The sequence below is a fragment of the Pan troglodytes genome, chromosome 2, assembly GCF_028858775.2.
Source record: "Pan troglodytes isolate AG18354 chromosome 2, NHGRI_mPanTro3-v2.0_pri, whole genome shotgun sequence".
NCBI lineage: Eukaryota > Metazoa > Chordata > Mammalia > Primates > Hominidae > Pan > Pan troglodytes.
The window spans coordinates 35,214,691-35,286,779 of NC_086015.1; the positions used below are offsets into that span (position 1 = coordinate 35,214,691).

The following is a 72,089-nucleotide window of genomic DNA, read 5'->3' on the forward strand; positions in this document are numbered from 1 at the left end:
CTTCTCCATTCTCTCACAGATAACGATGTGGGAGCGTTGGCCGGTATAGACAACCAGCGTAAATTAAGAGCTTAACTGGAAGCCTATTAAAGGCCATCTCCACTCGCTCTTGCCTATTCCTATTCTTGCACAGTACACAACACAACTTGAGGGAAGGCCAAAAAAAAAAAAAAACCTCTAGAAAACTAAATTGCTATAACCAATTGTTCAGTGAAATGTCCTTTATTAAGCCTCTTTAAATTAAAGAGACTCCTCCTTCTCCCACTTAAAACTGACCTGCATCAAATACTGTCTTTGCTTATCATGGTGCTACAAAGTGTTTACAGGCCAAAAGGGGTATTAAAATTCTGAGACAAAACATTTTAAACATGATCTTAGGGACAATACTTTCACCCCATTACTGTCCATGGTATAATTAACTTCATGGGAAATTTAAACCACAAAACCCATAATACAAGGTCAAATGTTCTGAAGGATTTACTCAATGAATTTAGAACTCGAGAAAGAATGCAAAAGTTCATAAAAATCAGGACACAAATCATCCTCTTATTCTAGTTAGGAGCAATTAAAGGAAAATATGTCACTTGATTTAGCTGCTCTGTCTAATTATCTGCCCAAATCCATGCCCAGAGTCCTGTTAAAGACATCGGGAGCCATGGGACCCTTCCCCCATCCTACTGATGAACACCTGATGAAGGGTAGGCACTCAAGGGTCTCCTTCACAGGAAGTTGAATTCAGACACCAACACTGTAGTTATTTAGCCACAGGTGCAAGACTTGGAAAGCCATGTAAACTAAGGTGCTTACTACATTTTGGAATAGGTGAAGATTACACCCAATACTATGGGAGATTGGTGAGGGAGAGAGACAGAGAGAGGCAGAGAGAAAGAGAGAGGCAGAGACAAAGAGAGAGAGAGAGAGATAAGCATCTCAAAGCTTTCCAGTTCCAGGAGTTATACCTTCTTCAAAATACCATCAGAGTCCCCTGAAATAAATTGCTTTTCACTCGCGCTTTCTTAAGGGATTTCTGTTGCTTGCCACCAAGTGATGCCTGCCCATGCCTGTATCTTCCATGTGACCTTTTATCGTGGTTTGTGTTTTCCTGGGTTAAGCCATACCTTTGAGCAATCATGTATTTTAACGACAGCCCAATCATTACAAATGTCCCAGATTCCCAGTGGTTTTTATGACTGACATTTTATTACACAAATTACAAGGCTAGAAACCATATCCCCAGTTTTCAAGAGTCTATAACAAGATAGAGTTTGAGTGAAATATCTTTGTAGTAAAGGAAGCAGAAAAGAAACACTTCAAGCCCACTGAGAGAATAAAATTGACGTCAAAGGGCCCTTACAACTATACTTTAATCACTACCTTCCACACCTTTCCCAATCTTCTGGAATCTTTGATGATGTTATTTTATTTTGCTTATGCTTTTGAAAGCAGTTGGGGAGGTAAGTAGGGTTTGCCAGATTTTGGAGATAGAAAGGGATAATCAACTGGAATCTTTGACACCTAAATAATAAAATTGTGAAGAAGACACTTTTCTGGTCTTTCCTCTGTAAATAAACACAGAACACAATCAAGTACATCAACTGCAGAGGATGAATGACATTTAGGAACAATGACTAGAATAAGCAAATGCACTGCAAAATACAATATGCCCAGTCAAATTAAATTTCACATAAACAGTGAATGTTGCACAGTATGTATTTATACTATAAGAAATTTTTCTTGCAATTTTAGAAACCTTAACTTACCTTCTTGTCTCAAAAGTTCGATTGAAGCTCCAAAGCTGAAAACACTGGGAAAAAGAAGCCAAACAAATCAATGTCCCTAAAATGAGCTGCTAGACACACTTTGCCTTCAGTTTGGATTCTGCCTCAACTTTTGTGCTTAGGGTTTCTTAACTTTCCATCTCTTCTATATACTCTTGTCAAACTAGTCTTTTCAAGAGTCCACTTTCACACTTATCATTGGCTATAACCTGCAAACTCCTTCAGGGCAGGGCCGTATCCAACTCATCTCTGTTTCCTCAGAATCCTGGGAACACATAGAAAGTGTTCAATGAACGTTCACTGAGATTTGCCAATGGCCTTTTGCCTCAATTCCAGACTTCCCTTCCTGGCTTTGTGAAATCTTTCTTTCTCTCTCTAATCAAGCCTCAGCTGGATAACTTTATTTTTTATTTCTTAACAAAAGCATCCATGTTTATTAAGATTTTGTTTCTCCTATTTCTTAAACAAGCTCTGCCTCTCTGCTTGTACTAAAGTAGATGCCCTTTCTGTAATACCTTATCTCTGCTCCCGGAAAGTTACATAAATGTACTGAAGATCCAGTTTGGCTGGGCACAGTGGCACATTCCCTGTAGTCCCAATGACTCGGGAAGCTAAGATGGGAGGATAGCTTGATCCCAGGGAGGTTGAGGTTGTAGTGAGCTGTGATCATGTCACTGCAATCCAGGCTGGGCAACAGAGTGAGACTGTCTCAAAAAAAAAAAAAAAAACTGTTCAAGTATCACATTCTTTAATTGTTCCATCCAATGCTATCTCTGTTTCATGAAACATCCATATTAGAAGTTAAAGGAAAGTTTCACCTTCAATGGTTTTTCCTGCTCTAAGATCCTTAAAATAGAGGACTATATCATAAATCTCTCCTGTCTGCCCCTTTAGCACAATGCTTTTCCAGTGGACATGGCCCACAAACAGGAATTGGATGTTGTTTCCGTTGCTTCCAGCACAATTCATGGCTTAAAACCTCCCACAGCAACTAAGGAACAAGATATTGGAGGCTTTCGTTGTTTGCCTTGTCAAGTCTTACCCACCCAATATCCAAATGCTCTGATTTACAGCAGGCTACTGGGGGCTGGAATTTGAATTGCCTTAGTTAATAGCTTTCCAGAAGCCAAACCGTATGTGCTAAAGATAATTTTTTAAAACTCCACTGTAGGGGCCAGCCATGGTGGCTCACGCCTGTAATCCCTGCATTTTGGGAGGCTGAAGTGGGAGGATAACTTGAGCCCAGGAGTTTAATAATGGCCCGGACAACACAGCGAGACCCCTGGCTCTACAAAAAAATAAAATAAATGAGAAATATTAGCTGGGAGTGGTGGTGCACACCTGTAGTCCCAGCTACATCAGGAGGCTGAGGTGGAAGGATCATTTGAACCTAGGAATTCAAGGTTACAGCAAGCTATGATCATGCCACTGCACTCCAGCCTGGGTGACAGAGCAAGACCCTTCCAACAATAAATTAAATAAATAAATAAATAAACCTCTACATAAAAAGTAAAGCTCAGAAAATTGTTTAGGGAAGGGGTTAATAGCATGGGAGTTTAATCTTGGCCCTTCTAGAAATTTTAATCAATCCAACAAATGTTTCTACATCACATCTCATTTTGATGTACATTTTTCAGACCATGAGAAATTGGCATCTTCACGTTTATCAGACATTTCATTTCTTCTTCTTTCAATGATAGTTCATATTCTGATTTGGGTTCAGTTTGAAATCTGAGCTTGAGATGTAGTTTGGGGAGTAAATCGGGGTAGTCATTGAGGTATTGGTGTTGGAAAAGACAGACCAGGGAATGTGGTAGGTGTGACTACCCAACTGAGTTTATAAAAAAAAAAAAATGGATTTTCATAGTTAGTTATTCAGAAGTATTCATTTAGCAATGGCCAAGTAAACCAGAAATGAGCAATTTAAAGCCTAATCTTAAGCCCTCTGCTCACATTTGATGTTATGGGATTTTTGTTGGGATAAACTAAATCATGTTTCCAAGAATCAAACATATTGGTAAGTGGGAAATTTCCAGAAGGCAATATCAATAAAGCTGTGTCTGCCACTCCAATTTGACACTGTGAGATAGAGATAAATCTGGCAAGGGGTAGCGGCTGCACTGGGTTCTGTGTAGAACTGATAGTGGTCCAAAATGATGAAATCATAGCATCTGCTCTGACTGGGTATAAATTGTTTAGAGCAATTTCTATGGCTACTGGGCCAAAGTCAGCACAATCAACTGCAGATTGGAGAGTCAGAAATGTTGACATAGAGTTCAACATTAAGCAAACAAGGCATGTTGCTATAAGTCAAACCGCTCTCATATTAGCTTTACAAGGAAATAATTTTCAAAGATGCCAAAGAGTCAGTATATCCCATGCACCACTTTACTATGGCAGAATATACTAAGGACACAAGGGGTTATAATACTGTAACCAAGAACTGCTGAATATATAGGACTCTGCAAGGAGGAGTCATAATGTTTTATTGGCCCCTGATTTAGAGATTATGAAAGTTATGCTCGTTCCTCCACATATCAAGAGAGAAGCTCAAGGGGTAAAACTCCACCATTGTGAGGTCTCATTTTAGTTCTGACATCCTAGAACAAGAATAACGGGGGTCAATGAGGTTATCTAATGATGGTTTTCTCACTCCTAAATTTTAATCATTGAAATAGTAATAATGATAAAACAGTAACAAGAGTTAACAATTAACAAGTGCTTCTCTATTCCAAGGACTATACTTTATTTAATATTTAACCCAGCCAGGCATGGTGGCTCATGCTTGTAATCCCAGCACTTTGGGAGGCCGAGGTGGACAGATCACTTGAGGACAGGAGTTCAAGACCAACCTGGCCAACATGGTGAAACCCCCTCTCTACTAAAAATACAAAACAATTAGCCAGGCATGGTGGTGGGTGCCTGTAATCCCAGCTACTCAGGAAGCTGAGGCAGGAGAATCACTCGGACCCAGGAGGCGCAGGTTGCAGTGAGCCAAGATCATGCCATTGCAATCTAGCCTGGGCAACAAGAGCGAAACTCTGTCTCAAAAAGAAAAACTTAATCCAACCCCATAAGATAGGGTGGATCATTTAGGAAGTAACTCATGGCTTGACATAATCTTTCTGGAGATCTTTCCTATCTCTAGAACTTCCTGAAGATGCTAGTTAGAGGCAACATCCACGCTATTATGGAAGTGGCACCCAACGCTAACCTCAGATGCAATATACAGGGTGAGTCCATCTTTGGCTTCCTTTTTTCTTCATCATTTCTTCTTCTTTGGTCTCGGTTAGATAGCTATGTAGCCACATAAGGAATTAGATTAGCCTATGAGTGAATCCCATTAAATGTTGAATAGGAACACATCCAAACTCAGTCAAACTCAGTGCTCATACAGGATATAAAGAAGAAAGGATACGACAAAAGAAACTGATTGTTACTTTGAATGCCTAGTTTAAAAAATAAAAATAAAAATCTGGCCCACTACTTAGGAACTACTCAGATCTTGGAAGGACTCTGAAGAATTCTTGTTTTAGAGTTGTGCTATTCTCAAATAGCTATTTTTAGGATTAACTTCTATTCTGAGTGATAAATGAAAAAAGAAATTCTTGAACTTTTCAGCAAGACAATTGCCAAGATTTGTTTTATCATAGTGACTCAGAGAATTACATTTATATTGTCCTGACCTCAGAAGTCTTCATTCTGTTTTGGAAAGTAAATAAACTAAAACAAGGTATTTTTCTTTTTCACTAAAGAGATGTTCAGTGTTCTGTTCTGGGACAAGATTGATCCATTTTATATGGTAATTGAATTCTTCACCATTGTTCTTGTCTGCATATATCTGTCAGCTTTGAGTCTGGGGTCTTAGACAATTAGCTAAAAGTTAAGAATTCAGCTGTTCATTCATTGGCAAGTTGTGTTGCCTTTTCTCCCTGTATTAGTCCTTTCTTACAATGCTATAAAGAACTGCCCGAGACTGGGTAATTTATAAAGGAAAGACGTTTAATTGACTCACTGTTCTGCAGGGCTGGGGAGGCCTCAAGAAACTTATGATCATAGCAGAAGGGGAAGCAAGCACATCTTTCTTCACATGGCGGCAGGAAGGAGAAGTGCTGAGCAAAGAGAGAAAAGTGCCTTATAAAACCATCAGATCTCACTCACTATCATGAGAACCACATGAGGGTAACCACCCCCATGATTAAATTACCTCCAACCGGGTCCCTCCCACGACACATGGGGATTATGGGAACTATAATTCAAGATGAGACTTGGGTGGGGACACAGCCAAACCATATCACTCCCCGTTTGTGATCTGGCTTTGTCACTTACTCATGTAAAACTGTTAGAATAATAGTGAAAAATAGTAGCAGTGAAAAACAATTGTAACAAAGTAAACCCAGCTAATGGAGAGACTTCTGTAGAAAGTGGACATCAGAAAAAGATCTCATTCATTTGCAAAGCTTTTAGTGACCATGATGTGCCAGATACTATGATTTCCAGGCCTTAGGATGGAGGAAGTGAAGGACAGCTCATGGCAGATTCACCTGGGGAGAGCGTGGGCCGTAGAGGCAGGTAGAACTGGCTTTGGTCTACCCTGGGGAATAGGTGACATTCGGCTTTACACCAGCTTCTGGTGAATCACAAAGATTACTCATTTGATTTTTTTAAAATTGTTTATTTTGAATAATTGTAGATACATAGGTATTTGTAAGAAATAATAAAGAGATATCCTGTGCACCCTTAACCCAGTTTTCCCCAGTGATAACTTCTTATATAACTATAGTACAATATTACAACCAGGACATTTACATTGATTTAATTCACCAGACTTACTTAGATTTCACCAGTTGTATATGTACTCATTGTGTGTGTATGTGTGAGTATTTAGTTCTATGCAATGTTATCACATCTGTAGATTTGTGTGCCCATCACAGTCAAGATACAAAGCAGTTCTATGGCAACCATGAATCTGGTTCTCCAGCTCTATAATTGTTGTCATTATAAGAAGGTTATATAAAGGAAATCACATAGTATAACCTTTGAGATTAGCTTTCTCAACTCCACATAATTCATTTGCGATCTATGCAAGTTGTTGCATGTATCAGCACTTTGGTCCTTTTTATTGCTTAGCAATATTCCATGGTATAGATGTGCTATAATTTGTTCAACCAATTACCCACTGACACATGTTGGGATTGTTTCCAGCCTTGAGCTAATCAAATAAAGCTGCTATGAACATTAATGTAGATTTGTGTATGACTATAACTTTGCATTTGTCTGGGATAAATGTCCAAAAGTGTAATTTCTGGGTTGTATGTTAAGTCTATATTAGTTTTATAAGAAGATGCCGAATAATTTTCTAGAGTGACTATACTATTTTACATTATCACAGCAATACATGAGTTTCTCTACACCTTTCCCTAATAAATGTGTAGCTATATCTTATTGTGAATTTAATTTGCATTGCATTTCCTGGATGGGCAACAATGCTGAACGTCTTTTTCACATGCTTATTTCCCATCTGTATATTCTTGTTAGTGAAATATATGTTCATGCATTTTGCCCATTATCAAATTGGATTGTTTGTTCAATTTTTATTGTTGAGTTTTAAGAGTTCTTTATGTTATATGTTCTAGGTATGTCTTTTGTCAACTATGTGGTTTGCAAATATTTTCTCCCAGTCTATAGCTTGTTTTTTCATCCCCCTAACAGAGTCTTTGCAGAGCAAAAGTTTTTAGTTTTGGTGAAGCTCTTTTTATCACTTTTTTCTTTAATGAATCATGCTTTTGCTATCAGGTCTAAGAATGCTTTGCTAGCCTTAGGTTTTCAAGAGTTTCTTCTTTTCTTTTTCTAGAAGTTTTATAGTTTTACATGTTACATGTAAACCTATGGTCCACTTTGAGTTAATTTTTGTATAAGGTATGAGGTTTAGATTGAGGTTCTTTTTTTCCTATTGTTAGCCCATGAATGTCCAATTGCTCCAACACCTCTTGTTGAAAACACCATTTTTCCCCCAATGAATTGTTATTGCACCTTTGTTGATGCTATGGTGTGTCTGTGTCCCCACCCAAATCTCATCTTGAATTGTAGTTCCTGTAATACCCACATGTCACTGGAGGGACCCGGTGGGAGGCAGTTGAATCATGGGGCAGGTTTTTCCCACACTGTTCTCGTGATAGTGAATAAGTCTCACAAGATCTGATGGTTTTATAAAGGGCAGTTCCCTTGCATATGCTCCCTTACCTGCCACCATGTAAGACATGCCTTTGCTCCTCCTTTGCCTTCTGCCATGACTGTGAGGCCTCCCCAGCCATGTGGAACTGTGAGCTCATTAAACCTCTTTTTCTTTATAAATTACCCAGTCTTGGGTATGTCTGTATTAGCAGTGTGAGAATAGACTGATATAGTCAAAAAATCTGTCATCTATAAGGGTCTATATCTGTGTTCTCTATTCTGTTCCCTTGATCTACCTGTCTGTCCCTCCACAAACACTACATTTGTCTTGATTACTATAGCTACATAGTAAGCATTAATATGAGGTAATTTTCTCCCATTAGTTATTCTTTTAAAAAATATTTTAGCTTTCTAGGTGCTGTGCATTTCCATGTAAATTTTAAAATAAACTTGCCTATGTTTATTAAAAGCTATGCTGAGCTGGATATCCACAAGCAAAAGAATGAAGTTCCAACCTTTCCTAACAGTATATGCAAAAATTAATTCAAAATGAATCAAATACCTTAGGTAGGACCTAAATCTATAAAACCTTTAGAAGAAAGCATAGAGCAAAGTTTTATGACATTTGATTTAGCAATGACTTCTTGGATATGACATCCAAGAGACAGGCAACAAAAGAAAAAATAAACAAATTGGAGTCCATTAAACATATTTTTTTATTGTGCATTGAAAGACACTATCAACAAGGTAAAAAAAAAAAGGCAACTCACAGAATGAGAAAAAATACTTACAAATCATATATCCGATAAGGGATTAATATTCAAAACATATACAGAACTCCCCAAATCAGCCACAACCATAAAAAACCCTCAATTTTTAAAATGGGAAAAAGACATCAGTGGATATTTCTCCAAAGACTGTTATACAAATAACCAATAAATATTTAAAAGATGCTCAACGTCACTAATCATTAGAGAAATGCAAATATAATAAAATCTCACCTCACATCCATTAGGATGGCTACTCTCAAAAAAACAGAAAATAATAAGTGTTGTCAGAGTGGAGAAATTGGAACCCTTATGCACTGGTGGTGGGACTATAAAATGATACAGTCCCTATGGAAAAGATTACAGCAGTTCCTCAAAAACAAAAACAAAAACAAAAAAATAGTATTACGATATGGCCCAGCAATTCCACTTTTGGGTATGTACCCAAAAGAATTTAAAGCAGAGTCTCCAGTAGATATTTGAACATCCATGTCCATGCAGCTAAATGTGGAAGCAATCCAGTTTTCACCAACCAATGAATGAATAAGCAAAATGTGGTGTATACATGTAATGGAATATTATTCAACCTTAAAAAGGATGAACCTACAACATGGATGAACCGCAAGGATATTATGCTAAGTGAAGTAAGCCAATCACAAAAAGACAGATACTATATGCTCCCATTTATATGAGGTACTTACAGTTGTCAAACTCATAGAAACAGAAAGTAGAATGATGATTGCCAGGGACTGGGGAAGAGCAAGAATAGGAAGTTTTATTTTTGTTTTTATACTTTAAGTTCTGTGTTACACGGGCAGAACATGCAGTTTTGTTACATAGGTATACATGTGCCCAGGTGGTTTGCTGCACCCATCAACCGGTCACCTACACTAAGTCGTTCTCCTAATGTTATCCCTCCCCTAGCCCCCCATTCCCCAACAGGCCCCAGTGAGGAAGTTATTTTTAATAGGTATAGAGTTTCAGTTCTACAAAATGAAAGGAGCTATGGAGATGGATGGTGGTGAATGAAAGGAGCTATGGAGATGGATGGTGGTGATGGTTGCACATTATGAGTGTATTTAATACCATTTAAGTGTATATATAAAATATTAGGATGGCAAATTTTATGATATGTGTATCTTACCATAATTTTAAAAATTGAAAAAGGAAAAATCATACTGGGATTTTGATAAGATTTGCATTAAACTTACAGATGGATTCAGGGAGAATTTACATATTTGCTGTGTCGTATTTGGCAGTACATAAAACACCACCTTGATTTTAATTTTCCCCTGCAGGTTGCTTTGCCTCAGCCCCTGGATTACAACGCCCCCTGGCTCATACCTGAGTTCACCACAGCCTTTGGACCCCAGAACTGCCTTGCTGGTTCTGGTCTCTGGCTAAATCTTCTATGATTGCAGCTTTGGCTACTACCTATAGCCTTAGGGAAAAACCCAGAACTTGTGTTTGAATTCTACTACCACCAGAAGTTAGCTGAGTCATCTCCAGCCTCAATTTCCCAATCTGTGGGATTTGTTGCACTGTAGACCTTAAATGGGAGTTACTGCTATTATTGCAGTTAACATAAGCTTCTACCACTTACCTAACTCAGCGCGTGCAGTTAGATTTTAGCATCTAAAATGCCAATCTGCAATCATCTTTATTAGTCATATTTTGCCTGTTTTTATCCATCATTCCAATTTGTTGTAATCATTCCAGTCCCTGATATAATCCACATTTTAATCTCAGATATTGAAAACTAATGGCAGACAAGACAGAGAGTCATGGACAGAATTTGACGTACCACTAGAGAAATCTGTTCTCATTTAGGTCTTTTGGTTACAGTTAACAAAAACACATTCTAGGAAATCAAAAGAAAGCCAAGGAACCATGCCTGGGAACAACAGAACCAGATAGAACCAAAATCAGGTACATCAGACAGTCTAGCCTAAGAGGCTGGCTCTGGAATAATAAGCTCTAATCATCATCTGTTTGTCTGTGTCACTCTATTCAAGATTTGCAGAGCCCAGAGAAAGGTCTTCTTTGCTGAGCTCAGGTCTCATGACTGACTCCTGGCAGTACCAGGGCAGTAAGAAGAAGGATCTGGCCAATGAGATGCCTTAGCAGCTGTAATAGAAGGATTCCACCTGCACTTCCTGCCCCAGATGAATTCAGGGCACTGTCAGGAGAGGTCATGAGTACTCGGATGCCACAAAGTGCCAAAAATTCATTCTAACTTTTTCTCATTTGATAGTAATTCACTAATAAGCACTTTCTGGTGATGGCCATTCAGCCAGAAACAGATCCACCCAATTGTCCGGAAACATAGATCCACTAGTTTCACCAAAGATGTGTTGACAAATTGATACAAAGTCTTGTTGAAATACAAGTGTATGAAACCTATGGCATTCCTTGAATCTACTGGAACCTAACGTAACTTTCACATTGGCATTTAACCTGCCACACTAGTTACGTAGTGATCCCAAGTTCTTCACTTAACTTCAGTACTCAAGTCTTCTCATTGACAGCAGTGAGATAATGGTTCTAATCTCGCATTTTGGTGGGGGCTTTTATAAAGTACTATATAGCTTATTTGCTATCTATGTGCGAGTTATTATATAATGCCTACTGCCTCCTTATAAGCATAGAGACTAAATGGAAGTCCCTCAATTCTGTTTAGGTTTTTTGAGGACTAAGGAGTTAAAACTAGGGAGAATAAATCTGGAGGGAGAGTTGAGTTGTTCTGCAAAAGAGAAGAAATAGAAATGGAAGACCTTTAGCCATCTAGAGAAACCTGGAAGAGACAGGTGAGAAACAGGACTGTGGGAGAGGGCGAAACCTTCCGCAAAATGGCAGTTTCCTACTAGAATGGACAAATTACAGAACAAAGGCACACTCGAGGTAGCTGAACCCAAGTGGTATAGAAAGCCAACAGGACACACTCACTCACGTCTACTGGCATTCCCATTCTAGAAAGTAGCAGAAATCTTGGAGGTAAAGCTCTGTGGACCATGGAATTTGAGAGTTAAAGGCAAATTTACATAGATCTCAAGGGGCAGGAAAAAACCCCACCTGAATTTTGGCCTATATACATTTGCATTCATATACAAGAAGCAATAGAATAGTGAACTTTTCAGTCCTTGGGTGATTTTGGTCAAGCAGAAAAAGGGGAAAAAAAGTCTCTGTGTTCTGTTATTCCAACTTTGATCTTTTATTCATTCTCTGAGGGCATAAATGATGGTTTATCTATGTTTTCATTAGTAAAACCACTCTTGAGGATTTTTTGTTTGTAGTTGTTGTTGTTTCCTGCTGTGGATTTTAACACAGAGGCCTTTCGTTTTGAACCAAATGTATCAACAACGAGCATCCTACAATTGCCATTTGCTAGATCACTTTGTTTGCGGGCTCTTTTGCCTTATGTTCATGTAGGGTACAAAATTAATTACAAGCATGAATAGCTTGTGTCTGCTGTGTTGGAGAACCTGAGGTGATATTGGCTGCCACCTACCATACCCCAGAATGTGCCTACCCACAGCCTCTGTAGAACATGTAACCCCAGGAGGATATGTTTTATACCATGCAGCCTGGCCATTCTGTTCTCAGTCAGGGGTGCAAATCTAAAGCAAGAGCAGCCAAACCATAGCCTCTCCATGACCTCAGGAGTGGCCACAGGTAAAAAGACAAGTTATGGCCGGGTGCTGTGGCTCATGCCTGTAATCCCAGCACTTTGGGAGGCCTAGGCGGGCAGATCATGAGGTCAGCAGATGAGATCATCCTGGCCAACACGGTGAAACCCCGTCTCTACTGAAAATATAAAAATGACCTGGGTGTGGTGGCATGTGCCTGTAATCCCAACTACTTGGGAAGCTGAGGCACGAGAATCGCTTGAACCCAAGAGGCGGAGGTTGGAGTGAGCTAAGATCTTGCCACTGCAATCCAGCCTGGTGACAGAGCAAGACTTTGTCAAAAAAAAAAAAAAAAAAGTTATGCCAGTCAGATTCTCTTCCTCAGATATTTGAAACAGGAAATGAGTAAGAGAAGACGATGACAGTGTACATCAAAGAAGGCCATGAAATACCTTTAGAAGCCATGAGGAATCACGAGCAAGCCAGAATTAGGAGAAAGCAAAGTCAATAGCAAGAGCAGAAGGAAGGTAACATAAGAAACTCGATAGCACTGTACTAACCTCAACCTGTTCCTGCCTCAGGTATTAGCACATCCAAGCCATTCCCTTTGCCTACCTTTTACATGATCTCTTTTTCCTCTTCCCATCTCCTCCCTTCTTTGCTTAAAGACAACAAGGCAGAAGAATTAGAGTGTTGCCATCAGAAGTCATGGAAATGCACCATTGCAATTCCCTTGTTTTTCCCTATTTAAGCTGAGCTTTATGAAGGATACATTAACCACATTATCAGATGGAGACATAATGACAAGCCTGCTCTTCATCTTTTCAAAATGCTCAGATAGAAATAATGTCTGAGAATGTAAAGTTTTCCCATCACAGCACTCTTCTGTCTTGTTGAATCTAATTGTAGCACTAGAAAAAGAGAGACTGACTCTTGCAAACCTCCCAGTGAAATGCCAACTGTAACACATCATTAGCTAAATAAGAAACAACAAGGTCAGCATGGTGTGCGAGAAATGGCAGTGTTGTACTTGCTGTTGATTCAGAACTGGCGGGTTTGTGAGGAAGGGAAAAATAAATGTGTATGGAAGTAATGTTGGCCAGGTGCAGTGACTCACGCCTGTAATCCCAGCACTTTGGGAGGCCGAGGCAGGTGGATCACCTGAGGTCAGGAGTTTAAGACCAGCCTGGCCAACATGGCAAAACCCCATCTCTACCAAAAATACAAAAAAAAAATAGACAGGTGTGGTGGCACACCTGTAATCCCAACTACTCAGGAGGCTGAGGCAGGAGAATAGCTTGAACCTGAGAGGCTGAGGTTGCAGTGAGCCGAGATCATGCCACCGCACTCCAGCATGGGTGACAAGAGCGAAACTCCATCTCAAAAAAAAAAAAAAAAAAAAAGAAGCAATGTCACTACAGGCCACAATATATAGGTGTGCATGGGAAAATATAGTTGAGTGTATTTTCAGGATGTGGCAAGCGGATGTGGCTCAACCAGAGGAATTTATAGCAGCAAGTAACAGCCATACCACCATAAAACTGCACAGAAGCTACTTTTAGACTTTGAGGATCAAACAGCTAGATTTAAAACACAGATAATAGAATAACAACTGCTGCTTAACAGGGAGTAGGAGATAAAAATAATTTGCTACACTTTGCTAGATTCCACCCCATTCCTCTAACATAGCAATCCTGAGCAGTTAATTTATTAGAGTATGTGTGGTCGCTGCAGATGAAGGGAAATTCTATCAGCGATGGAAGAAACAGTAGACAGGAAATCCTGAGCCAGCCATTAAAATAGGAGTAAGATTTCAGAAGCCAGAGATGAGATACAATAGGAGGTGAACTGAGTTAGGGAAACAACTCCTAGTGAAAGAAGGTCTCTTTGCCCTAAATCAGTAAAAGGGATCTACATTAAAAATTCGTATTTAATCGTTAATGTTTATTTTAAAATAAACTAATGGTTGTTATTTCTTATTTAATTAAGAAATTAAAAGAATTTCCTGAAATTAACCTATTTTCTAAGTTCCATGTCAGCCATAATTATTATAGACCAAGAGGCACACACAAACACACTCCCTCCCCAACCCATCTCTTAAACAAAAGTTCACCCTCCAGTGACCCTTAAAAAGAGTTGGGGAACTATAAAGTCACAAGAATAAAACCTTAACACTGACAGCATATAAGCTGGCTACAGATGACATTTCCAATCCCCTCTCCTTGTCAGTACAAAAGATGCATTGGATGTGGGGGACAGATTTGTTGAGATACTCATAGACTTGTATGTGTGGCACTTTATGAAAAAATAAAAAGGAATCAGACTTCCCATTTAAATTCTCTCACCTCTACCCCTTCCTTACATTTTTTCCTTGCCCCCCAACTCTCACAGGAACAGAGTAACATGGGATAAAGAGGATGAGAGTACAGAAAGCAAATGATAAAAATATGTGCTCTTGAGTCATTGGAAGATTCTGATCCAAAGTAATGGGTGATTATTACTCCTTGAAGCCACAGTCAAAAGCAAATTTAAAATATTCCCTCCCTTTCTCCTGAAGTCTTTTTCTCCAATCTGGCAACTGGCAATGCACTAAAGGAATGTTTTCATCAATGTGTCCAAATATGTTATTCAAAGTAAGATTTTATATGAGATAGCCTCAGGGAACTTTCTGGAAGAAAAAGGCATCCCCAAAATTGGATGCACAAATTGCTTTAAGGTTTTAAGATTTGGTGAAATATATTGTGCCTTCATTGTACCCCAAGCCAGAAACGGAAAAAAGAAAAAAGAATCAATACAAAGAATGACTTTCCAGGCAGCGCAAAGGGATTCAGTGTTTCCACAGGTTTGCAAGAATGCAACAAGCAAGAAAGGCAGTGTCCCCAAAACAAAGTGACCAGTCCTCTGAGCTTCTAGCTGGCAAGTTGCCCAGCAGAGATAATAGGATGTTATTGAATTTTCAGGCATCTCGGTCAGTGATGGAGGTGGAGGGGTGTTGCAAAAGGATAATGGAAGGAGCAGGGATTGGGAAAGCAAGGATGGAGGGGCAGGTAAATTCTGGAAGTGGAAAATTATTTTTCAAGCATAGAAAAACTTAAAAAAATACTACTGCACTACGGTGGAAGTCATGCACTAAAAGTGTCCTTATAAGAGGAGATGTGAAGGGTGGTACATGGGTCATAAAATAAACTTTGTGGCCAGGACCCTCTGACCGCTAAAACCATAGATGCTTAAACAGAAAAATACAATCAAGCAGAAGGATGGTATTCTCCAAGTAATAAGCCACTTCAGTGAGTATTCATGCTCTAATCCCAGGCCCAGATTCATAATAAGGGCAAACATGTAAACACACACACACGCACACACACACGTGCATGCACACCCCCACACACATACACATGGCTAGGGGCAGAGCATCCCAAGGCCCAAGTGTAGGAGGAGGCAACGGGAAAACACATTCACTCATTCAGTAGGAAAACTCATCCTTTTTTAATTGCTTTGCATTTGTTTTTCATCTTCTCTCGCATTTCTTCTGATGGTGATTATGATTGTATTTTGAAATCATGATCCACCGCTGCAGCACTGTAATTACATAAATATGGCATTATAAATGAAGGTTAGCACCAGAAATAGCAAAGCAGAGAGGGGTGCAATTTGTCTTTGTGGATGTAAGTATGTGTATATGTTTATAAATACCTCTCATTTATATGGCATTTGGAAATAATCTGCTAGTGCAAGCAAGGGGGTCTTAGGAAATAGAACAAAATCCTCAATCCCATTTTCAGCCGAAGAATACAACGGTAAGAAAAAGCACGTTCTTCCAGTCATGATAAATGGAGATTGTTAAGTAAGAGTTAGGCTTAAACTGAGCTCAGATTTCTCAACTGGCCTGGGCACCACTGGTTCTTCTTGTGGACAGGAATCAGTCTGTGTCAGCACAGCTTATCAACAGTGCTCTTCAGCAACCCTAGGACCTCAGAGAGTATCTCTTAACCTCCTATATTTCCTTCCGAACAGGAGAATATCTCTCTCTCTCTCTCTGTCTCTCTCTCTCTCTCTCTCTCAATTTCACTCACTTTTGCCTGCAGCACACCACCCAGTATCTTCAACCAATCAATAACTCAGTTCCTTTCACTCTCAGGGAAAAGGAAAATTCTGAAGTTTGTACCACACAGGGTGTGTGGTAGTTCAAAAACATGTTAACAAATTATTCGAACCTTCTCTCTTCAAGAGATAGAGACTGAGTTTTCTTCCCTTGAATGTGGGCTGTACTAAGTGACTCACTTTGAATGACCAGAAGATGATAGTGATGCTATGTCATCATAGCATCACTTATGACCGAACCTAAGTCATAAGAAGGCGACTTCTCTTTGGCATCACTTCTACTGGGAGAAGCCAGCTTCCATGTCATGGGAACACTCTAGCAACTTGTGGAGAAGTTGATGCAGATAGGAACGTAGGTCTCCTGCCAACAACCATCACCAGTTCACAAGCTACATGGCTGAGCCACCTTGGAAATAGATGATCCAACCCCACTCATCCCTTTAGATTATTGCAGCTTTGACTAATGTCTTGGCTATATATAATTTCATGTGAGATCAATCCTGAGCCAATACCGCCTGGACAAGCCACTCCAAATTCCAGATGTAAAAAAATATGAATGCAGTAAATACTTGTTATTTTAAACCACGAAATTTTGGGTCAACTTGTTACATAGCGGTAGATAACAATACAGCATCCTCATGGTATTGACCCCCAGTTACCCATAGCTCTCACTTGCTCATCAATTACCTCACTATGCTTCCTTGGATCACATCCAAAATAAAGAAACTTCACTCAAAATTCTTGTCTCAGGGTTTGCATTAAGAGTCTAAAACACGCCAAATAAGATAGATATTATTCTCACTTTAGGGATTTAAAAAATTAATATGCATAGGTTACAGCTATATAGCAAATAATAGCAAAACCAGATTTTCTGAATCCTAAGCCACTGCTTCCTGATTCATTATAGCTGCATTTCCCTGCCACTCATACCCCCATTCTTTGCCATTTTAAGCAACCTCTTTTCTCTCTCCAAGAACAAATCAGTTAATTTGCTCACTCACTGCGGGCCTAGACACTCATCTTAATCTCAAAATTTAAAAACCAGTCCCAGTGAATTCAATAACCAAAGGAGGAACTTTTAGTCACTGAAGCCTAAATGTATTTGTTTTTCCTAATGATACCTGTACACAACAAGGAGGAACAATTAGAAAATCAATGGATTATTCTTTTGTTGATATTAATGCAAAGACTATATGTGGCTCTACCTTGTTTTATGTCTAGACTACAGGTGGTGGCCTGAAACTGCTGACCAAAGAAATGACCATGCTGTGTGGGCAAGAAATGATGAAGATAAAGCCCATATGTGCTGTACTTTCTGTTTGGATCAAATAAAATGTACAGCCAACTCATCTGTCAGATATTTAATCATAATCATTATTGTGTTATGTGGTAATTAGGCATAAATGGGACATAAATGACTCTTGCTAGAAGTACTTTATATATCAAACAATTTTTGTGTTTCCAAATATCCATCTCTTTGATAATTTTCAAGTATCTGTCTCTACTTACTGTCACTGTAGTTGGTTTCCCCTGAGTCAGACTGGTAAAGAAGAACACACATGGGCTTTGGAATCAAACAAATCACTCACACTGTGTGATCTTGATCAAACCACATGACGTCTCTAGGCCTCTTGTGTAAAATTGAAATGAGTGCCTCTCCAGCAGGGTCACTATAAGAATCAAATGAGAAACTGAAATGCAGTAGCTAACACAGCGTTAGTATGTAGTAGGTGCTCAGTAAAGATCTTGTTCCTGTCTTTTATATCAACATTACTTTCACATGCCTTAATGAGAGGTTCTTGATACTCTCTCCATGAGTTTTTTTTTGTATGCCCTGTATCCCTCCCCTGAGAGCAACTGCTTTCATTCTCCAAATCACTGTCTCATGCTAAAATCTTAAATTTATCCATGCTTTCAAAAATATACCTCTTATCAGCTGAAGAAAAATTTATACAAAACTTTTTTGTATATAACATGACAGATGGCTTTGGGTCCACAAGTAGAAATAAACAGATTTCAAATGCATCTAGGAACAGGCATGTCAACACTTTGGCATGAATGAGTTCTAGTTACGGGCAATTTCTCTTTCCATTTGATTTGGTTATGGCTGGTGAGTAAGCTGGAAGACACTGGTCATCTGAAAAAGCTAAAGAAGAAAATGGGGCTATGACTTGCAGTTGTGTTCATCCAATAGGAGGCTGGTCATATTTTGGAATAATTTGGCAAACATGTACAGATAGGAAATGTACTCAAAAATATTTCATGTCTTTGGGGCTGTGTGCTCTTTGGGGCCTTGCAGGCACTATGAAGATGAAGAGTTTGCCTCTTTCATCTAGAAGAGATTTGTAAAAGCAGTGTTCACTGATAGACACAACAGCTCATAACAACAGCAGCAACAGGGTCAACTTCCACTTATTAAGGGCATAACATGTATTTGCATACCAAGGTTAACAAATCACTTTTACTTCTTTTCCATTTGGTCGTCCTGCAGCCCAAGTGAGTACTATTTTTAATTCCATTTTACAGATAAACAAGCTGAGACCAAGAGAGGTTAGACATAATGCCCCACAAGCCCTTAAATAGCAGGCAAAAGAATCAGGTCTGGATTCTCAATTCCACATTCTTTTCTCTTACCACACTCCCCTATTAATAAATAGCTTGTTTGTCTGAAGGATAAATGGAAGCTAATTTATAAATTCTCCAGCTAGCTTTTCTTGCCCCATATTGGTGTTTAGAGCCACAAAACCACACATCCACATTACATAGAGTGGTGTAGAAATAACTTTTAAATAATCACATTATTAGTCTTTGAGAAGAAAAACCTGCCATGAATAAAGAGATGATTTCACAGGGTCCAGGGTAATTGCAAGCAGCTGTGGACTTAACCATGGTAGATAATCCAGTGATAAAAGGTGCATTCTTTTGAGCAGTTGAGGCAGCCAACTTCTTTCACCAGTGCCTGTAACTTCTGCAGAAGGAAACATTCAGATCTCACCACAAAAGAGCAGACCTTCACTGGGTCATCTGTGACGCAAACTGACAGTCAGGTTTTTATCAACTTCTCACCACAACATGGAGACTTTTGACCACAGATGTCCGATTCACGTATAAAGCTCTCAACCCCACCAGACAAGAACCACTTTCAAATGTAATAAATAAAAGAATCACTTTCAAAATAAGAAAGTGAGGCATGGAGTACAACAAATACAAATTGAGCCAGGCACTATGCCAGGAGGGGGTCCCTGCCCTGAAGGGGAAGATAGGGCCATGGTTCTTAAGCCTGGATATTTAATAGTGTCCCCTCAGGGCCTATTAATATCCCAACACCTAGGTCTCAATTTATTGACAATTGATTTTTCTCAAATAATTCAGAAACTCTGGGAATAGGACCAGACATTAATATTTTTTACGTGTTTCCATTGCGCAGCCCTGCAGTTGAGAAACACAATTATAGTGGAATCCAAAGTGTTGCAAATGTATTTGATAGGATCACTTGAGACCCTGGTTGAAAATGCAGATGCATGGGCCCTGAACTATAGCTCCTGAATCAGAATTTCTAGGAAAATGAGTTGGGAATACACTATATTTTGAAGAAGAGCCCAAAGATTGTTATGACTAGAGAAGTTAGGCAAAACCTGACATTGTCTTCAAAAAATAATAATCAACAAAGTGAGAAGACAAACTATGGAATGAGTGAAAATATTTGCAAATCATCTATCTGACAAGCGGTTAATATCCAAAATATATAAAGAACTCCTACAATTAAACAACAACAACAACAAAGGAAAAAGGACTGGAATAGACATGTCTCCAAAGATGATATACGAATGGGTAACAAACATATGAAAAGATGCTCAACATTCTTAATCATTAGAGAAATCAAAACCACAAAGGTAGGAGATATCACTTCACACCTATTAGCATGGCTGCTGTCCAAAATCAAAAAAAAGAAAGAAAAAGTAAAAAATAACAGGAAATGACAAGTGTTGGTGAGGAGGTGGAGAAATTAGAAACTTGTACACTGTTGGTAGGAACGTAAAATGGTGTGGCCACCATGGAAAACAGTATGGAGATTCCTCAAAATATTCAACATAGAATTACCATAAAACTCAGCAGTTGCACTTCTGGGTATATATCCAAAAGAATTCAAAGCAGGAACTTGGAGAGATATTTGCACCTATGTTCATCACAGCATAATTCACAGTAGCCAAGAGGTGGAAGCAACCCAATTGCCACTGATAAATGAGTAGATAAGAAAATGTGGAATATACATGCAATGGAATATTATTCAACCTTTAAAAAGAAGAAAACCCTGTCACATGCCACAGCATGCATGAAGCTTAAGGACATTATGCTAGACAAAATAAGCCTGTCACAAAAAGACAAATACCATATGATTCCACTCATATGAGGTATCTAAGTTAGCAAAACTCATAGAAACAGAAAGTAGAAAGGTGGTTACAAGAGGCTAGGAAAAGGGAGATGGCAGAATGGTTGTTCAATGGGTATGGAGTTTTGCTTTTGCAAGATGAAAAATTCTAAGGATCTGTTGCACAATATATAATTAACACTACTGAACTATACAATTAACAATGGTTACAAGGGCTGGGCGCGGTGGCTCATACCTGTAATCCCAGCACTTTGGGAGGCTGAGGCAGGTGGATCACAAGGTCATGAGTTCAAGACCAGCCTGACCAACATGGTGAAACCCCATCTCTACTAAAAATAGACAGACATGGTGGTGTACGCCTGTAATCCCAGCTACTCGGGAGGCTGAGACAGGAGAATTGCTTTAACCCGGGAGGCGGAGGTTGCAGTGAACCAAGAACACGCCACTGCACTCCAGCCTGGGGACAGAGCAAGATTCCATCTCAAAAAAAAAAAATGGTTACAAGGATAAATTTATGTTATGTGTTTATTACCGCAATTAAACATTGAAAGAAAATCTCTTTATTTTAAAAATCTGATACTGTCTAACACTTCAACAGTTTCCCTTGTCCTGTCTGTCTTTTTTGCAGCCCAAAGAGCAAAGAACTTGGGGTTTCCCAGTTTCCTATTCTGCAATAATAAAACAAAACAAAAAACGGGTAAGCCAAAATAAAAACCATTTTTCCAACTGCTTTCTAAGGAAGAACTTTCTCAATTACAGAAAGTTCAGACATGACTATAAATCTAGACAAGCTGATACATAGATTGCTCTGATTAAGAGAGGAGAGCTTTAAAAGTGTGCGGGATGGGAAGTCCTTGGATACTAAGGAAAAGAGGTGCCAGGAGTCTGGGCCTCATGTGGGGTCAGGAGTGAGAAGGGTGCCCCAGGCCATTTGTGGGGACCAGGACACTTGGGGGATGACATACTCATTGGGAAGAAGTAACACTGCACTGGATGTCATGGAATGTGGGATGAAGGCCTCCTGCACTGCTCCTATACTGTCCTTAATAAAATTTACTTGCTCACTCATCTTTCAGCATGTCAGAACCTTTCTGTGAAAAGTGAAGAACTGCACCACACACTGGAAGGCACGGGGCTCAGGCAGATGCCCAGCCTAGCCCAGCAAACAGCACTGCTGCTATTCCCATCCGCCACCATATTCTCCAGAGCCCGCCCCTCACCCAGGTCTGTCCTCTGCCTTTCTCCCCTCTGCTGTATAACCCATATGGCCACAGAAGTCTCCTTGCTCTCTGGCTTCTGACAGGGGCCAACTAATGTGAACTACTAGAAGGAAATGTGAGGACAGGAGAAGGGAGTGAGGCCAGGATATTCTTCAACGCAACCCTCCCTCCTTCTGCACCACAATTCTGAAAGTGGCTGTATCTTCCTGTGAAAGATGGGCAGCCCCTCTTCTATGGCTCCATTTCTCATGGGGCTCCCATAACACTGCCTGCTGCCCTTGTCTCTTCAGGTCTAGGGACAGTCTAGGCTCCTCCAATGCTAGTCTCTGGGGGTCTTAGCATCCCTTGGGTCCCCTGAACCCTATGCACACCTCTTACAGTATCATTTTAAAATTATCTGCTGTTTCAGTGGAATTCAACTTCCTTCTGGGACCCTGAAACCTTCTTGTTTGTGGGGGACAAAAAGGAAAGAATTCAATTAAGAAGAATGTAAACTAGCCAAGCTTACCATGAGTTCTTAAGAGACGGTTGCACCCAAGCATGGTCATGATCAGCACCCGTCACTAACACAAGTGCAATAATAGGAACACTTGAATTACATAATCCCCTGCCCAGAAAGAGTCCAAGATACTGCTTGTGTTGGGATTTCCTATGCTTAAAACACAGAGACAAAAGCAAAAACATCCACACTGCTTGATTGAGATACCAGTGTCCCCCAAGTCTTATAAGACCTTTCAGAGAAGCTCCTGGCAGGGCCACATGTTGGCAATGCTTTATTTCAGTGGTCCCCAAACTTTCTGGTACCAGGGACTGGTTTCATGGAAGACAATTTTTCCACGGATTGGGTAGTGGACGGGGATGGTTTCAGGATGATTATAGTGCTTTACATTTATTGTGCGTTTTGTTTCTATTATTATTACGTTGTAATATTTAATGAAATAATTATACAACTCACTGTAATGTACAATCAGTGAGAGCCCTGAGCTTGTTTTCCTGCAGTTAGACAGTCTCATCTGGGGGTGATGGGAGACAGTGACAGATCATCAGGTATTAGATTCTCATAAAGAGTGTGCAACCTAGATCCCTCGCATGCACAGTGCACAACAGGGTTTGAGCTCCGATGAGAATCTAATGCTGCCCTTGATCTGACAGGAGGTGAAGCTCAGGCGGTTATGGGAGCAATTGGGTGTGGCTGTAAATATAGATGAAACTTCACTGGCTGGCTGCTCACCTCCTGCTGTGTAGCCCCAGTTCCTAATAATTCGTGGCCCAGGAGTTGGGGCCTCCTGCTCTATTTGACTCTTGGGGGGTGGGGAGGAGAAATCCCCTGGAGTTACTAGAAGGACAGAAGGAGAGGGTAAATTAGCAAATAGTGAGAGGAAGGCAGCTAAGTTCTAGGCAATCACAGTGGGAAAGTTGAACACTTTTAATCACAGACTTCTTGCCAGAAACTGTTATTTAAACTTCTGAGCTTTCAGGCTGAACTTGGAAATAACCATATTATCAGGGATAAGTTCTCAGCAATGTCATGGAGAAATCTGTTCAAAAGGTCTTTTCAGGGCCCTGCAGGGTTGCAAGTGTCTCTGAACAACTAGCAGGGGGAAAACAATAACCAATTCCCATTTCCCCACTCCTAGCCCATCGCTCAGACTCAGAGACCTCTGTTTTCTCAAGCCCTATCAAGGATTAGAGAGGTCCAGAGAAGGACAAGAAAATATCCAGGGGTTTCCAGTAGGAGAAAAGGCAATTTCAGAACATTCAGAGAAGGAGATAGTTTGAGCTAAAGAAAAAAAAATAAAATAAAAAATAAATAATAAATAAATAAATAAATAAATAAATAAATAAATAAATAAAATTGAGAAATGTAACCAAAGGGTGGGATAAAATCCAAATTGGTAGCCAGAAAGTAGGTGAGCTGTGGAAATGAACAGAATCATGATGCGTAAGTATTAAAATGGACCCAAACTGGCATAGTCACTTTGTCTCTGAAAGCCACTCCACTACGTCCCATTTTAGGCAGAGGTTAAAAAGAAAGTCTGGGGGTGGCTCTGTGCTTTGGAATTAAAACAGCATCTGCGATATTATTAGCTGGGCCAAGATGTGCAGAAGCTATCAATCTTTCTGCTTGGGGGAATAATTGATTGCCAAAGCGGCCCAGACAAGCTGCTTCTCCCTCCCTGAGGTCTGGCCCTGAGTTCAGCACAATTAACTAAGTGCTTCTGTGCTGGAGAAGGCTGGGAGCACAGTTGGCTCCCTCTTAAGCATGAGGTGCTTAAGGAAGGAGAACTCTGCTTTATACCTGTCCCCAACTGGGACGAACACCATCCACTGATATTTCTTGTGAGTGGAAACACTGAGGGGTGGGACTGGGCTCTTCTTTAGGATTTGGGAGACTGTTGGAGCTTATAAGCACCTTCCCTGAGCAATGTTTTTATGAATATAAAATAAATACTAAGGATAACAAAAGAATACAGCTAACAAGATATTTTTTTAAAAATTGGTGATGTACTGATAGTTGTGTGTCTTTATTACACATTAATAAGATATAGTGGTGGGTGCAATAACTTTGACTTATGGAAGTAATGAATATTTCAAAATATCTACAATAGCTGTGTGGTATGAAAATATCTGTATAATATGTGCTGAAACTGCTAATTCTTTTTTTTTTTTTTTTTTTTCGAGGTAGAGTCTCGCTCTGCTGCCCAGGCTAGAGTACAGTGGTGCAATCTCTGCTCACTGCAACCTCCGCCTCCCAGGCTCAAGTGATTCTCCTGCCTCAGCCTCTCAAGTAGCTGGAATTACAAGCACGCATCTACCACACTCGGCTAACTTTTTGTATTTTTAGTAGAGATGGGGTTTTGCCAGGTTGGCCAAGCTGGTCTGGAACGCCTGACCTTAGGTGATCCACCCACCTCGGCCTAAAAAAATGCTGGGATTACAGGTGTGAGCCACTGTGCCCAGCCTGGAACTGTTCTATGGTGGGTTTCTCACCTACATTTATCACAGAAAGAAGTGCTAAGTTTCATTCAGATGTTAGTGAAAATAAATAATTTTTTAATCCAAGTTTATAGATCCCTGACTTCTCTCCACGTGCCTTAGGTTAAGCTTTAAAGGTGTGTGGGATGGGAATTCCTTGCATACTAAGGAAAAGAAGTGCCAGGAGCCTGGGCCTTGTGTGGGGTCAGGAGTGAGAAGGGTGCCCCAGGCCATTCTTGGGGCCCAGGATGCTTGGAGGGTAACACACTCATTGGAAAGAAGTAACACTGCACTGGAAGTAAATTGTAATTTAAAATGACAATGACCCTCTCCCATCAGAGTGAGCTCTACATGAAAATACACATTCACCTTTTTAATTTAACTGGGCTAGCAGCAAATCCCTCAAACTGCTGGCCTTGAAAGTCCTGAAATCTGGAATGAAGGGAAAGAATTATAGACAGACAGTAACTCCTTTCAGCTCCAAATCCACCCAAATTAATTGTTGTTCATCCCTCTTCCCTGCTGCCACACAGAAACAGACTGCACCACTTCCCCCTCTTTTCCTTGGTTCTTCCTCATCCCATTAGCTTTCTCATATGGGGGTTTGGAATAGATGGCTACTGAGTCCATAGAGCTCACTAACTACGTTGTGAACAATCTAGGACTTTGGGTTGGTTTTACTCAGTGACATGATCAGGTTTGTATTTCAGGACAATCACTCTGGCTTTAAGATAGAGAATATGACTCCAAGCCAACCACCATGTACCATCTCAGGGCCAACATCCTTGTCCAAGTCACCACCCACTCTTGCCTGGGTTGTTGGAGTAGCTGGTTAACTGGTTCATCTTGTCCTTTCCTGCTGGCCAATTCTAGCCTGCACCTGCTTTTGTATGGTCTGTGAGCTAAAATAACTTGTGGAAATTTGTTTTCCCTCTTGTTATATAAATACCTTCATAATAAGTACCTCGATTTTGCTTCCTGGCCCACAAAGCCTAAAATATTTACTATCTGACCCTTTATAGAAAAAGTTCGCTAACCTCTGCCATGGCATATCAGTCCGATCCAGCCAGGAAACCAGGAACAGTTTGCTCCACTCACATGGGGGGAAATTTACTGGAGAATTGTTTAGCCAAGGGTTATAAGAACTGAGGAGACAAACAGAACACAGTGAGGCAGCACAGAGATTAACAACTGCAGGAAGCTGCTACCATCCTGCAGTTGGAGGAATATGGGAGGATGTGGTGTAACTAATCAGGGCCAGGAAGCTGCAGGTGGCCAACAGAACTGAATGATATGCTGCTATGCAAGAGGTGCCAACCAGTGAAGTGGTGGGGGTGGGGGTGGGGGTCTTAGGGGAGAAAATCCTGGGTCCTCACTTCCTCTGACCCCCAATTTCATAGCAATGCTTCCTATCGGCTGAAGCTACCTGGAGGGTTATTGTCAAGGGGGCCTAGAAAATGTAGTTCTCTGAAATACGGAACACAGCAAGAGAAGGAGCAGGCAGGAAATTGATATTAGAACAAACAGGCAAATGGGCAGCTCACTTAAAAACTGAGGATAACACTTGGCTTTCAAATGTTCTCTAAGAGCTGGAGATGATTTAAGTAAGGGCTCTGTGTTTCATTCCTGGAGCAGAGCAGTTAATGTTATTATCCTCATTATTACTATTATTAGTTAACTTCTACCCTGCACTTGGGTTCCCTGTATTGAGTTGTCCAAGCTAAGCATGATGTTGTGGCAGAAGATGGAACTGTAATTGACCTGATTTACCCAGAAATTGTGAGGAATGGAATGAAACTGGACCACATTTATAACTTCCACACATATGGGGCTGGGCCCAGGAACGTGCACCAACCTCCATCTCCCATCCAATGAAATCATTTCACATCACTTATTACAGTCCAGAAGGATAGTGAGATTAGGAGTTTGCTGTTGCAAAATGCACTCAGAGATGCTTTGTGCTAGTGGGGACTTCTTTTTTCTAGAAGTATGTTTGTATGTTGTTAGGAGAGACACACTTCTGTCCACCCATGCATGCTTCTTCCTTTTTTATAATTGTTTGCTGTGCCAACCTGTAAAACCACAAGCATAACAGCTTAGTTTAACAAGCTTCCTCTTTTAAATGCCAGCCGATGAAATCAATGACGGGTGTAATAAGATGAAGAATGTAGCCAGTAGGGAAAGTTTCTGCCATCTTAAATGTCATACACAGAGATGAAAAGATGCACAGACTGAACATGCATCAGCAGCTCAGGATGGCCACCCAAGAAGAACCTTGGGAACTGGTTTTTTGGTAAATTAACCCCTCCAATTACTCCTGGTTTAACTCCTTGCCATTTGAGCACTAAAACCCCAAGCCTAAAAGACTTTAGGAGTTTTAGGTTTACAGAGAAATATGTGTCTTCTTCAGCTGCCCCTAGAGGTTTATTTCACCTCATTCTGCCTCTCTCGACTTATCTGTTAGGGTTCAGGCATGGTGTGGATGGCAGCAACAAATAAATGCATGATTAGGTCTTACAGTCAGCTGCCCTCTGATTCTGCTTCTAATATACCCATTTCTGGGTTAAACTTGTAAGTATCATAATCAAAGCTATTTAAATTGAACCAAAGACTTCAACTGAGAATAACATTAATTCTTCCTACTCAGTTCTTATATTAATTTCCAGAACAGCCTTCTCCTGAATTCCTCAAGGGCTAGTTGGGCTTGGGATAGGCTTCTGGGGAGCTGAGGGTAGAAGGAAAAATGGTTCTTATCCTAAGCTAGTGTTACCCAAACTTCAATTATTCTCAAAAGTCTTCAAGATCGTTGTTATATCCAAATGTCACTTCTACACTTATTCACTTCACATTTTACTTTTAATTAACCCATATTTTTTATTTAAATTCGTTGTTGTTGTTGTTGTTGACAGAGCCTCACTCTGTTGCCTGGCTGGAGTGAAGTGGTGCTGTCTCAGCTCACTGCAAGCTCCGCCTCCCGGATTCACGCCATTCTCCTGCCTCAGCCTCCTGAGTAGCTGGGACTGCAGGCACCCGCCACCACACCGGGCTAATTTTTGTATTTTTAGTAGAGACAGGGTTTCACAATGTTGGCCAGGATGGTCTCGAGCTCTAGACCTTGTGATCTGCCCACATCACCCTCCCAAAGTGCTGGAATTACAGGTGTGAGCCATCGTAACTGGGCTTAAATTCGTTTTTAATGAAAACTTTCTATTAGTTCCATAAATGAAAAAGTGGTATCACTTGCCATAATAAAAGAGAACCATGAAAGAAAATGTATTCTTATGTGGCCCTGGGATGTTATTAGTAGGCCCCAAATCTAAGGCCCACTCTCTACATTAGAAAGGAGAGAATTAGCAAGTGTCAAGAGAGCTGTTAGACACATGCTGGCACAAAAAGGAAATCTTTTTTCTTGAAATATTCAGAAGGGTCTATGGCCATACCACCCTGAAGGTACCCAATCTCGTCTAATCTCAGAAGCTAAGCAGGGTTGGGCCTAGTTAGTACTTGGATGGGAAATAGTCAGAAGGATCGAAAGATAAATGAAAAGGAGGCCATTTCCTTCTTTGTGTGATTCAGTGTCGTTCATTGTTGTGCCCATACACTACCTAAATCATAGTATGGGACACATGAACAGCTCTATCATTTGAAGGGCCCATTGCAAAATGAAAATGTGGGTCCTTGTTTAAAAAATTATTAATATACTCAAAAGAAGACACACAAATGGCAAACAGGCATATGAAAAGGTGCTTAACATCACTGATCATCAGAAAAATGCAAATCAAAACTACCATGAGATATCCTCTTACCCCAGTTTAAATGGCTTCTATCTAAAAGTCAGGCAATAACAAATGCTGGTGAGGATGTGGAAAGAGAACCCTCGTCCACGGTTGGTGGGAATATAAACTAGTACAATCACTATGGAGAACAGTTTGGAGGTTCCTCAAAAAACTAAAAATAGAGCTACCATATGATCCAGCAATCACACTGCTGGGCATATACCCAAAAGAAAGAAAATCAGTACATTGAAGAGATACTTGCACTCCCATGTTTGTTGCAGCACTGTTCATAATAGCCAAGATTTGGAAGCACCTAAGTGTCCATCAACAGAGGAATGGATAAAGAATATGTGATACCTATACACAGTGGAGTACTATTTGGCCATAAAAAAAGAATCAGTTTGGGCGCAGTGGCTCACGCCTGTAATCCCAGCACTATGGGAAGCCAAGGTCACAAGGTCAGGAAATCGAGACCGTCCTGGCCAACATGGTGAAACCCCATCTCTACTAAAAATACAAAAATTAGCCGGGCGTGGAGGTGCGTGCCTGTAATCCCAGCTACTCAGGATGCTGAGGCAGAAGAATCGCTTGAACCTGGGAGGCAGAGGTTGCAGCAAGCTGAGGTCATGCCACTGCACTCTAGTCTGGCAACAGAGCTAGATTCTGTCTCAAGAAAAAAAAGAAAAAGAAAAAGAAAGAAAGAAAGAATAAAGAATCAGATTCAGGCATGTGCAATAACATGGATGGAACTGAAGGTCATTATGTTAAGTGAAATAAGCCAGGTGCAAAAAGACAAACATCACATGTTCTCACTTATTTGTAGGATCTAAAAATCAAAACAATTGAACTCATAGACATAGATAGTAGAAGTATGTTTACCAGAGGCTAGAAAGAGTACTGGGGGCATGGCGGGGGACGTGCAGATGGTTAATGAGTACAAAAACAACATAGAATGAATAAGACCTAGTATTTAATAGCACAACAGGCTGACTATATTTGACAATAATTTAATTGTACATTTTAAAATAACTAAAATAGTATAATTGGATTGCTATAACACAAAGGATAAATGCTGAGGAGATGGATACCCCAATATCCATGATGTGATTATTAAGCATTGCATGCCTATATCAAAAGAACTCATGTACTCCATAAATACATATACCTGCTACGTACTCACAAAAAATTAAAAATAAATTTAAGAAAATTATTAATAGTTTCAAGACAGTAACAGCAGAGCAAGAACCCAAGCACTGAGCCCTTCTAAGTGTAGGACCTCACACCCATGAAGCCAGCTTTGATGGTGCATGCCCCATACTTTGTATATTACAGAGAAGGCAAGCATCCAAGGGAATGAGTACATGTGAACACCCTGTAGGAAACTTGAAGGGAAGTACGGAGGGCCATCAATGCTACCTGAGGCAGGAAACAAAGCCAAAGTATGGGACTAATAATTCTACGTCATACTGATGAGAAGAACCACAAGACAGTCAGGTCAGATACAATAATGAGGCATGTGGCTGGAACTATTGCCTGGAACTGTTTGTGATTTCGTTTTAGAAAACCAGTTTCCTGTTTTTTAAATAGTCAAAGTTAGAGTTGAAGAAGATGAAGGAGATAGTAATGGCATGACCTGATATATCTGGCAGCATCCTAGCAAGAAACATCCAGGGTGCTTAAAGATATAGCTGCAGAAAGTTTACTAAAGGGACAATACACAGAAAAGTGTAGGCAGTGTTACAAGCACCAAAAGGGACAATCACACAGAAGCACTAACAACAGCAGGAAGCTGTTACCAGCCCTAGACCTGAAGGGGCAAGGGGAGGCAGTGGTTATTGGAACTTAGAAAGGACTGAACTCCTGGGAGAGGGCAGGCTCACAGGAGCCAAGACCTTAGGGGAAGAAATGCAGTCACTGCCAAACCACAGCCCAGTAGGGAAGGGGCAGGAATAATAAATGCATCAACTTATTTATCTTCCCAGGACCTCCCATTGACAGAACCCAACCCAGAACAGGAGGGCAATAGATCCTGGATGATGCAGCCCAGAAGTCAGCCTCCTGGGGCACAGGGCAGGGGGGACAAGGAGGGAGATGGGCCTGGAGGGCACCTGGAAATTAATCAGCACATCTGGTGACATGTATCTGTGGAGGTGCTGGGGAGTGTGTGAGACTATTGGGGGTGAGGGTCAGGGAGCATCGGTGGGGTCAGTGGGGGGTGGGGAGGAGGCGGGGCGGTATTTAAGAGAGTAGCTGATTGCACCCAGATTTTGGACTAGGCAAACTGGGTGAAAAATGACTCCATTCACTGAGCTAGGGAATTCAGAAGAGGAACATTTGGGGGAGGAGTTTTGGCCGTGCCTTGTTTGGAGGCATAAAGGACATCCAGGAAACAGAGTAATCAGGACTGGCACTGTAGAACTGGAGGTCATGGATCTGTAAGAGGCAGTTGAAGTCAGTGGGAAGACCAAGGACAAAGATCCAGCAACACCAACATGCAAAAAGAAATCGGGGGGAAACTAAGGAGTGGCCAGATGAGTAAGAAGAAACTGAAAAGAGTTGTTGGAGGGAGGGGGGGCAGGGTGGAAATATTCAGCCAAGATCATTTCCAGAGGGAGTGAGCCTTAAGTCATTGTACAAGAAGCCATTAAGTGGAATCCTGCATTGCATAGGTGTCTGGATAAGATGACCCCTTAGCCATGTCCCGTCCCTGTGTTTCCACTATGATCAGAGATGAAGTAGAGCAGCAGTTCTCAGCTACCCCCTACCAAAGTTCCCAGTCTGCCCCAAAGACAGAAGGCAATGCCTCAAACACCACAATCCCCAACTTGGAGAAACCACCTCCGGCTTCCAACCCTCCTTGCCACCAATCTCTCAGTTTCTTCTGAAGCCAGCACAGAGGGATTAGCTGAGAAGGTTTGTGTTGAGGGGAATGGAGGCCCAAGAGAAAATAGGAGGAAATGAATCTCCCTTGGAATCCTTGAGGCAAATCAGGGCTAACACTCCAGCCACAAGCCGCGGTAAGTTTGGCCTGCTGGTCAGCTATGCAGGACAGATAGCAAAGAAGCCAACTCCTCTTGTCAGCCCTGAGCAGATGCCGAAGTTCTTCTGCAGACCCAGCTCTCTGCTACCTGCCAGTCCACGCTGCTGTCCCTCTCCACCCTTGTACTATCCTCTTCAGCCACACAACCAAATTCTCTGATTTCCTCTCTCCAGGGCATGTTTGCCCTCATCTGACTTGATGTTGAGGGTGTAGTCACATGAGAAACTAAAAGGAATTAAGGTTAGAGAGAGCTTCCTCTGACCCTCCGCCCTCACCCCACCCCTCACGGCCAGGACAGCCCCATGCCCAGGTGTCACACAGAGGCCTCCCTCCAGCTCCCCTGCATGCCCTCAGTCTCTTTTTCAGGGAAAGCCATGGTTGAGCTGACAATCCTGCCTCTGAAAAGCCTTAAGTGCTTCCTAGAAGATGCATCTGACTTTCACCAACACTAGTGGCTAGCACTTCCCCTTCCACAATTCAACTCTGTTGCCTCTCCAGGAAAAGCCTCTTTAACCAAGACCGCCTTAGGCCACTAGCCGAATGAGGCCAGTTCCTCTCAGCTGCTTCTCATTTGCCTTCTGCCTGCCCTGTCAATGGCATTTGCCAGTGCTCAGTTAATGTCTCTGGAACTCTGGAACTACAGTTTTCTTATTCACTGAGGTAGCCAAACTAGAGTGCTTCCCAAAAGCGCTTCTTCTGACTCTCTACTAAAACTGTCTTTAATTGTCTTGCCTGAAAGTCATGGTACAATACCAGATGCTTCAGGGAGAAATGACTCATAACCCCTTCCCTTAAGAAGCTCATAGTCTTGGGGGAGAGACAGGGAAGTGGGCAGTAACTCCATTAGAAGTTATATGAGGAAGTATGAAAAGATTACAGAGGAGGAAGCCATTAAATCCAACTAGAAACTGTTATTTCAATAACAGCTGCATTTAATACTGAAATCCTGCTATTATGCACCAGACTATGTATTAGCTAACTCTTACACCCCATGATGTAGCCAGTCTTATTAGCCTCGTTGTATACATAAGGGAGACAAAGCAAGGAAACTTGCCAAAGGCTACAGGACACCAAGTAAATGACACTGGATGCAGACAAACCCCGCCCACTCCAAAACCTGTGTTTATTACCATAGTAGACAGTAACTGGACCAACATTGGCATTTACTGAACACTAGACACTGCCCCATGCATTTAACACACATAAAATTTGGCCAGGCGCTGTGGCTCATGCCTGTAGTCCCAGCACTTTGGGAGGCCGAGGCGGGCGGATCACGAGGTCAGGAGATCGAGACCATCCTGGCTAACATGGGGAAACCCGTCTCTACTAAAAATACAAAAAATTAGCCGGGTGTAGTGGTGGGTGCCTGTAGTCCCAGCTACTCCGGAGGCTGAGGCAGGAGAATGGCCTGAACCCGAGAGGCAGAGCTTGCAGTGAGCCGAGATCACGCCACTGCACTCCAACCTGAGAGACAGAGCGAGACTCCATCTCAACAACAACAACAACAAAAATACACAGTGAAGAAGGTATTACTTCAATTCTCCTTTTGCAAATAACACACTGAGGTTCAGAGAAGTTATGTAACTTGTTCAAGATCTCACAGAAGCCAGAATTCAAATGCAGACCATAATTACCACACAATTTGGCCACCCTGTTTAGAAGACATAACGTGTGAATGACACCATAAAGGCTGTTAGAAAAGAAATATGTTTTCTTAGTTTGAGTTCCTCCCAATAGCATGACTTGAGACAAGAATCTAGATGCAGGTAGGTTATTTCTAAGGTGATCCCAAGGAGCAAAGGATGGGGTACAGCAATAGAAAAAAAAAAAACACAAAATAAAGGTTTATTATGGGGGTTGCCACTGTGCTCTCACAAGGAGAGGTGAAAGAGCATTTCCCCAGAGTTCCCCTGACCCCTCTCCAATGATGTATGGGTCTTCTGAGCTCCCTCAGGCATCTCTGGTATCAGGGAATCCCTGGGACAGAAAGCAGAAATATAAGATATGTGCTGGAAGCCAGACACTCTGGGCAGGAAGCACAAAGCTGGGCTCTGAACTGCGCACCCCAGCCACAGCTAAAGTCAGAGGTGATGTGGCAAGCATAAGAGTCTAGCTCCCAGCTGTACCTGCCTCACAAGGGGGCAATGCAGTGGGAGGGGACACTTCACACGCAGCAGGCAGCAGGACTAGGGCAGGAGCGTGAGAGCCATGCATGTTCTACCATGCACTTATGAAACGTTCCATTGCTCCTCTACTGTATCCCCAGCAACCTCCACCGCGCTGGGTTTACAACTCTCCTCCTGAAATTATAGAAATAAACAAGCTGAAGTGAAGCAACCCTTGATTCCAGAGGCCAGAGGCAGCTTCCCCTTTCTTCTATCCAACCATGAAAAAGCAGTCCTCTGCCTTGTGCAGTGGTATTGCTGGCTCTCAGTTACTAGTATTTTCTGAGGCTGGCAGTATAGAATTGCAGTTGAATGCTTGAACTCTGTGTGTCCTTGGGCAAGTTATTAACCTCTCTGAACCTCAGTTTGTTTCATCTCTAAAGAAAGACACAGATACTTACCTAGTAGAGTTGGGTGAGGATTAGATGATATTCTGGCTGTGATGCATTTAGCACAGTACGTGGGGTATAGTGAGCATTTAATCAAGAATTGTTGTGCATATTTTAACATTTCTGAGTCAATTCACTTCAGCATCAAAGGGGAGAACTAGAGGCAGTTACTTATCATTTAAAGAAAGAGGATAATATAATGCAGACAGTGTTAGACTTGCTGGGTGAAAGATTTCATTTTCCAGCTTTAGGATCTTAGGGCCAGTAATCTCTCTGAATTTGGGTTTTTCTATCATAAGTGGAGATAACCATTTTTGTCTAACTCAAAACATTGTTGAGGCTCAATGGAGATCACAAATGTAAAATGCTTTGTAAACCCTAATGTGATATAAAAATGTTATTATTGTGATTATCATAATGATAATAATCAAAGCTTCACTCTCCCCAGCACAAGCATATACTCGCTCTGTGAGACTGACTGCTCCTCAGCTGCTGGAACAAGAGCAAGGCATTTTCACCCTAAGGTCACTGCCATTGGAGGGAGTGTGTGATTAATATCAGAGACACTCTGTAACAGCTGCTCAGGGTGAGCCACTCATACCATCAGTGTCAAGGGCTGGGCTGCTAATTTATTTATGTATGAAGATGACAACCAGGGAAAGCAATTAGGACCTGGGCATCTGTTGTGATCCTCGCTCGCTGGACCTGTGGCAGTGGGGCACCACAAAAACCTTAACAACAGTTGCTAACTGCTAAGTACCATCCTTCTGCATTGGCTCAGGATCACTGACTCTTTATTTGCCAAACAAGTCATGTCTGTGCTCCAATCCGTTGTCTGTTCCCTTCCTTGAGCCAACCCAAATTACAGGACAAGAGGCAGGAGTGCCGAAGGGAAATGGGCTTGGAGGCAAAGACGTGTGTTGGGCGATGGGGGCTGGGAGATTCTAAAGTATTTTCAGAGTTCTTTACTGCTATCAATTAAATGAATCCCTGCAACAGCCCTGGGAAAGTAGGTCAATATTATTATAGCTGCATCATGGATGAGAAAACAGGCTTAAGAAGAATGGCTTGCCCAAGGCTCAGCCACCCATCAGAAGAGCTGAAGCAGAATTAGATGGACAAATTCCTGACACTGAATCCTTGGCCAAGTGTCTGCTTATTTAGCATGCAGCAGGTGATCAATAAATGGTAGACTCCTTACTGACTTGACTCATTGAGTCTTAAAATGATGCATTAATCCCCTCCTGGGCACAGTGGCAGATTCTAGAGCCAATTCAGATCCTAAAGCCAGAGGAGCTTTTAAACACAGGTCCTAAAACCCGCATAATTCAGGAAGTATCTTTGGAGGCACCCCAACTGAAAGAAAGATGAAGAGGTAGCTTGGTCTTCATAGAGCACGTTGCTTGGGCTGCCCAAAATCTGAAAACGGTTCTTACCAGAAGGCAGAGAAGTTGGCAGGGGTTCCCTTCCCTTTCCCCCACCTTTATAACCCTATGGAAGCCAAATTTGGTTCCATTTCACATCTCAGAGGAAGTTAGAGATTGTATGTGGTGCAGGGAGGGCAAGATCTGGGGTGGGGTGCACCATGGAGATGCCAGTGGCCACAGGCATTATGCCTGGAGATATGATTCCCATGAGACTGTTCCCAACGCACATCTTTGGCTGTTTTACTTCCCTTGTTTCCCCAAAGTCTGTGCTCCAGTCTTCCAATCGATTCCAATAAACTCTTTCTGCCTTAAATTAACTGGACTCTCTTTCTGTTGTTTGCAACCCCGACTAGTACAGTTTCTGACCTAGAAATGTAAGTGCTTGCCAAGAGGGATTAAAATTGCCAGCTTCAGATTTCTGTACATTGCTGGTAAGAAGGTAAACGGGCACAACACCCATGCAGGGCAATTTGGTAATAGCTATCATGGATCCTTTGACCCAGCTCTCCGCTTTGGGGAATTTATCCTACATATACACTTGCACAATTGCAAAAGGACTTACATGCAAAGTCATTATGCGCTTCTGTGCCTATGCACCGAATCATTCACTATAGCGGTATTCGTAATAGCAAAACACTTGAAAGGCTCCAAAGGTCTATCAAGAGAGGACTGATTAGGTAAATTATGGCATATATACCTGATGGAAAGTTATCCAGTTGCTTTTTTTTTTTTTCACGAGGGTACTTCTTATGTACTGATATGGAAAAATTTCCCAGATATGCCAATAAGTAAAAAAAAAAAAAAAAGAAAGAAAGAAAAGGAAAAAAAGAAAAAAAATTGAAGAAAAGGTTCAGAACAGTGTATACAAGATACTATCTTTTATAAAAATAGGAGAAAATGGATCTACATTTGCTCTTTCTTAAATATGCGTGAAGCAACTCTAACAGGTCACAAAGAAACAGAAGTTTTCCTGTTGGAAGAGAAACAATGAGGCACCTAAAAGAACAAGATGAGGGAACAGTTATTACATTTTTCACTGGGTACCTTTTCAAGTTTTTACAGTTTTTGAATCAGGTCAATAGGCATCTATTCAAATTATTAAATTTTACAATTGCTACCTCAAAGACTGAAAACCAGCCCAAATTTAATTCATTTGATCACCCCCCCATCCCCTGACACACACACACACACACACACACACACACACCCATCACCCTCAGCGTGTGGCTAGGGCAAAATGGTTAATGGTGGCCATTGGGTTGTCAGATTCCAGCACATGCAGAAGGCAGGTCAAAGACTTCTCTGTGGAGTATTGCCTTCACACAGCAAGAAGAGACTATTGAAAAGACAGAATAGGCTGCTGAAAACAAAGTGAGATGGTTTCTATTGCAGGGGAAAAAGAAGGTTCATAGTATCTTTTGATTTGTAAAATATAAAGAGACATTACATTTCAGCACATGTTCTTAAGAACTGCCTCCCCAAGTCATACAATTCACTGACCCTGCCATGGAGACACCCTCCTCACAAACTGGAAAATAGCCCATTCAGAATGAATTACTGGGAAATAAGGAGTCCTGGCAAATTATTTGCATCAATGGAATATATCTGGCGTGATTATTCTGCAAATACTGCCCAACGAAGAGATTTGAGTTTTCTTGCCTGCAGGTCCACAGAGATCAAACTCAAACAAAGGTCCCCAAGACAAAACTTACTTATCCTCTAAGTCATCTACTTGAAAATCAATCATATTTCAAATTTAATGAGTTTTAAGACAAGTAAATTAGAGTTTGGCGTAAGCAATATTGATTAGATGATTCTGTCAACTGGAACCCATAACTATCCTCTGTAATTAAGTATTCCATGTAGGGTACAATGCACTCAATGCTGGTTGCCTTTATGAGTATATCAGAGGTCTGCCTATTCCTGTAATGAAAGTCTTTTTCACACACTGGCTGGCAGTCTGTGCCCTGCCTAGTACGGGTGTCCCTGCACTTTTTCTTGGCAGCAGCAGGCTTCAGTGATAAGTGGATTTCCCCAAGCACTAATCACCCCTTGCTCTAGTCACAGAGCTTCAGCAAATTTAAACATCAAAATGAAGAACGGCAACTAAAAAAAAAAATCACGTGGAAGAAACTGCCTTCAGTAAAAGAGCTTCTGTGGAATAATATGCAACTGTTGGGAGCTGTTCTTTAAAGTTCCCCTTGCAGTTTGCATTTCATAGAAGCTTGGGGATGGCCAAAGTAAATTTCTCACTAAATTGACTAAAGAAGGAGCAAAAGGGCAGAATCTAAAACATCTACTGTCACCATTCAACATCAAATGTCCTAGTCCTACCTCTCAACATAAAAGTACCTTGCCTATATCAATCTTTTCTGTCCCTCCCTAGGGAAACCTTATTTTTTAAATCTGAGTAATGGCTGCTTTTTAATTAATTAATTTAATTAATGTTAAATGGAATCTCTGACATTTTAGTAGTCCTGGGATCTCTGGAGCACAGTGCCCGACAGTCCATTTTACTAAGGAAAAGAAACATCAGAGATTGCATATGAAATTTTCCATGTTGCACTTAGCCCCCAGCTGTTTTAAATAGGGAAAACAGAAAGGCAAAGAGCACTAAATCCTCAACATTGAGAGTATGGACTGGACTGATTTAGGCACCACTTGGAAGCTTGTTAGAAATGCAAAGCCCTCTGGTCCCATCCCAGACCTGCAGAATCAGAATCTGCATTTTAATCAGGTCCCCAGGTGATTCCCATACACATTAGAATTTGAGTAGTACACCTAGGTTTGAATCAGACTCTGCTCTTACTAGCTGTGTGAACTTGGCCAAGTTACATAGCCTCTCTGTATTTCAGTGTGCCTGGCACATAATAGGCACTCAGTAAATGTTAGCTATTAAAGGAGACCTATTTCTGGAATAAATGAGAGGATCTTGGACTTTGGACAGAGAGAGATCCTTGGGAGGAAAAACAACATATGCCTGATATAAATTGACAAAGATTTTACTGGAGCCAGAGAAACAGAAATGGGTGAAAAATAAGCAGTGATACCTAAAAGGGGAGATAATTGAAGACAGAGATGTGTCCATATTGCTTCTCCACCTTGAGCAAAGAGGTTCAATAAAGCGATTTAAAAAGGAAAAACAAAAACAAGATTTGAAATTTCACAGCCCTGGATTGTAACCCTGCCTCCACTATTTCCTGGCAGTATAAATCTCAGCAATTTTCTGACCTCCCTGAGCCTCCATCTTCAGTATGTATAAATTTGATGTGGACATTGATAGTTACCTGTAGAAGTTGTTATAAAGATTAAATTTAAACTATGTATCATAAGAAATGTGTGTTTCATATAGTAGCAGAGTTTCTGTAAGACCAAACCAGATGAATCTCTGAAGACATGGGCTAGATTTTGAGTGATTCTCAACCCTGGCTGCATATTTCAAAACACATGAAGCTGAGTTTTTTTTAAAGACCTATATCTGGGTCTCACACCCAACCAATTAAATAAGAAACTTTTGGGATGGTGCCTAGCCCTTAGTATTTTCAAATATTCAGCCCAAGATTGAGTCCTACTATGATAGAAGGAAACAAAAAAGAAATAGCAAAATCAGTCTGAAAAAAAAATTACACAGAATCTTGGGTGAGAAAAACAGATGGAAAAAAAAGAGGCCTGGAGAGAGTTGAAAAAGGAGCACCTTGGGCCATGGTGGGGTGTCTGTAACTACAGCAGCAAAAATGGTTAAAGGTCTTATTAAAGAATAGAGAAATCCAATATTATTGATACTGGCTACCCCTGTCAAATCTCCAGTGAAAGCAATCACGCAGTTTATGTGTGGCATATTTGGGAGGAAATCAGAAAGACAATGAAGGAGAAATGGCCATTGACCTTCCTTTGGGTTGACATGAAAGCCGATATAGGACAAGAACACAAGCAGAATGTAAGGATTCAGCAACAGCTAGAAATGGAGTCAGAGATGACCAGGAGACACAGAAAACCATAGGAAGTTATAGAAATACTAGGGAGAGGATTGGACTTTCTATGCCATAAAGAATTAGGGTGTGAGTCCATTTTCTCTGGAGCCCAAGAGGAAAGGGGAACTCAGCTGATTTCTGATTTACACATGGACGCAGTTCACACTAAACAGGTGGTGGTAGTTATAATTAGTCCTGAAAAACTGAAATCTCAACTCCCTCCGCATATTTGATATTCATTCCTCTGTATTAAAGCCATCGTTATAGAAACTCTGCTAACTAATGTGGAAGTTTCAGAGAAGTTATTGTGGCAGTTTGCTACCCACCACGTTTGCAAATAGACCTTTTGACTCTAAGGTTTCCCAAATTTTGTATTAGCAAATATATCTTGGCACATGGATTTTCACAACCATTTGTAGGGAGGAGACATGGCCTGTGCTTAATACACTTCTGTTAAGATCCCCAATTTCCAGAATCCTAATATTTGTCACCCAAGAGTCATGAAACTGACAGGGATGCAGGCTGAGAGGAGCTGTACTGTGTGAGCAAGAGGCTGACACATTTGCATTCACGAGGCTTGCTTCAGCCTCCTCCAGGGTTCCCATGATGCTGTTATGAGCAGAAACAACTCAACAGAACTCCAATTAAATCAAGTGACTGTGCATCACATAACATTTAGGAGTGCACAGATTTTTTTCTATATAGATGGCCTCTTACAGTCATGATTAAACTTTAACACATAGAGTGAAATCATTTACAAAGAACCAACATCAACCATTGTGAGGTGAGGAAAATCTTTAAGCTTTCAAGGCTGAAAATGAAGGGAAATGTCTTCATCTAAAGATCATAAAAGTAATTTGTCTCATTAAACATTGGATTCTCTTGGCATGATTACTTTTATAAATGTTTAAGACTTCCGATTTGTTCTCTTTTCTATGAAATAAGAAGGAATTACTAAAGAGTAGAAACTTAGTTTTTCTGGCTGACTCATATTCTTCCTTCTAGACTCAGCTCAGATATCTTATCCTCCAAGAAGCCTCCCCTGACCTCCAGGCCAGGGGAAGCTTTCCTCTCTCTGAGTGTCCTTAGCAGCCTCTTTGTGTCTCTACTTCATAATTTCTTATTTTATGTTGAGGTTATCTTTATGTGTCTGTCTCCCTTATAAGACTGTATACTGCTCACTATTATACCGCTAGCACCTGACACCGTGCCTGGCACAAGAGAGAAAATCAGTGTTTGTGGGACCGTTGAAATCAGCTGAAAAATGAATGGAAGAGAATTCAATATATCCCAGAATCCGTGTTACTATAAACAGGGGCACCCGTTGCTTTCTTCCTCTCCTGAATAATAACTGAGGGCATTAGCCTGTTGTCCCAATTCCATGGTAAGGCAGTCTACCTAAAGAAGACTGTTCCTTTGAAATAATGAGACAACTGAAAATTCTCAAAACCAGCTTAGGCTGTTAGCTCCAGGGGATGAGGGAGTTTGTCTTCCCAGTTCAGCACTGCAACCCCAGGACTTAGCTCAAGGTCTGCCCACAATAGCCACCGGCAGAGGACATGAAGATGAACCACCCAGATCCCCTTCAAGGAAGGACCTGCTGCCCCTGCAGAGTGTAGCCAGCACACAGCCTTCAGCTGTCAGGGCCTTCAGAGACTGCCTCAGCTATGCCTTACCTCACCTGATGGCATGCCCTTCCTGGGGCAGCCCTCATCCAGTGAATGAGCAAAGTAGAGGTATAAAGCACAGCCATCGTGGCTAGATGCAGCCATAGGACAATTCCAACAGGCAACACCCACTCCAGATCTCCCCACCAGCTTCCCATTTGTCCTGTATTGCAGTTTAACTTTCTCTCTGCCCAATCCTGCCTTCTCTCCCTCACCATTACAGGTGTTGGTTCCTAATCAATATTTTGTTCCTCAAACTCTGTCTGAATGTCTCCTCCAGAAAAATCCATCCTGTGAAACTACTAATAAATGCTTGTTGAATGAATGAATGAATGAAGTTGTAAAAAAATTGTTTTTTAAATCTGTAAGTAAATTAATGTGCAAACAAACAAGTAAAAGATGTTAACTAGAAAATATTTTAGCTGTGCTAAATGACTACCACTGTCAACCACAAATAGAGGTGGAACAATTAGGGAATCCCCAGAACAGTTCCATACAGAGATATTAGAATATAACTACCACTTTCAGAACATGTCTTATGTTAAATGCTGTGCTATCTCACATAATCCTTTCAGCTGCCCTGTGGGTGGAAAATCATCGGCCCCATTTTAGAATATGAAAGGAGTCTCTCAGAGTTGAAGGAGCTTGCTCAAGATCATGTAGCTAGTCAGCTCAAAGAAGGGATGCAAATTCTTTCTGCCAATGAAAACTTCTCCATGGTTCATATCATACTTCACAATCCATCACAAATGTTTTAGTTGGTAACCCCTTCTCAATATGGTCAAACAGACTGGCTGAAAGCAAACATTTGGCCTGAACATTTCCTTCTATCCAGCTGGCTGCTCCAATAAGAAACTATTACCCTTGTTCCAAATGCACAAGCTCATCCCTGTGTGGGCAAATAGATGCTACTTGGACAATTCCAGTTTTATTTTTGCCATTAGTGACATATGCAATGCTGTTTTTTCCATCTCATGAATAATAACAATAATAAATTTAATCATTATGATAAAATAATTATAATAATAATGGTACAAAACTATCTTTATTAGCTTAAAAATCATAGTAAACTTTCTTGTAACATTTGTCTAAAATGAGAATGGAATATTTTCTGCTAAGTATGCAATGGTATTGCTTCTTTCAAAAGCAGTTTAAGGGGAACGTAAAGGTGTACTTTTGACTAAACACAGTGAAGGACTTTCAGGTCATAATAGCACCTCCCATCCCATTGAGGTAAAATTGAAATATGACTGGAAACTAGACATGCTAGTATTTCCCCAAACTTTTGGATGAATTCCTTCTAATCACAATGGAGAGATGGTCCCCCATTCTTCATTCGTTTATGTAGTCCATGCTTTTTGCCTTATAATTTCATAGTGCCTTTCCACTCTGAGTTCAGGGCTTACCGTGTAACTGACTTTGGCCAATGATATGTTAACAAATGTGATGTAAGGAGAAACTTGAAAAGTGCTTGTCAGATTGGATTTGGTCTCATTCTTGCTCCAGTGCAATTGCCATGAGAACATGCCCAGGTTAGCCTGCTAGAGGATGAGAAACGTGACGCAGAGGCCCCAGCTACAGTGCCCCATTTGGAATTCAACCTAAATGAGGGAACTATGCTAACTCTCCAATATTTGAGAAAGAAATACTTACTGTCATATGCCACTAAGTTTTCCAGTAGTTTGCCACACAGCAAAATTTAACTGGTGAAACAGTCTTAGGCAAAAGACTATTGGTAGTGTTCACTTGCTTTGATTTTTGAAACAAAATAATAAAGACAGGAGAAAGCATGACAGAATACATTTCTACAAGCCTTTCCTGTGTATTCTCATACCAGAGACTCAGGGCCCCTGTTGACCAGAAAATGACTTTCTGAAATGACCATACATTTTTGCCTCATTCTCTATTAGTATTTCTCTATGTCAGCATTGTCTAATAGAAATAGAATACACACTAGATAAACAATTTAAAATTTTCTAGTAGCCACATTTTTGAGAAGCAAAATGAAACTGGTGAAATTAATTATAATAGAATATTTAATATATCTAAAATATTTTCATTTCCACATTAAATCAATGTTTTTAAATTATTAATGAGATATTTTACATCCCTTTTTTATTCCACATCGTGAAATGTGGCGAGTATTTTACATTTACAACACATCTCAATTTGGACTAGACACATTTCAAGTGTTCAATAGCCACAGGTTACTAGTGGCTACTATATCAAAAAGCACAACTCTGAATCCACTGGACATGGTAGTTCCATTGGCCCAGAATGGAAGTAGACAGGAAATGAAGCATTGTATCCTGGGATTTTAGCAGCCATTGGAAAAGAGAAAAGCCAGAGGAATTGAGAATAGTAGTTATTGCAACTTATGACATAGTAATTACACATTGTTTTGGATTACTCAGAAATAATTTTCTTCATCATATTCAGAAAATTAAGAGCAGATAATGCAGAAAAGCTTTGTCAGACAAGTGTCTAAAAAAACAATGGAAACTTGGTTAGGAGCTATATATATATCCATCCACTCTTCAATTGTGATACAAGGAGTATGTGTCATCATCTAGGTAGGAGATAATGGGATGAAGAACACATGTGCTTATTTTTTTGAAAACTCCAGGAGTATATATGTATATCTATATATCTACTTATCTATGTAGCTATACACACAGACACACACAATAAAAATAATTCTACAATTTTGCATTATTGGAGAAGGAAAGTATTTCCCTGACAACACAAATAAATAAATAGCATATTTTTTAAAGAGTAATTACAGGTAAAAGAAAAATATTATACCTTTAATATAACTTAGAGAGATCGAAAACCTATGAAACAAGAGTTGAATGAAGATGTGATGGGAAAAGAGATTTAATTTTGGCCTTAGACAAAAAATGGAGCCAATCGAAAAAGGGAAAGAGTTCAAGAAAATTAAAAATGCAATTAAAGATAAAAAGATAAATAAGAAATTGGTAAATAGAATGAGGATAAGAGACCTAACTTATACATAATTGGTGATACCAAGAGAAAATCCCAACAGTTTAAGCAGAAGCTAAAATCAAGCCCCAACACTGGAATATAATGGAGCAAATTTATAAAGTTTCAAAGAAAAGTGTATGACCCAATAATTCTCCCCAAAGTAGGTTGTCAAAAGAAATATACTCTTAGACAGTAAACTGTACCCATTATCTATTGCCACAATAATGCTGCAAAGCAAGCAACCACAAAATCTCCGTGAGATAAAACAATAAACATTTATTTTTGTTCACAAGATTATGAGTTGTCTGGGGATTTCTGCAGATCTGAGCGGGGATACTTCACATGACTGTGACCTTGTCCAGACAATTAGATTCACCTGACTGATCTCTATTTCTCTCGTCCTCCATCATCTTAGCTTGGTCTCAGAGTGGTAGCAGGGATACAAAGTTACTGGGTAGAGGAGGTAGATATGAGGAGGCTAATAAGGAGGACCATCAAAGCAATAATTCTCCTTGTGAATGCCCTCCAGCTATAGACCACCAGGAACACATCTTAAAATGTTGGGTTTATTACTCATTTCAGTGAGGGAGAATTCACACCGTGGGAAAACTCGAGTCTTGTTAGTGAGAGGGCATTAGAAAGCATTTGTAGGATTTGTGCTTTGTGTTAAGTGATTTTAGTGTGTAGGGTTTTGGTTCGGATTGGATGATGTCCAGAAGCAGGGGTATCTTATGAATGGGTATCTTAATAAATCTTATCTATCTAGAATGTGGGAAGACCAGAAAAGATTAACGCTGTACTTGGTAAAGAAGCAGCAATCCCTTGTATTAGCCATGAGAGGAGGATGGTTGGTCACTTCTGTGGCTTGGACAATGTACATGTTTTGTTGTGTTCAGACATGGTCATGAAGTGGTCTTGTCTTTGTCATGCTCCACCATCATCACAGAGTAGCCTGGTCTGACACTGATGCTCTGTGAAGTTATTTTCAACAGGAGAGCACTAAAGTCTAGCTGTGATGCCAGCCGGCTCCAAGAGGTCAGGTTGCTTTTCTTCTCACGTCACACACACACTCCCAGTTGGTTACCCTGGCAATTTTACTTAATGCTTTCATTCATCATGGCAAGAGGTGATTCAAAATAAATGAACTTGATTTAAAAAAAAAAAAAAAAGGTTTGGTATAAAAGCACCAACAGTAAACACAGAACCCAGTTAAACACAGAGCTATATCTAAATGAATATTATAAATGTGGTTATAATATATCAAAAGCGATCATGAAATGAGACATATAAGCCATATAATAATAGTTTAATAATAAGAATTTAGGTATAACCCCCAAATTATATTAACAAGAGTAAAGAATGAAAAATGGAGAGTAGTAGAAAGTTGAAATGTAGAGCATTTCTCATTTTAGAGAATGGGAGGTCATAAGAAAATGGTTCTTTTTTTTTTTTTTTTCCTCTATCAAGTTTGGAGAAAGAAAGGTGCCATATGTTTTTGAAAAACTTAATGAAAACTACTTGTAGTGCTAATAAACAGAATGTGTACCTTCCAAATGATTACAGAAAATAAAAGCCACCCCTAAAAAATTGTAGCATCAGACAGAAAACAAAGAAACTAATCAGAAGCATTTTTTAAGCATAAAACAAAATGGCTGAAATAAGACCAAAAAGTAAGACCAAATGAGTCTTACTCATTCATTGGTCTTCCCTCCTTTTCATACCCCTGCTCTTGCCTTAGACCAGGCCCTGATCTGCTCTCTGTCTTCTAAAATACTGCACACAGCCTCCTAATCAGCCTCTCTCCCTCAGATCAGATCTTTGCAGAGCAGAGGCTGCACTCGTGCTATCATTTGTAGAGTGGGGACATTGGCAAACTGTTGATTACAGGTGTGCAATGAGGAGAGAACAGAGATTGAGACAAGCATGTGAAGCTTTTGTAGCAATTTGACAAGCTATTTTGTGTCTGTTGAAACTAATAATTAATAATTGGTGCTTGCATTTTGTACCTTTTTATTACATTTTTCTAGTAACTCATTTTTTATTATAGTTTCTAAAAATATCAGTCTGTAATATATGAGAAAAGGCAGAAAACAGCTGGTCCTTCACCACGGATGGTTTGAGAAGCCCAGAGCATATCTAAGTGAATTCCATGGAATCTGTCACTTCTCTGCCCACAAACATTCAGTGTCCCCCTCCTGTTCCTAACAATGATTCTTCTTTTCCTGCCTCCACATTATTCCTATGGGCAACATTGCCTATCAGTCATGCCTCTTATTATACAGGGATTCTCAAAGGGAGAGGGCAGGGACGAAAATCTCAAACCTGGAAGGAAAGCAGTGGGAATGTGCACTTTGAAACATAAAACCCTAAAGATTTGGATACATCTGCAGTGTGTGTGTCCCCTTCCCTTCCTCCTCCGCTACCCTCAGGCCACACCTCCAGGCCCTCCCCAACAGCACCCCCAGAACTCAGGAGCTCAGAGATTGCACCCTGGACACACCCCGCAGTCCCTTGCCTGCCCCTTTTCTCCTCTTCAAAGACTGTCACCTCTCCCCTCCACCACACTCTGCTCCTTCTTGAAGCCCCAACTCAAAAGTCATGCTTTCCTGTTCCCTCCTTCCCAACCCCTCCCAGGCAAATTTCCTTGCTCCTTTGAGGCAAAAGCTCCATACACATACCTAACTTTGACACTGAGGCTTCAATTTTAGGGGTTTTCCTAAGGACAAAATTAGGGTTTATGTACAAATTTATCTATAAAATTATTAAATTCAGAGTAGTACAGGATTGGTTAAATAACTAACTTCTGTCCATACAATAAAATAATACACAGCTACTAAAAATTTTGAAGAAGAATGCATGTAACATGGAAATATGTTTGCAATGATCTGTTAAGTAAACAAGTAGATTATAAAATAAAATGTGTAGGTACATATATGGGAAATGTTTAAATGTTATTTAAATATAGTGATAAATATAAGCATAATATAGCTCTAGTTACAGATAAAGACACACACATAGACAAAGGGACAGGCACAAATGTAGGCCAAGATACAAAGATGCATACAGATGCAGATACAGACCAAATGTGAAGAAGTGTTATTTCTGTGTTATGGGATTATGAGTAGTTCTGGTTTTTCTCTTTTTTCCTATCTGTATGTTCTACCAGAAATGTTGATTATTTTTTGCAATAAGAAAAAAAAAAGTTAAAGAATTAATTGTTGCCCATGCAGGTTGCCATGGAGCTCTGCACAGTCTTGGAGGAAAGCACTTCCCCTTGTACCTTTGGTTGTTTACTTTGCCAGCTCCCACTGGATGTGGTCCCAGGAGGTAGAATCACCTGGCAAACACAGCATCCCAACACTGAACAGTCTCCAATGACACATTTGCAGAACTAAACTGAATGTGTTGAATTGCCCGAAGACAAACACTGAACAGTCAGGCATCCATGCCATTTCCCAGGAAACCAAAACTTGAATTGATCAAAATGACCAGGGCAGCTGGACACATGAAACATGAGTCTTTAGTACTCACCTGTCTGGATGAAGTGTGAGTTGAACTTGGTCAAGGGAAACGTGAACAAACCCTAATGGAAGTGCCCGTTAGCCTTAATGGACACTTCATTAAGCAGCCCTCCCCAGCTCTGTTTGTGGAAGAAGCCTGGGCTGTGATGACTCATCCAGTGGGTATTGATTCTTTTCAGGTAGTTCAGAGGGAAAGTTTTTCGTGAAACTGCCTGGGAAATGGGGCAAGTCCCCAGAATGAGCATATTAGCAGATATGATTTTTCACTTAGTTTCTGTGTGTTTGTGTCTCTGTATAATAATAATGCTCTCTGAAACGAGTAGACTGGCTTTCCCCTGAAGAGGATACAGTTCTTTCACACATATTGAGCCCAATTTTCCCATTTCTCAAGTTTCTCTCAAAGAGTGTGAGTACTTCAAGACACATTAGCTCTGCAAAGCGTCTGGACTTTTATTTACTGACAGACGGCTACTGCTGAAGGAATCAAGGCAGCTTAACGCCATCTGACTGTGTTGGCTTCCAGACACTCACAGCCTCCCAGGGCTTCTCATTCATCCTTATACATCATGTGTGAAAGAGCTAGTGGCAGGTAGAGCAACACACAATTATAGAGACAGAGGCACTGTGCATTGCCTAGCACTGTAAACCTATTCCAGTGAGTTGAATGGTGGCCTCCAAAAGGTATGTCCGTCCAGAGCTTCAGAACGTGTCCCTTATTTGGAACAAAGGTCTTCACATATGTGATTTGGGTAAGGATCTGAAGATGAGATCATCCTTGACTAGGATGGACTCTAAATCCAATGGCCTGTCCTTATAGGATAAGAGAGGGAGAAATTAACACAGAAACACACTGGGAAGAAGGCCATGTGAAGACAGAAGCAGAGATTGGAGTGATGCTGCTATAGGCCAAGGACCTCCAGGAATCACCGGAAGCTGGAAGAGGCCAGGAAAGATTCCTAGAGCCCTTGGAAAGAACACAACCCCATCTGACAACTTGACTCTGGCCTCTAAAACTGTAAGCAAACAACCTTCTGTTGTCTTCAGCCACCAAGTTCGTGGTAATTTGTTGCAGCAAACCCAGGAAACTAATATATTAATAAAATCATGATTCTAGAGTATACTAAACAGATTGAAGAAATCACATGAGCTCATGGAACTGTATGTGTGTTCACAAGCTTGCAAGCTTAGGCTTAATTTTTCAGCCCTGACTTTTTAAATATATACTCTCCCTCACTTGTGCCATGAACAAGTTAGGGCTAAAAAATATGATCCTAAAAATGGGCACCTGTTTTAAATAGGATTTGACTTTTAAAACATAAGAAGACAGGATGTTTCCTTTCTCTTCCAGCCCACCCTGCCCTCCACTCACTCCTAGACACTATACATATCACCAGTCTTGAAAGGTAATATGTGTAGGAGTTAAGAACATGGGTTACGGAGTCAACCAGACTTGCCTTTCCCTGGATTGCATGACCTTGGCCAAGTCACTTAATCTCTCTGAGTTTCAGTTTCTTTATCTGTATACTGGGATAGTGCATGTCATAAGCTTAGCACATGGCCAGGAATATAGTACTCAGTATTGAAAGTGTTCAGTCAATACTGAAATAGATAAACAATTGCTAGACTGAAGGACAGATACATAAAGACTGAAACCAATAAGCAGCAGAAAGAAATATAATAAAAAACAGGACAGTACAGTATAGTACAGTATAATGCAATGCAACAAAACACAGTACAAGTCTGAATACCACTCCCCATCTCGCACTTCAATCTTTGGAGTTTGAAAGTAATAATTAAATTGTAGGAGTCAAAAACAGAGAAGTTGGATGGGTGGATAAAGCAGGTAGCACCGAATGGAAAAACCCAAGGAAAAAACCCCTAAGGGCACTCAGACTTGTTGGGGGATGGGCAGAGAGCCAGGACAAGCTATAGTCATGGGTACAGCTTCTAGTATCACTGAGGAATGCCCTCTCAAAGAAAACTGAATTAGTAGATGCCAGATATCAGCAGTGGGAAGGAGAGAGAGCCACTGTGAGGCTTCCTTAGATCTTGGCCCATACTTGGAGGAGGAGGGGTGAGCAAGGAAGCTCTGCAGAAAGAAGCTGGAGGTGATTCACTAAATGCCCTGGGGCTGAGGGAGGAATCTTAAGGGACCACTTAGTATAGAAGTACAACAACCAGACTCAATGGCATCCTGGAAAACAGATTCCCACCAGAAATATCCTACAGAGCCCGCAAAAAGAGGCCACCATGAGAAATAGCAAGCTTTAAATGTCTATCAGTTTTGGCTAGCACTAAGACACCCAGCCAAGTGAGAAGACATCTCCCTCTGTGTCTTTTTCCTCCTCTCCCGCACATCACTGGGGAGTGAAACCATGCCTCTGTGGAGGAAGAGGGGATGAATCAGCAGAAAGCAGCAAGCCAGGACCACTCAGCCTTCTCCACCTGCAGGCTTCTACCCTGAAACAGCCCAAACCAGGGAAGGGGAAAAGATTTACTGCCAAGTTGAGATTTGTTTATTTCACAAGGAAGGGGATTCTAATCTCTGGATCAAAAGGAGACATAGGACATGAAATGATCATATGACTTTTACCTAAAACATAAAGTTGCAGTTTTAACACTATGCTAGTCATAATTGTTCAATATACTTCTACCCTTTCTTAAAAATTAAAACATTTCATGAAAGCCCAGAAAATAATGTAAAAGGCTGCAAATGTCCACCACTTAAATTCGTTAATTTGCTTCATCACTCTCTTTTAAACAGAGAGTTATTCAGAATATAACCATATCCCCACTCTCATCCTTCCTTTCTCATTTGAGAAGAGCTATATTGCTTTAAGGCAATAACCTCGATCTTGAAGTTGGTAAATATTATTCACATGCATTTTTCATAATTCATCCACATCCTTTAAAGTTGTAATGGAGTCAATGGGTGGGCGGATGGAAGAGTGAAGAGGGAGACTGGTTGGGAGACTAACAGTGCTCAGTGAGGGTAATGGTGACATCAAAGGCAGCAGAAGTGGTGGAGACACTAACATGGGCCTTGACTGAAAGTAAATGTGGTCATAGGCAGTGGACATAGTCACCTAGAGAGAGGATAAAGAGAGGGAAGAAGGATGAGCTCAGAGTAAGAAGATCTCAAGGAACCACCAAAGAAGCTGTCTACCATACAAGGAAAGAGGTTATGACCAACACCAGAGAAGAGACTGAGTGACTTCCAGTTCCAAGCAACAGCCCCATATGCTCATGGATTTTGTGGCCTTATGCCAACGGTTCTCAACTGGGGATAATTTTACCCACTTGGAGACATTTGATTGTCACAACTAGGGGTGCTTCTAGCACTGACTGGGTAGAATCCAGGGATACTGCTACATATCCTACAGTGCACAGGACAGGCCCCACAACGAAGAATCATTCAGCCCCAATTGTCAGTGGAGCTAGAGTTGAAAAGCCCTGCTTTATGTTAATGCATACCAAAATAAGAATTAGGGCTGGCAAACTTTTTTATTTTGGAAGGCTCTTGGGAATCGTTTTATTAATGTGGTGAGTGGCTAGAAATTTCAAAAAGGAAAAATAAAAGTTTCACCACGATATAAAGACCATGATTTTTATGTAAGTCACCATAATATATTTGGAAGAGTTGGCTAGCAAAATATATATTTTATATAAGTCATCATAATATATTTGGAAGGGTTCACTATATATATTTGAAATGATTGGCTAGCAAAATTTGTATTTCACTGCCAATCACTACAAAATCTGTATCTCACTACCAATCACCATACAGGGAGTTATTAGTGTGCACTTTGAGTTTGTTAGATCTGGATTTAAGTCCCAACTCTCTCTTTCAACAGCTACGTGCATCAGGCACAGTTCAATTAAGGCAGAAGACCATAATAGGTAGTACAAAGTAAGGGATTGGAATAGGAGTGAGACCTTACACGATTGCGGGAAAAGCTGCAGAAATAAGGGTCACAGAAGGGGAATTGGGGGGTCAAAGAAAAGTCACTAGCCAGTGCCCTGGAAGCACTGGCACAGGTGGGCTAGTCAGAGCCTAGGAATCCGGATAGCCTGAAAGTCTAGCTACTGATGTGGGGCCACAAAAGAGTGCTGGTGGGAAAGTCAACTGAGGAGGTTGCTCTGCATCTGACGGTGGGCCTGGAGCCACTGTTGGTCAGTAGGGCTATCAGTTGAGAAGAACTGAACGTGGAAAAGAGAATTTGGAGGAAAAGCTTGAATCTGCTGGCACATCTGTATCTGTCTCTCACCACTTCTCACCACAACAACCTTCAGAGAGTAAAGGCTGCCGTTCCACTTCCAACTTGCAAATCTCAGCCAAGTTTCTCTTTGGGTCAACTCTAATTCAGAATCATGGAAAGAAAGAGGGTTCCAGTAAGATGATTCAAGTTTAACTAGTTGACACCATACAAAACCACTACAGATGTGACTGGGCAAGTTACTTCACCTCTCTGAGTCTCAGTTTCCATATCTGCAAGCTGGTGATAATAGCAATACCCCATGCGATTTTTTGTGAGGATTAATGGAGAGGATATAGGTAAAAAAAAAACAGTACCTGGCACATAATAAGTTGTTGACAAACCTTAGCTACTATCGTTGTTGCTGTTGAATAGAGATATATTCTGGAACTGGTATTCCTTCAGATGGTTCACCTTGCAGAGTTTCATTGGCTGACTTTGACTTCAGCAAGGAAACTCTAGCATGACTCAATAGACAACTCCTCCCACAAACAGAGGTACTAAAAGGGGAAAAAATGGAGACCAAAACAAAACTTACTATGAACATAGTATTTTGTTGGTGACAACAAAAAGGACTAGCCTGAGAAGCTGACTCCTGTAGCTGGGTAGGTATACTGCCCTTGGACAAAGCCATGGCCCCTGTCATTCCTGTTCTCCCATCCACGAAAGAAGGAAAATACAACCTGTTTCCCCCTCCCTTCTGGGAGGAGTGAGAGCAGACCCAACAGGACTTTATGAGATGTGAGTGCTCTTTGAGAAAAAAATGCTATCACAGTGCTAGGTAATCTTCACCCTTCATAATGTTGCTTCATCTCCACAATGAGAAATGCTTCCTTTGAAGTGCTGCTGGGTGTAGATTATCACAGAGTTGGGATTTTAAGGTAATTTTTCCCTCTTGGTATCAGGCACTGATCAGCAAATAGGTTTATGAAGAGGGAGTGCCTCCTTGCTGCTGTTCATGATTTCCCATGCCAGAACAGTGGCCAGAAGTGACAGCAAAGCCTCCCAGGAGAATTACTGAATTTGCCAAGGAGCTAAAATGCACCTCGTAGTTTACGTATTAATCCATTATGCTTACTACTGTCACCATATTCATTTATAGACCCAGCGAGCTGTTGAATGGTACGATCTTCTCCTGTATCCTTCAGGCTGTAAACTCCTAAGGGATAGCCCCTCCTTTCTCTCACCTTCCTTCTCTGCCAACAGGGGAAGCCACAGACAGCACATTCTGCTATATCAAGAATCTCAGAACCTTAAGAGTGGAGCAATCAGTCCAACTCCTTCATTTTCCAAGTATGGACACCAGGGTCTAGAGATGTAAAAACCTTGATCAAGATCACAGAGTAGGTTAAAGAAACAGAAACAAGCAATCATGGGATCCCTAGTCCAATGCCCTTCCCTCTACACCAACAGAAAATAACACTTGATGTTGAGCTTTCTCTCCCATACCCACCACTTATATGCTGACAATGTATGTCAATGTGAGAAAATCAGAGCCGAACTGAAGACCAAGTCTTCAGAATATGTCACGTGGTCCCCCACAAAAAGGCTGCGTTTCAGTGATTCATTATTTAGCAACAGCTTCTGTTGCAATTCATCGTAACTGCATTCTCTTCACCCCCTCCCCCCACCCCTTTTCCCTCCAGTCAAGATGAATGTAAAGACCTTCTATAGCTCTTCTCTCATGAAATGTACCTTGGGCTGTAGGAATCCAATTATATTTTTCAGTGAAGTGTTACCTATTAGAGAAAGATTAAAATAAACTGGAAGAAATGAAATCCATCTGTGACCTCGAACTTTTTTTTTCCCCAGGGTCCCTCTTCCATGAAAGTAGGGTTTTGGAGACCTATCTGGGGTCCACTTCCCAGCGATCCTACCAACTAGTGACCCTTTTTTCTAACATCTGTTGTGCATTCAGTTGGGCCTAGCCCTTCACCTTGAAACCACAGGCCTATTATCATGCTGTAAGGCCAATGAAAAGAAGGTGTCTTTTCTTGCTTTGGAGACAGTCTCTCTTCTGGATTCTTCCGTCTTCTTGTTCCCACCCTGTCTCTCAACCTGCTCCTGCTCCCGCTCCCATACCTCCCCTCTCTGGCACTGGCCACTGGAACCTAATACACCGGCTCTCTCAGATTCACCTCAAATGCCTTTTATTCAGGTAGATGATAAATAATGATTGGTTTGTCACAGGCACTGCTGGTTTGTTCTAGGCTCTGTGCCAGTGGGTATTTGACTTAGTCCACTTGGGCTGTCATAACAAAATAGCATAGACTGTGTGGCTTAAAAAACAAGAATTTATTTTCTCACAGTTCTGGAGGCTGGAAGTCCAAAATCAGGGAGCTGGCATGGTTGGATTCTGCTGAGGGTGCTTTTCCTGGCTTCCTAATGGCTGTCTTCTTGGTATGTCCTCACATGATGGAGAAAGATAGAAAGAGAGAGATCTCACTTTTCATCTTCTTATAAGGCCATCCATCCTACTGAATTAGGACCCACACTTATGACCTCATTTAATCTTAATTACCTCCAGAAAGCCCTACTTCCAAATATAGTCACATTGAGGGCTAGAGCTTTAATATGTGAGTTGAAGGTGGGGGTTGGAGAGGACACAATCCAGTACGTAGCAATGTTATTGTCTATAAAGACAGACATTTATCAAATAATCACAAAAGCAAACATAAAATTCCAAGTAGTTCTAAGAAGGAGAAGTCACACTGCCAGGAAGGTGTCTGACAGAGAAATGCAACCTAGTCAGGGAGTTCCAGGAGGACTCTCCCAAAAATGTGTCCCTTGAGCTGAGATGTAAAGGAACAGTAAAAAATTCACAGGCATAGAGAGGAGTGGAGAGGCTTCAAGGCAGAGGAAATAGAATATGCAAAGTCCTTGAGGCAGGAAAATACATAATGAGTTCAAAGTACTCCTCTTAGGGCTAGTACAGAGAAAACATAACACAAAAGGAGACTGGAAAGTCAGGTCAGCACAGGCAGAGTGTTGTGGAGTGTCGTAAGGAGTTTTCATTACTCTAATAACACTAGGAAGCACAGTAAGATTTAAGGAACAGGAATGGCATAATTAGAGTTGCATGTTTGAAGAAGGCACTTCTTACAGCATGGATCTGTTGTTCAGATCTAGAATCTGCACATACAATGGGCTTCCATTTGTTCCTTTGGATTGATTTTACTCCCTACAGCACCAAGTAACAACCTAATTCCCAAAACTCCATGTTTTAGGGGCCCACATGGCCTGCATTGCTGGTGATTTTATCTTGTTCTTACAGAAAACTTATACAGCTTATGATGCAGTTTTGTGGGGAGTTTTTTGTATACATAGCACTCATCTAAACTTCTGGTTCATAAGATTTTGGGAGGCTATAACTTTGCCTACCATAATAACTGGCCCACATCATAAGCCCTCAAAAGCTAATCAGTTAAACACATCTTTTGATTAACTAAATAAATGACTTCATGAACTCCCTTAGAGAGCAATTTTCCCTTTGAAGAGGTTATGAGTAGCTCTAGTTGAGCCCAGATTCCATCTGATCTTCTAGTCTTTTGGGCTGTAATAGGAAACACTATCCTACAGGTGGTTCAAAGCTCCATGAAGGACCTACATACAGAGAGGTGTGGGCAGACTTAAGGAGCGAAGAAGTGATGTTGTGGTACCCAGAGAGCAGCCATATTGTGGAGATAATACCACCCACTCCACCCTCAGGGTTTCAACACCCCATAGAAATATTGACTTTGACCTAATTTTATTGCTGTCCTCCAATTCTTCTTCTCCCTACCAAGTGGTAGAATTTGAATCTCTCTTCATAATGGAGAGAATTTCTAATGCCATATCCTGTACCTTTCCATATCCAGTATTAATTCTCAGATCTGAGTCCTCAAGGCTCAGACTATTTCAAACCATGCCTCCTTGGAGACTCAGAATAAAAATACCTTTTATCTCAAGGTACTTGAGATAAAGTACCCAGTTCTCACAAATCAAAATCAACTTGGCTTTCATACTATAGTTCCAGTCATGGACTCTCAAAACTCTTGAAAGTTGAAGACAACAATGATGTCTTTGTTATATACTGTACCTACCTTCCCCTAAAGCAAAGAATGCTATTGATTTAGGTAGGGAGAGAAGGGGGAACAACAATTAGAAGTACCTAGGGATTCCTAGAAGTGAAACAACATCCATCTTAAAAATACCATCCTGCTGCATTTTTAAGCATGAAGGGTACTACTCAGTAGGGAAGTATGAGGAACTCTGCAATTCCACATTGACCTCCCCTTGGGAAGCATGTTTGAGTTCATAAGAATTACAAAACAAAAGATTATGTTCAAGCTTTTTTTCTAGTTACAGTCTCACTCTAGTCATGCTTCCTAATGAGGGATGCTCCTCCATCACCTTGGCTGAATTACATTGAGCTGAAAACTTCTCAGCAACCAGCTTTACAAGTACCCTCTTGAATTATTCTTAGGGCTGGCTGATTCTTCCAAAATGTTCAAATTTTACTAATTTCTTTAATGGATAGTAATCTGCTCCTGGTATTCTAGGAGTGTGTGACGCAGATGGCCTTCAAGTTATTAAAGAAATTAAGGGCAAGAGAAACGACTTACCTGATTATCCTTAACCCTCCCACATGAGACATGATAGATGCCTTCTGGACTCCAGTCTTAATGAAAGGAAATGAGTCCTATTCACTGGAGTAGGGAACAAGGATGAAAGGGCTAAAATTGCTCAACCCTGTCCACAGTAATTTCCACCTTTGGCCAAGGAGAAGCTAATCTTGTAGTTTGGGTTGGAGGTGGTGGGCCTTGGAGACAAACTTAATGAAGCTTCTTGGGCCACGCCTGGCCACAACTGGCCACAAGGTTCTTCTAGCAATTCATAGATTCATAGTTCACAAAAGCTCCACACTTGTCCATCTCCCTCAAGGTTGTTATAGCAGAATGAGGGACTTATTTCTCATTAATTACGTAACTCTTCAGACCCACTCCTTAGAAGTAGATGACGAATTATTATTGGCTCAACTACTTCATCTTTCTTAGTGAGACAAAGTTTAATAACTCCAGGAATTAAAACCATAATAGGCTCTCTTTAACGTCTGTGGGGCTTTTGTGTGTGAAAAAAAAATTGACTAGCATTCGTATTTTGTTTAATGTTCAATTCATTAGACTCCTGTATTAGACTCAAGGAAACTTTGAAAGCCTATTTTTTAAGCACTTAGTCATTGATTACAAGTTTTGATTAATTCAATTCCCATATACAATTTAAACTGCAATAACAAATTTAGTATGGCTGATTTTTCAAAAGCTTCCAATGCCTTTAAGAACAGACAAAACAAACAAAAGTACAATGATTTCAAAACTATTTAAAACTCTTTCAGCAAAAAATGGCTATATCAATGTTAAAATCCTGAATTTAACTTTTTTAAAAAAATATTTATTCTTTTTAGGGATTTCAACTTCCACAGCTTCCTAGAGTTTTGGTAATTTTACCAGACACCATTCTTTTCATTTATTTATTTATTTATTCATTTATTTTCTGTTTCATTGAGGTATAATGGTATAATTGACAATTGAAATTGTATATGCTTAAAGTGTACAGTGTAATGACTTGATATACACATCGTGAAACGATTATAACAATCAAGTTAACTATTACCTCATATAATTACGTGTGTGTGTGTGTGTTTGCAAATGCTTAAGATCTATTCTCTTAGCAAATGTCAAGTATACAACACATTATTATGAACTATATTTACTAGGCTATACATTAGGTCCTCGAGAACTTATTCATCTTATAAGTAAAAGTTTGTAGGCCTTGACCAACATCTCTCCATTTCTCCAGCTCCCAGTCCCTGGCAGCCACCATTCTACTCTGTTTCTATGAGTTTGACTTTATTTTTAAGATTCTATAGACAAATGATACTATATAGTATTTGTCTTTCTCCAGATTATTTCACTTACCATAATCCAAGCTGTTGCAAATACAGGATTTCCTTGTTTTTTTAAGGCTGAATAATATTCCATCAAATTTATCTGTACCACATTTTCTTATCCATCCACGCACCAATGGACACTAAGGCAGTTTCCACATCTTCACTATTTTGAATGATATTGCAATGAACCTGAGGGTGCATATGTCTCTTTAAAATACTGATTTCATTTTCTTCTAGTATATACTCAGAAGTTGGATTGTTTGGTATCTCAATCCCATTTTGTATGGGATCATATGGTAACTCTATTTTTAATTTTTTTAGGAATCTTTATACCGTTTTCCATGATCATGATAGCTGTGGCAATTTACATTTACACTCACAATATATAAGGCTTCCATTTTTACCACATCTTTATGTCTTTTTATCTCTTGTCTTTTTTATGATAACCATACTGGCAGGTATAAGGTGATATCTTATGGTGGCCAGATACCATTTTTTTAATTTCCTAGAGTTTTAATACTTTTTCTAGACCCCAAAGAAAATGAACTCCATCTCAGAAAGGCCTAGAAGGTAGATGATAGATTTGGGAACCTGTTGACTTATGGCCAGAACATATGACATAATTTGGCAATCTTCAAATCACTGGGCCAAAAACATTTTTATCATAAAGTTTCACATATTGGATGATGGAACACTCACATCAATGACTTTCATTTTTGAGGTTAGGTGTCCTTTCTCAAACAAGTGTATTAGTCAGGGTTCTCCATTAAACCAATAGTATATATTAATATATAAATATATAGAAAAAGATTTGTTATGAAGCCTGGGAAGTCCCATGATCTGCTACCTGCAAGCTGGAGATTCAGGGAAACTGGTGGTGTAGTTCCAATCCAAGCATAAAGGCCAAGAACTGGGGAGCTGATAGCGTAGGTCCCAGTTCGAGTCTGAAAACCCAAGATGCCAGAGTGCTAATGCCCAAAAAGGCAGGAGAAGATGGGTGTCTCAATTCAACAAGAGAGAGCAAATTCACCCTTCCTCTGCCTTTTTGTTCTTTTCAAGACCCTCAATGGATTGAATGAGGCCTACCCACAATGGTGAGGGTAATCTTTACTCAGTCTACTGATTCAAGTGCTAATCTCTTCCAGAAACACCCACAAAGACACTTCCGGAAATAATGGTTTACCAGCTATCCGGGCATCCCTTAGTCCAGTCAAGTTGACACATAAATTCAACATCCCAATTAGGGTTTCTTTAAATCTTGACTTACCGACAGTACCTTTCCCATTGTCCTGAAATATTGACCTGGTGTGTCAGCAATATTAAAAATGTATGTGTTGCAATCACTTTGGAAAATGAGTTGGTATTTCTTATAGAGTTAAACCCACACCTAAATGGTAACCCAGCAGTTCAACTCCTAAGTATTTAGTCAAGATAAATAAAAGCATTTGATCACAAAACGACTTGTACAATAATATCCATAGCAATTTTAGTCATAATAGTCAAAAACTGAAGATAAACTTAATTTCCATCAAGTAAAAAATGGAATAACAACTGCGGCATATTCATATAATGAAATATTACTCAGCATTGGAAAGAATAAACTACTATATTGCACCAATATAATCCCAAAAACATAATGTTGAATAAAAGAAGCCAGACACAACATGTTGAACAAAAGAAGACAGATACAAAGTACATAGTGTACTATTTCATTATATAAAATTCAAAAGCAGGCAAAACTAACCCGTGGTGACAGAAATCAGAAGAGCAGCTTTCTATGTAGGATGGGGATAGAAAGGAGACATGAGGGAACTTTCTGGTGTAATGAAAATGTTCTATATCTTGACTGATGTGTTGGTTTCATGGTAAAATTTGTCAAAACTCATCAAACTAAACACTTAAGATCTATTTATTTCACTATACATACCTTTTACCACAGTACGTACAAACCCACCCTGCCCTCTCAAAAAATAAAAGATACACACACACACACATATACACAAACACATACATACACATAATATCTATATGAACAAAATTACATATTAGAAATCTGGGGCCGGGCACAGTGGCTCACACCTGCAATCTCAGCACTTTGGGAGGCCAAGGTGGGTGGATCATGAGGTCAGGAGTTCAAGACTAGCCTGGCCAATATGGTGAAACCCCATCTCTACTAAAAATACAAAAATTAGCCAGGCATGGTGGCAGGTGCCTGTAGTCCCAGCTACTCGAGAGGCTGAAGCAGAAGAATCGCTTAAACCCAGGAGGTGAAGGTTGCAGTGAGCCGAGATCATGCCACTGCACTCCAGCCTGGGCGACAGAGTGAGACTCCATCTTAAAAAAAGAAAAAGAAAAGAAAAGAAAAAAAATCTGTCGGAGGCCCTAGAGAACTACTAAAGCAGTGAGGCTCTGAGGAGACAAAATCCCAGACGGAAAGGTAGCTCAGAAAGATGAGCCCAACATTTGGCTCTTCTTATGCTTTTCATGCATTTGCTAGTTCAAGAACAAAGAAAATCTGAAAAGCAGAGTTTGGGGTGGTTTAAGTGGGGTGGAAATGGGGAATAGCCTAAGATGAGAGAGAAGCAAGTTCAGGGCCCACCATTGAGGAGATATGTTGGTGGACAGCTGCACCCCTAAAGGGATACAGACTCAGAGTAAGGTAAACCTGAAAAAGACCGGTCCACCAAAGACTGAAGCCTGGGTTCAAGTCCATTCAATCTTCCATTGGATTAAAGGTATCTTTTTTCCTTTATCCCAGCAGCCTGATAGAAGCAGATGTAAATCCTCCCTAGATAAAAATAACATAGTCCACAGCCTTAAACTATTGCTAACATTTGCCATAAATACTGTCTGGCTTTTGATCTAAAATAACTAGACATGCTACAGTAACAGAACTAAGGGTCTAAAGAAAATAAGTACAAAATATATATATATAAAGACAGGCTACAAGGGAGCCAGGTATTTAAGTTATGAGAGATAAGATTTAAAATAATTGTGATTAATGTGTTTCGAAATTCAAATAAGCTGGAGAATTTGAGTAGAAAATTGGAAACTTTAAAGAAATAAATGGAACTAGAATTTGTATACTCAATAACAAATTAAGAGGTTAATAGATGAGCTTAAACCACTCATTTTATTAGTATTTTATTAAAATTTAAAAGTATTAAAATTAGTAGGGTCAGAAAGAAGTTTCTTCACCTGACAAATTACTTGGTTTGTAGTCAACTCTCCTTTGCAGGCTATTTAGCCAATTTATAATTTTGTAACATATTGTTAGGCCCTCTTCTTATACAGTTAATGTTTATGACTATTTTTTTAATTAACTACTGAGCCCCTCTACTTGGTTAGCATATGAAACCATTAACACCAATGAATCTTTCCTGTTTTCAATGTCAACACTACTTTTTTCATTCCTTTTTGGCTTACTGACATGCTTTGTTAATTTCTTCTTATTTATAAAGAAAAAAATTAGGTACCTATATCCTAAGTAAATCTTGCTTAACTGAGTATATAAAACATCCATTTATATTCATCTTTTCCTACTTATTAAAATCAATAAAAATTAAACATACACTTATATTCATCCTTCTTTTGTATTATACTTTCATTTTTGTATACTTTTTCCTTTTTAACCATCACCATTGTCATGACTTTTAACAAATCCGACTAGCTTCTATTGGCTATTATTATTATTATCACTATCATTGGTGAAAATCATAACATTTTATGCCCTCTTGAATCACCAACTTTTATCACTTTTTCCAACGTTCTTAGAAGTATTCTTGTTTCTTGGTAACCACAGAATGTTCTAGGGTTATTCTTATTTTCTCTTGCTCTAAAACAGTGGTTTTCAAAAAAAAAAATGCTGAGTTTTTTCCCAAAGAGACACTTGGCAATGTCTGGAAACATGTTTGGTTGTCACAACTGAAAGAAAGCAGATTAGGGGTGGGGAGTTGCAACCAGCATCTAGTAGGTAGAGTTTAGGAATGTTGCCAAGCATCCTACCGTGCAAACTGATGTTGGGCCTCAAATGTCCTCACCTCAAATGACAGTGCTGAGGTTGAAAAACCCTGATCTAAGTAATGTGGAATCAAATAACCTCCAACGAGTTCTGGGTCTTTTTTAAGCTGTAAGAGTTTTAGACCAACATGTGACTGTGCAGCTGCACAACAGAGTTGTTGATGGATGAGGGTGATGCTGCTGCTGCTGCTGCTGCTGTTACTATACCGATCAATATTTTTTAAAGGTTGAGTTTAAATTTGAAGTTTACAATTTATTGTATATTATTGTACACCACCTTTCTTATAATATGTAGTTTCCTCAGCCACTAAGACTTTCTCCTACATTGACAAATATATTCTTATAATCAAGTCAAGAGTGATCCATTCAGGGTGGATTTCCTGTAACAGTTCTTACAGTTCATACAATATTTGCTTTCCTTTCTTCATCCCTGAAGACATGATAATTACAAAGTAAATTTTAAGAAAACTCTATCACCCAGACTTCACCACTAACAATTCATCCATGTAACCAGAAGCCACTTTTACCCCTAAAGCTTTTACCCCTAAATAAAAATTTCAATAAAAATAAAAATCAACTCTATTGATAATTTCTCAATAGGTAAGTACTGCAAATGTCCAGGTCTTCTTGGATGGCAGGTTCTTGGGTATGAAAGTAGCCAGCTTAGAAAATAATAGCAGCTATGATCTTCAGAGTACACAATAGAACATTAGGTGCTGGTCTAGAAGAAAACAAAACAAAACCTTTATCTAAGACTAGATTTATAATGTCAACATTGGATATTTCTGAAGAAAATGTCATATATTAACAAATTCCTACCATAGAGATTCCAATTTTGAAAAATCATGGCATTTCCCTGCCTTCTGAAAGATAGATCCTAACTGGAAAATTGGAAGAGTTTGAAAGCCTTTATTTATTATCCAATAATGTTTTAAGCCAAACTAGTAAACTCACATTTCACCCTAAATAAATTTTCCTGTCTTTCTCAATGTGTAAAAACACATATACTCACATATACGTTCATTCTTCCTCGTGTCTCAAACACACATACACACACACTTCACTTTTCCCTAGTCTTCAAAGTTTTGAGTCAGATGTTCTATAGAACATGCATGCATTTTAGTCTTCCCCAATTTAAAAAGCAGGCAAATAACTCAGTCAAATTTTAATTCATTATTGAAAACTTATTTTAAATCAATTTACTTGGTAACCAAGCCTTGGCTACAGTCTGGGTCTGTCCCCTGAAGAGATGACTGGGAAAGAACAAACCCCCAGTGGGCATCAGTATTGTCCCTTCAAGTGGCAGGTTGTAATTTTAAGTGTGACGTCTATGCTCCTTCCTCAAATTTTCATTTTTTCCTCAGAAAATTGAAACAAGCTCCACCAGTTGCATCGTCAGCATAGGAGATGGAGAAAACAATAGCCGCAGGTGACAATTATAAGGCAACTTGAAGTAGATAAGCATGACATTTAATAGTGACCTACAACTTTAGGACCAAGATGACTTTTGTAAGTTATAGCCACAAAATTATAAAAAATACTAAGGGCAGAAAACAAATCTAAGCTACTTTTTGTCAGTTACATATCACGCAATATGTACTCAGTAATGGCTGTTTTTAGCAAAAGCAAACCTTGATTCAGTGTGTTTGTGTGGTATTAGATCATTAAAATGAAAGGAACAGACACATTTAAAAGGTCATCAACTCCAACTACAGAGGAGAGTGAAACCAACATTTATTAAACAATTGTGTGCCATGGAGAATGATGTCAAACAGACAGAGAGACAGAGAAAATCTCATTGAATCCTTACAACTGTGCAAGGTAAATTTTAGTACCCAGACTTTAAAAGTGGGAGCATTGAGGCCAAGAGGGTTGGAGTGACTTGGCTCAGAGCTTGAATTCAAACCATAAGTCCCACTCTAAAGCCATAATCTTGTTACTATGTTGGGCCATCCACAGTGGAAGTGACCATATGAGAAATCAGAACAAAAAAAAATTATATATTCTGGAAAAGACATGTGTACACTGACCTGGACCTAAACATATGAAATAGGCATAGGAACCTATGCTAATAAGAGAATACTTTCAGTGAACATAAGATTGCAAATTTCAACCTTACTTTTTTTTACATAATTGAATTTAGGATATTAGGCTTTATTAAAATAAATAGAGAAAATATAGTAAGTTTCATATGGAATTGATGATAGACTTTAAGTTGTAGAGATAACATATTGAGTGTAAATTGTAGTAGTTTATAATCTTAATTGAACAGATTCTAAAAAGCTCTGGAAAACCAAGTATAATACTGACATTTGCGAGGAAGGATACTTTTACTTTTAGGTTTCAGTCACTGACAGCCTGTATATGTCAACATTTTCCACACTGTATTCCGTGGGCCATTACTCTTAAAATAGGACTCCGGGATTCAAATCATTCAGAGAAACGCTGATTTAGCAACAAAGAAAATTTCTTTATTGCGTGTTTGTAAATCTAAATCTCCAAGAAGTAGACAAGGTGTGCTGGGATGCCCAAACTTCCTTGTGCATGGGATGCTGGTTTCACAGAAATAGGTAGGGCACATTTTCCATAAGGAAGAGTTTAGAAAATATTTGTCTATGCAATTGTTGGCTAAGAAAAAAATTTGACAGGAGTTAAGACTATACAAGTTAAGAACATTACATTGCTCAACAACCTTCACAGGTTGTCACATCTTACTTTATTCTTCTACTTCTGGGCCTGAGCAAAACTGAGTAGTCCCCAAGAGCCATTAACGTGAGATTCTCATTTTCTTGCATCTCCATAACCCAGCCTCTTTACCCTTCATTAGTATTATAAAAACGTCCAAACTCAGGGCAATTGACCTCATAATTACATATGGTTTAACATTTCCTTTTCCCCTCGAATTAAAACTAGGAGCCCATTCCTTCTATCTGATTTCATTTTAACAACTTACCATTGATCTTTGGGGAGATATGAGGAAATCATGGGGAAAGGATTTTGAAGCTCAGCTGGCACAGGTGTAGATTTATATCTTTTCATCTTGATGGATTTGGAACATGTTCTATGCACTTGATTTTAGTTAATGCACTGCCCCCAAAGTGTCCAGTAAATGATTTGGAGTAACTTTTAAAGTGGGCAGATATAAAAGCTCTGAGGAAATACATGAAGAGATACAGAAATAATTTTACTGTCAGACTTCCTTACCCTCATCATTACCTTGAAGGGCTTCTTTGTCCTCTGTTAAGAGTTTTGGTAATTCTCACAGGACAATTGGGAATTGTTTTCTGTCTTATGCAGGCAAGATAATGAGCAGAATTTCAGAGTGGAAGTGTCCACTGAACTTGAAGCTAGATACAATAGCTAGAGTGGAAGTGTCCGCTCTGAAATTGGGAGGTTGCTATGAATCAACAATAAAAACAAAATGTCACTTCCTGGTATTATTTTCCAGAATCAGATTTGAGATGTTAGACCATGTGGCAAAAATGCCAGGAAGTGACATTTTTGCAGGCTAGCATCTCAAATCTGATTCTGGAAAATAAGACAACAAAAGAATGACAGGATTAGTATTAACTAAGCACCTACTACATGCTAGGCACATTATACCAACTGCTTTCTCAAAATTAGAAATTTAACCCATATCATAACCCTGTCATATAAATATCATTAACCTCATTTTAGACAAAGCTGGGAGTGGTGGGGCTAGGAGTCTGCCCCTAATTTGTTTGATTCTAAAGCCCATATTCTTCTGACATAATACACTGCCTCCAGTGGAAGGGTAGTGTTAATGCTTAGTTCCTCTTTACTATTTATAAGAGGAAGAGTCCATTGAGCAGCTCCACCCTTTTCTAAAGGCTGTAAGAAGGAACACGACTTGAGAAATAAAAACTACTCATTTTGTAAAAGGAAGAAATATGTCAAATATCATGAACTTCACCTCAATCTGGGTGCTCACCAGGTCCTAAACATTTAGTAAAGTTAATGAATAGACATGTAGTGCCCCTAGACATTGTGGATTCAGCAATAAAATTAAATAGTCCCTACCGTCCCTCAAGGAGCTCACAATGTAATGGAAAGACACAGGCAAGTCTCCTTTCCCCAGAAAACACTAGTAGGGTCTAATTCACAGTAATTTAGAGCCAAATGGGGTTTAACTTTTTTTCGTTTTTGACTGACATATTTAATTGTCATATTAATAAGCACAAATCTGAAATGTAAATCTCAGTAAACTTTTACATATGTTTATACATGTGCAACTACCACTTAAGTTGAAACATAGATCATCTCTAGCATTCCTTAAGGTTCTCCCAGGCCCCTCCTAATCAACACTCTTCCTAAAAGTAACCACTGGTCTTATTTCTATCACCATTGATTACTTTTGCTTGTTTGAACTTCATATAATGAAACCGTAAAATAAATGCTCCCTTGAATCTGGTTTAATTCGCTCAACATTATATTTGTGAGATTCATCCAAACTGTGTATAGCAATAATTTGTTTTTTCTTCTTGCTGTGTAATGTGTAAATTTACCTCAATTTGTTTATCCATTATATGTTAATAGATATTTGAGTTGTTTTCCTGTTTTGGCTATTATGAATAATGGTGATATGAACAGTCTTACACATGTCTTCAAGTGGATATAAAGAATGGAAGTGCTAAGCCATAGAACAGGCACATGTGCAGCTTTAGTATACCTCCAAATGCTTTTCCAAGAACATTGGTACAAGCAGTTTTACCAATGGGCACACCTACCAGCAATGTCTGAGAGGTCTACCTTATATCCTCACCAAGATCTGGTATTGTTACTCCTTTTAATTTGAGCTCTCTAATGGATGTGTAGCGGTATCTCTTTGTGGTTTAAATTTGTATTTTTCTGATGACTGATAATGTTAGGCACCTTGTCACAATTGTATTGGCTATTTGGATTTTCTTTTTTGTTAGGTACCTAATGAAGTTTTTTGAAACAAGTTTGATGCAGCTTGTCACAAGCCAACTGTATTTATCTTTTGTGTGTGCATCTTCTCATTTTATTGAGGGAAAAATCTAAAATGAGAGAGTTAAGTAAATTGGTCCAACTCATGGTTGGTTGTTAGTAAACCTGTACTTGAAATCAGATCTACACACTCCCATTCCTATGTGTTTCCTCTGTACATGTAATGTGTGGCCCCATCAGTCATCTGCACCTATTAATTGCATTCCCAACAGGCAGATTTTCTTCAGTTTTCCTAAGCTCAGTTAACTAACCGCCTCTGTGTAATCTTGCCCCATCCTCACCCCCTAGAACCTATAACTTCTCTACACAAGCCAACTTTATTTTCAACTTCACACTGTATAAGAAAGGGGCTTTTCTTCTCTCCAGTCCTTCCCCGCCCTCAATTCCTATTCACTCCCTCATATATACATACACCATTCCTCTCCCCACCCACTGTGAAGAGCTTGTATAGCTAGAGATGGGAAACCATACTTCAGGCTAAACAGGAAAACCCAATTTCATTTTAAAAACTGAAATAGATAATGACACTTCAGAAGGGTTCATCTCTGCCTACTTGTGTTTTACTTAATGCCCACTTCACATCTCTATAACAGCTCTGTGATTTACCATCCTGGATAAAAGAACCGAGTGGATTCTGTCTCCCAGTGTGTTAGAAATACGGCATTACATGTATTTTAAAAACCTAAATCACTGTGAGGCCTGCAAAAAATATCCCAAGTATTGATTTAAACATGTCTTTTTTGCAACATGCCTCCCTGTACGCGCTGGGAAACATAAAGTGACCCATAAATATTCTGGAAAGACCACTTATTTTCTATTCTTCTGTCACCCTGAGCTGCAGAACCATTCTTCCCTCGTGTGCTCCTATGATTTCAAATCAAGGAGCAGGCTGTTTGAGGAAGAAAGCTCCAGTTTAAGTAGATTGCTGCAGGCCTGCTGCTGACAGTGCTGTCTGATCTCCCTTCAGGCAATGTCTAAAAATAATAATAAGCAATAGTTTATCTTTATAACATCCTTCTCCAACAATGGAGAGTTCAAAGCGATGCTGATATTAATTCATTAACTCTAGAATGGCCTTCTGAGGCAAGGAAGAGTTCACTACTCCAGCTTCTGAGAAGGATTTTGGGGTCTGGGTGGAGTAGGTGTGCCAGATTATGCAGTACAACAGGCCAGATGTGGCTTCATGAAATCCACTGCATCACCAAGCTACAGAGCCATAAAATTTTGGAGCTGGAAGGACCCGCATGGTAGAACCCACTTGTTTTCAGATGAAGAAGCTCAGACTCACAGAACTTGGGAGGACTCTCCAAGGTTGCACAGAGAATCTGTCCAAGGTCGCATATGGAAGAGCTTGAGGGGTTGCCAAGATCACACAGAAAGGATTGAGGATGCCACCAAGATCACGTAGAGACGTAGTGACTAAAATAATGTAAGACCCAGGTTTTCTGACTTCCAATTCAATGATCCAAGAGATTAAACATCAAGAGAAAGGGGCATGGGAATGTTTGCAGCTGCCACCATACCACCCAACATTGCCTCTAGCTTGCGAAGTTGCAGAGGAAGGAGAAGGGGGAAGGTAACAACGTGTTCATATCGTAACTCCTACAAAGCACACTGCCTCCAAATCCACCAGTGGTAAAGCACCGGAAGCAGCTGGCTGCAAAAGCTGCCCACAATGGTGTGCCCTCTACTGAGGAGTGAAGAAACCTCATGGCTACAGGCCTGGTGCTGTGGCACTCCATGAAATTAGGCGTTATCAGAAGTCCACTGAACTTCTCATTCACAAGCTTTCTTTCCAGGTTTTGATGCGAAAAATTACTCTCAACTTCAAAAGGATCTGCGCTTCCAGAGCACGGCTACTGGTGCTTTGCAGGAGCCAAGTGAGGCCTATCTGGTTGCCTTTTTGAAGGCACCATTCTGTGTGCTGTCCATGCCAAATGTGTAACAATTAGACCAAAAGGCATCCAGCTAGCACGTGGAGAACGTAATTAAGAGTCCACTATGAGGCGGGCGCCTGTAGTCCCAGCTACTCGGGAGACCGAGGCAGGAGAATGGCGTGAACCCGGGAGGCGGAGCTTGCTGTGAGCCAAGATCGCGCCACTGCACTCCAGCCTGGGCGACAGAGCGAGACTCTGTCTCAAAAAAAAAAAAAAAAAGAATCCACTATGATGGGAAAGATTTTATTCTAGGGGAGTCAAAAGCATATGATTACCAGTGGAAAAATAGGAGACAGAAATCAAGTACTAGCAGTTTTTCCATTTTCATCTGTCTGTAAATGTTTAATATACAGTAAATGCAGGGACATAAAGCATTAATGCAAATCAGCAAATCAAAATATTTCAGTGAACAAATTTCACCAGTTCAATTTTATAGCAAGTATAAATAAAACTGTTAAATTTTTCTGCACAATGCCAGCATTTGATTTTTTTAAGTACATTTCTTATTGAAAGCAAACTAAACAGTGTTTGTAACATTATTATCATATACTAGATTCCATCCATTCACTATACTTTTCTAATTGTGTTGCTCTAAATGTAAGTACATGTTTTTAATGTTGTCTATCTTCTGTGCTGTTCCTGTAAGTTTGTTTTTAAAATACATTGTTATTTTTGGAAAGAAAGAAACAAACAAAGAAACAAGGAAAGAAAGAAGGAAGTAAGGAAGGGAGGAGGGAGGGAGGGAGGGAAGGAAGGAAGAAAGGAAGGGAGGAAGGAAAGAGAGAAGGAAGGGGAGGGAGGGAAGGAAGGAAGAAAGGAAGGGAGGAAGGAAAGAGAGAAGGAAGGGAAGGGAAAGGGAAGGAAAGGGAAGAGAAGGAAGGGAGGAAGGAAAGGAAGGAAAGAAGGAAGGAAGAGAAAGAACAAAAGAAAGAAGGAAGGAAAGAAAGAGAAGAAAGAAAGAGAGGAAGAAAAGGAGGGAGGAAAGGAATGGAGGGAAGGAAGGAAGGAAAGGAGAGAGAGAGAAAGAAAGCAAAAGGAGCATGAAGAAGAAAAGGTGAACTATTATCCTTAAGAATCCAAGGTGTTTAAGCCAATGTTTAGCTCAAGATTTTGGAGAAACTTTTGCCTCTGGTAGGTCACACAGGTAATAAGCAGTAGACTAAAACCCATATCTGACTGATGCTAAAGTCTACATTCTAGATGACCCCTCTCTACTGGTAAGCAAATATTTGAAGTGCCTTATGATGTCCTGAGAAAGTACCTAGGAATTTTCTTTGAAAGACTCTAGAAAATTGGACAAGTAGGTTAAGAGGGAGGTGGAAAAGAAAGCCTTTTTCTTTTTGTTTCACACATTTTTTACTGCTTGATATTTGTTAGCCATTATGCATATTACTTTAATTATTTTTTAAAAAGTGGTTGACATATTTTGAGGGTTTTCCTGAACTCTAAAATGTCATTTAATTTAAAAGAACACAAAAAAAAAAAACCCAAAAAATTCTCCTAGCTCAAAATGTATGCTCCCTTTAGGGCATTGTATTATCTTCTTTGGAACATACCCAGTGTCCCCTCACCCCATATTCTCTGACTATATTTTTTATATGTCCCGTGGGTTTGTTACGTGACAATTGCAGCTAAAAATATGCTTGCTTCTGCCCACTCCCAACTTATTATTTTTGTATGCACTCACTCCACACAATATCTTTATTATGAAGAATTTGCATAGGCCCTTGTTCACTCAAGAGACATTTATTGATCACCTCCTACATGCCAGACACCTCATAACCCTACCAACCAGGAAGACAGACGTGTGAGCAAAATGTAACCATACAGTCAGGGGAATACATAATTAAGGCATTCAAGATATGCTTTGAGAACACAAAAAAATAACCCTGTGAAGGGATTTAGGGAAGTGTTTACAGAAGAAGAGGTATTTGACCTGTCTTGAAGGCTGAAATGGAGTTTTCTAGGAGTTAAAAAGGAATGAAGTTATCCTAAGTATGTATGTGAGCTACAAAGAATGAGATAGAGAATTGTATTCTCCAGGATTTTCAAGGGCTGCTCCTCAGAATGAAAAAGGCAGTCAAAATGAGAAACCAGAAAACACAAGCCAGGTAGCTGTGGGAGGCAGGGAGCCACAGGTCAGCATAGAGGCTGCAAGCAGAGGCAGAAAGGGAAGGAGGAATCAATGTGTGGGAGGGGACTAAGGAGACAGAAAGAATGAGAGGAACTCTAGGACATTTTTCTGCCTGATGATTTGGATAAACACCTGTACCAGTCTCAAAAAGAAAACTCTGTTAGAGTGTCTAGGGATACACACTTAGGTGATAAAATTATATAAAATAACTCAAGGACATGATGGCACAGAAGTGGGAAGGTGGATACTTTTGAAAGAAATATCCCTCTAAAGGATGGAGGGGTGGTGATGGGTCAGGGTACATGAAGACCTCAGAGATGGTCAGCAATGTTCTGCTTCTTGTTGTAGGCAGTAGTTACAAAAGTGTTTGCTATATAAATAATTCAATAAGTTGTTTTGGTTTTGTTTGTTTTGTAGTTTGGTATTTGTGTTTATTGTAAACATTTACCTATATCTGAGTTACAGATGTGCCTTCTTTTTCAAGGATGGATGGTGGACATGTGGAAGTTGGAGGTAAATTTCCAGGTAGCTCCAGTTATACATGAAACAGCACAGCATACTGGGGAGTATTCTGAAGGTCACTGTGGTGGAGAGGGGGCAGGTTGCTGTAAGGAGATCCAGATTGCGACAGAGAGAGGTAGGCAAATGGGGAACCTCAGAAAGATCCTAGGGGAAGTGGGGCTCCTCCCAAATGTGGCCCTTATTTCCACGACTTCCATCCAGGAGTGGTTATCACTGCCTCACGAAGCTCTGGGTGACAACAGCGGGTAACCCTTATTCACACGTAAGGTAATGAGAGCAACATCATTCTTGGCAAGGGAGAAACCTGAAGCCTCCCTACTTCAGTGTGG

At 40.1% G+C, this 72,089-nt stretch overlaps 1 long non-coding RNA gene across 1 annotated transcript; it reads right to left on the reverse strand.

Moving 5' to 3' along the window:
- Positions 1–15,826: 15,826 nt before the first annotated feature.
- Positions 15,827–48,101, reverse strand: LOC134809546 (uncharacterized). The gene is made up of 3 exons (XR_010155544.1): positions 47,984–48,101; positions 18,036–18,116; positions 15,827–15,924 (listed from the first exon to the last, which is right to left on the reverse strand). It is a non-coding gene; the product is annotated as an uncharacterized LOC134809546 (long non-coding RNA).
- Positions 48,102–72,089: the final 23,988 nt, after the last annotated feature.